Here is a 72,089-nt window from a genome sequence, read left to right as displayed (position 1 = left end):
AGTTTGACCAGCTCGTGAATGGGTCCGCTATCGATGTGCCGGATAGGTATTGGCAGACTATTGGCCAGACGAATAGTGAGGTTTCTTACGCTCACTTGGACTGTGCTGCTGGGAGAGCGGCAGTGCCATTTGGAGTGTACTAAACCCCGGTGATGATCCCAGAGATGAACTGTACCGATATGTGGATTTAGTAAGCAGGAGTTGCATACTCATTCATGCATTCATTCATTCACTATCCACTCGGGTTGGTGGTGTGCAACTATTTGTTACGTGTGCCTTCGCAATGGCCAGGATTTCGGTTGGGGCGCGCGACTAACCTGAGATCAGGAGTTTACCACATTGAGTCTGACTATCCAAATTTAGGTATGGGACTGGTTTGGATAGAAGTCCCTTGTGATGGACCCCATAGCCTGCGATACTACGTACTATCATCCCGACTTCACATTCTAGTATGGTCATTCCATTCGCACCGCATATTGCATAACATCCGCGGCATACTGTATTTTGGGTTATTGTGTCTCTACATTTATATGGCCTAGGTACGGCTAACGCTATTTGTGTTACTCATCAGGAATGTATGTTGTATTGCATCTGATATTTGGTTATCTATGATTCCTCATTTGCATAGTTATTCTACATTGCATGTTCTGACATTGATTGACTCATGGACTTGTCTGTATTTTCGCTTACTCTGTTATCGTATGATTTATGATCTTGTCAATATTCTGTTTACTATGATAATTCATGCTCTTGTTAGTATTTCTGCTTATTTCGACATTATACAATTTATGGTTTACCAGTACTTTCGATATTGTGTGATTTATGGCATTGTATCCTCGGCATCTAATATTTGGCTCGCTTTGACTCCTCATTTGCATATTTGATTTGTATTGTGTACCCTGATATTGTATGATCCATGGACTTGTCAGTACTTCCGCTTAATCTGATTACTCTGATATTGAATACTTGACACTTACCTTGTGCACACACTAACACCACCCTCTAAGCTTTCTATAAGCTTATGCACGATAGATGCGTGCAGGTGATGTTAGGTTGCAGCAGTGTTGAGCTTGGAGCGTGCAGCGGTCTTCTTATGCTTGATTTTCGATCTATGTAATTCCTGTCAGCATTGTACTCAAATGATTATATTAGTAGATATGTGATGATGATGCCTTTGTAAATTGGGTAATTTTGTGGTTATGCTTATTACGAGTTAAATGTAAAAAAATAAAAAAAAACAAAAAAAAAACCTCCTTGTAGGACCCTAGGATCGGAATCTGGCGTATGGACGCTAGGAGCCAAGAATGGGGTACTACGGAGGCTGTCAGCACCGGATTCGGCAATCGGGATTCCTGTGAATCCGATTTCCGGGTTTGGGGCGTGACATGTTATGTGCCAAAGGCGATGAAGAGGAATCTTACCTCTGATGCCGAGATAGGTAGAGGTGATGTCTACTTAAGAGGCCATACGAGCAAGGACAAAGTCATCCAGTATCCTGACCTTGTTGCAAGTGCACCCCTCCCACCACTAACTAGTACCACTATGAAATGTCATTATATAACTTTGAATTATTTTACATTCATTTGTATTAATTTTGTCACAACAAAAACTAGATGAGCTTTATAGTAGCAATCCTGCTTCTAAGATGACTGGCGTTGATGATGCCCTTACACAGGTACTAATAAAGTTTAAAAATTACTTGAGTTTCACGGTAATTATGAATTTCCTAATAACTTGATTTGCAATATTTTACAGTTGGTTGGTTCTGACAGTAAAGGGCGAATGCATGGTCTGGGTTGCTCGATAAGCAAAACAGGACTGAAGAAGTCAACCCCTACCCGTTCAAAGCTAGATAATATAGTAAAAGAAAAAGAAGGCCTAATGCAGGAGATATTAGAGATAAAGAAATCATTTGTCGATATAAAGGCCTGGGTGGGTATGCATCAAGAGGCATAGTCTGGTCAAAACCTCTCATCACTACCAGTGGCTAAATCTACTCAGGCATCATCGGTATGCAATTATAATTTCGCTAATGTAATAAGCTTATAATTATATTATAAATGCTAACAATACCAATGCCATTTTATATGTGTACATGTAGCTAGATACGATATAATCGGTAAGAGATGTGAGTTGCTTAGTTGGGGCTTATGTGGTGTTGTTGTTCGTGGTCAAGTACACGAAGTTAGTCCAAATGCAGTTGTCCATTGTGAGGCAGAGGGAGCTTTTGTTGTTATCCTGACCGAGATTATACACCCTAGTGCTCCTTTGTGGAAAGAAGATGGATTTGCATCTACATTTGGAGAGGCCGGTCCGGGATCATTTGTACAATGGGGGAAGCAATCAATGAGATTCTAATAATTTGAACAAATATAGTACTATATAATTGAACATATAGTAATTTAGCTTAAGTGGGTTTTGGTTGGGGCTTACATGGTGCTTTTTTTTTCTATTTTTCTAGTTACTTTATATGATGTTTGGCTTGTTCCTTTTCTAATCCTGAACTAATTTGGTACTCTATGGTTCAACATATTTCTAGTTTACATGTTTTTTCTAGTTACTCTATATGATGTTTGGCTTGTTTTTTTTTTTTTTTTTTAGTACTCTGTAGTTCATCAATATTTATAGTTTGCATGAATTTTGCACTATATATTTGAATATATTTATAGTCTTAGGCTCCATTTGGTCATCACATTGGTGTTTATGAATATAAATTTATCTCAAACCAAATGGAGCTTAAGCCCTTTTTTTAACTCTGCCAATGCAACTCCTTGCATTGCCAGTCCCAAGCCCGGGTAAAGGAGGAGGGAGAAGGGCTTCAAGGTGAGTTTTCTCATATGTTTTTTTCCATTTTTTGAAGCTGTTATAATTTTTGAGTTTATTTTTGCTTGCAGGCTGGCAGATTTGCTCGCATATGTTGGCGTATGGCCTTACAATTCTCAGAGGTACTCATGGAACTTAACAGGATCATTGGCCTATAAGTTCATTCATGTTGGATCTGATGATTTTACATTCCATCGTATGGCCTTACAACTCTCTTACAATTTTACTTTATTATTTTTTCTCGGTAGGATCTGATGATTTTGCATTCATCCCATTTTTAAAAACTGCTCTGCCTTTTCCAGATTCTAATAGTGTCTTGATATGCAAAACCCAGGTTTTGACTTCTCATAGGCCCAGTTTAGTGGAAATTGCCTTGATCCAAGGACATTCATGGGCGGCATATGCTCTGATTAATGAATCTCGAAAAGCCTCCTGGTTAGTCAGTTATCCACTTTTTGAAAGAGATATCCAAAATTTTAATTGTCTGCAGTTTTCAAACTTGTCCATTTCTGCAGGATTAGGATACGATTCCTCCACTCCTGATGCTCCAAATGCAGAATCACATCTCTTAACTAAGACATTAGCTGAGAAAGTTAGTAACCATGTTAATCAATATTTAGAAGCCATGAATAAGGTGATTTGAATCATTTGATGTATCCTTGGTGTTTTTTATTGCTCTTTTGAAATTGGACATGCAACCTGTAACTTGCTCTTTTCAAACTGGATGTGCAACCTATAACATGCACTAGCTTGGTTTTGGGAATCTTTCTGTCAATGATATTATTCAAATCACAAATGTTTGGTTTGTCATTTGTTTTAGGTTAAACTGAAGTAAGGTCTTAGAATTGCAATGAGCATTTCTGGTGAGGGAAATGCATATCTCCAAGTAAGCTTGTAAAATTCCCCCCTTTGTCTGGGATTTATCTCTCTGCTGAACTGTAACTGCACTTTTAATATGTAATACAAGACAACCAATTCTGGAAGCTTTACAGGAAGACCCAGCTTCCTATTCCATTGTAATGAAGACTTCAGTTGGGCTTGTTTATCTGCTTGCCTCTTTGCTAGAGCCTTTTATGCCATCTTTCTCTATTACGGTAATACATCCAGGCTTTGTTAGAAGAAAATGCTCTTGTAGCCATATTTTTTGCACTATTCATGCCTATTTTACTTTCTGGTACTTTAAATAGTTTCAATTTCATTTAGCATTTTGAAGCATTTCTTGTTTGTGGATGCCATTTAGGTACAGAAGCAGCTTAATTTGTCTCCTGAAACACAACTCTCAATTTGTGATGAAAAAGGAGATATCCAAAAATTCAGGTACTGAAGCACAACTCTCAATTTAGGTATTGAAGCACAATTCTCAATTTGTCTCCTGAAACACAACTCTCAATTTAGGTACTGAAGCAACTTAATTTGTCTCCTTAAACACAACTCTTAATCTTGATCTTTCCAATAACGGTCTAACAGGTTCTATCCCTTCCACTTTAGGGAACTTGACAAAGCTGACAGTCCTCTCCCTCTTTCAAAATCAAATTTCTGGTTCTGTTCCTCCAGAACTTGGGAATTTAATGAATCTCAAAAATCTTGATCTTTCCAATAACAGTCTAACAGGTTCTATCCCTTCCACTTTAGGGAACTTGACAAAGCTGATAGTTTAGAGCTGTTTAGAGCTTGTAGTGGTGCATGTTTAGAGCTGTTTGGGAATCAAATAGATCTGTTTAGAAAATCAATAGCCACATAAGATGAAAAGTTTAGAATGCAATTTTAGCCATCAAGCAACCTTGCTTTTGGGTGTACTAAATTTCCATTGGTGATAGAATGGCCATCGTACTTGTTTCTTATGAGCTCACTTTGCACCCAATGTGAAACCAATGCAAAATGCACCTACTGCATTTTTCAAACAGCGGCTTTCAAATCATAAGTGGGATCTGTGAGTATTGAGTGGAGTGTCAGCTGAGCACTTTTAAGATGCAGCCTAACCCGCACACACAAGATGCAGCCTAGCAAATCTTCATGCTTTTTACTGAATTCTTCTTCAGTGCTTGAAGAGTCCCATTCCAGGTTGTACTCATTAGCAATTTCCTTCAAAGGTCTAAGCTTCTCATTTCCCAGTAGTGCTTGATTCAACATATCTGGGCTGCTACTTATGGGCTAGTGAATTGGAATTTCTGTTTCATCATTTCAATTTTTTTCTTTTTAACCATTCTAATATCACGGCTCATGGATCTCTCTCAAGCACAACCTTTCATCTTTTGACTTCCATGTTAGTTTAGCTATGCTTTTTTATGCCTTGAGAACTTATGGAATATTTTCATTGATGGAAATGAAGTTCCTGTTAGAAGCTGTATTATTTTGTATGATTTTTACTCTTTGTTAGTTTTCTAAGTTGATGGATAGATGATATTGATTTTTTTTCTTTTATTGTTCAGTTCATATTTCATCATAGGTCTTTCCTTTCTTTCTGAGCAATCTTCTTTTGTAGGGATTTGGGTACTATTGTGACTTATGTGGGACCGCGGTCCTTCATGTTGTTGTTCTTCTTCTTCTTCCTTTTGGTTTGTTCAAACTTTGCTGCAATTCTGCATAATATTCTCATTCATACCCATCTCTGGAAATGTGGCTGTTGATGTTGGCACTCTGTTTTTGAAAATTCTGTTTGGTCATTTTAATGGTTTTGAGAAATCGAAACCCATGTAAATAGAATAAATATGAAATCTAATGTTCAACATGGTTTTTTAATAAGATACCACAAACTTTAAAGAGTGTTTGTTAGCTCAAAAGATTGCATTACAGCAAAGTCAAATGGTTGTAGAATTTTAGTGCATGTTACCTCTAAAGATCGCTTATAGCAAAGTCAAATATTTGTAGAATTTTAGTACCTTTGTCCTTCCACCTTTGCAGAAACCTGCTAGACAGTCAGGGTCAGGAAGTCCATGGTCAGTTTTTGAAGACCAGGTCAGTGTGCTCCTCCTAACCATATTATCATTTTGCGAACCTTGCTGGGAACAGAACTCGATATGCATCTTCTTCTTCTTTTCTTTTCTTTAAAAAAAAAAAAAATCCCAAAATGGTTTCACTATCAACATGAATTTTGGTTGGGTTGGGTTGCGTTGCATATAGAGGAAGTGCAAAGACAGGGTTGCGTTCCACACAACAATGGTAGCAAATTTTTTATACATTAAATACCATTGAAAATCCTTTTGCAGATTTTCTACGGAACAATGGAACAATGGAAGTTGTTGTTCCAAACTGACAGTTGTTGTTTAGATATATCTTAATGTTGTTGTTGTATAAAACAATGGTAGCAGATTTTTGAAGTGTGTGGAACAGTTGTTGGGGTATGAAGGGTTTAGTTGAACAGTTGCTGTTGTATAGAACAGTTGGTGAAGGGTTTTGTAGATTTGCTATGGATTTTATCCGTACCGATTGTTTTAATAGCTACGGCTAATAATCGTAGCCTTTTTTTTGAAATCCATAGTTGTTGTTGATTTAAGCCTATTGCTACGATTCTTGCTCTACTTTTAGCTACAGATATAATCTGTAGCTGTAAATACCTTAGCGCTACAGAAGCAATGGCTACGGATTTAATCTGTAGCCTTTGTTTATATGGCTACGGATTTGCTCCGTAGCCATAGATTTTAGACCTATGGCTACGGCACTAATGGCTACGGTTGTGCTACGGACTTTGACCGTAGCCATAGGCCTTTGGCTATGGTTTTTATCCGTAGCCTTTGCCCAGTTTTCTGGTAGTGCTAGTGCTGGCAGAAGGAAAAGAACCAGTAGGAGAACGTCCTCAACCTCTTGCAACTGCAAACTGTGATACGAGGAGCAACTCATCTAGGCCTCAACTTATAGCACCCACAACAGCAGGCCCGAGTAGAATTCCAAATCCTTACGTTCGACCAAGGTCAAACAATTGTTACCGCTATGGCCAACCAAGCCACTTATCAAACACTTGTCCTCAACGTCCCACAACACACTTGACCAAAAACAAAGGGGGCACTAAATGTGAGGCTGCAAAAGAAGACTCTGGCTTTGATGAACATGAACAAGCCACTGAGGAAATAGCAGATGGCGATGTATTAACGGGTGAGGATCGTGGCGAATCTCTAGTTATAAAGTAATTACTGTATACCCCATGGAAGGAATTACATCCACAGCGACACAATATATTCCGTACGCGGTGCACGGTCAACGGAAAGGTCTATGATGTGATAATAGACAGTAGTAGTAGCGAGAACATCGTCTCAAGAGTGATGCTGGATAAGTTGCAGCTACCAGCGTCAAAACATCATTCTCTGTACTAAATTGGCTGGATAAAAAAGCTGAACGAGACCAAGGTAATTGAATAATGCATTATCTCATTTTCAATTGGTAAAAATTATAAGGATCAAATACTTTACGAGGTGGTCAACATGAAAGCATGCCATATGTTACTCGATCGACTCTGGCAGTCAGACCGTGATGCGACCCATCGAGGATGAGACAATGTCTACATATTCTTCAAGGATAGTTAAAAAATAATCCTTATCCCTATGGCACCAGAGAACTATCCTAAAGCCTCTAAAGTGGAGGGGAGTTCCCTCTTGACCATTAGGGATTTGATGGAGAAATCTAAGGAGACTGGCAAGGTATATACCATAGTGGTAAAGGGCGATAAATCAGAACCCTCAAACATTCCTCCAAGTTTAAGACTATTTCAAAACGAATTCAAAGAAATCTGGCTTAAAGATTTTCCTGATGGATTGCCCCCATGAGGGACATCCAACATCACATAGACCTCATCCCTGAGGCTAGCCTACCCAACCGCCCTCATTATCGGATGACTCCGAAGGAGTGTGAGATACTTCATGGGCAAGTGAAGGAATTCATCCCTAAGGGTCTCTTGAGAGAGAGCATGAGCCCATGTACCGTACCATCATTATTAACATAAAAAAGAGATGGAAGTTGACGCATGTGTGTCAACAACCGAGCAATAAACAAAATTACCATCAAATATCGGTTCCCAATACCACGGTTGGACGACATGCTCGATATGCTGGAAGGGGCCAATGTGTTCTCTAAACTAGACCTAAGGAGCGGGAACCATCAAATTCGTATCAACCCTGTGAAGAGTGGAAAATGACATTCAAGACCAGGGAAGGGTTGTATGAGTGGTTGGTCATGCCCTTTAGCCTATTGAATGTATCAAGTACTTTTATGCGTTTGATGAATCAAGTTCTAAAACCGTTCACTGGCCAATTTGTGGTAGTATATTTTGATGACATACTAATATATAGTCAGGATGAGATGGAGCACGGGAAACATCTTAAGCAGGTGTTGTAGGTCTTAAAAATTAACAAGTTATACCTCAACTTGAAGAAGTGTAGTTTTTTAATTGACAGCCTGTTGTTCCTAGGATTTATTATAACGTCTATGGGCATCTGTGTGGACGATGAAAAGGTGCGTGCCATTAAGGAATGGCCGATCTCGACAAACATTCATGAGGCGAGGACTTTTCATGGGTTGGCAACCTTCTATCATCGATTCATGTGAAATTTTAGCACAATAGTCGCGCCTATTACAGATTGATGTGAAAATGGACCGTTTTAGTGGACCGATGAAGCTAACAAGAGCTTTCATGAGATTAAGTATCGTTTGTCCACAACACCGGTCTTGGTACTTCCTAATTTCGACAAGCTGTTTGAAGTTGAGTGTGACGCTTCATATGTCGAAATTGGAGGAGTATTATTACAGGAAGGCATGCCGGTAACCTTTTACAACAAGAAGCTCAACAAAGCCCGAAAGAAGTAATCGATGTATGAGCTTGAGTTGTATGCAGTTGTTCAGGCACTACGACATTGGCGGCATTATCTGATTCAAAGAGAGTTTGTTTTGTACACTGACCATCAAGCATTAAAGTTTATTAATAGTCAGGCTAACGTGAATCATGTGCATGCTACATGGGTTACGTTTTTATAGGAATTCACGTTCGTTCTGAAGCACAAGTCGGGGTAGTAAAATAAGGTGGCTGATGCACTTAGTCGTCATGCTTCACTACTTGTTACGATGAGCAACGAGGTGGTTGGCTTCGACTATCTTAAGGAGCTGTATGTTGAGGATGAAAACTTCAAAGATTCTTGAGTGAAGTGCCAAGAAGGTCAACCCAGTGACCTTCGTATACAGAATGATTTCTTCTTCAAAGAGAATCGATTGTGCATCCCCTAAAGTTCTCTAAAAGAGCAGATTATTCAGGAGTTATATGGAGGTGGCCTCAGTGGACACCTTGGGTGAGACAAGACGCGAGCTCTTGTGGAAGAGCGGTATTACTAGCCGCAATTTGTACATGATGTGGGAAAAGCCATATAACGTTGTCATGTTTGTCAAACCTCAAAGGGGCAATTTCATAATATGGGCCTCTACACCCCATCACATGTGCCTGAAGGTCCTTGGGAAGATTTATCTATGGACTTCGTGCTTAGTCTCCCACGAACACAACATAGCATGGATTCGATGTTCGTGATGGTAGATCGTTTCTCAAAGAGGGCGCACTTTATCCCATGCAAGAAGACCCTTGATGCAACACATGTAGCGAATCTATTCTTCAGGGAGGTCGTACAGCTATATGAGGTCCTTAGGACTATTACTTCTGATCGTGACACAAAGTTCATTAGCCACTTTTGGCAAATTTTGTAGACTCGATTCAATACACAACTTTAATTCAGCAGCACTTACCACCCACAAATTGATGGGCAGACTGAGGTTATGAATCGCACGTTGGGAAACCTTCTTCGCTGTATTTCAAGAGAAAAACTGAAGCAGTGGGATTTGGCCTTGTCTCAAGCAGAGTTTGTATTCAACAACATGGTGAATCGCTCGACAGGGAAATTACTATTCCAGATTATCTATGGATGTTGTCTCGCCACACACTTGACTTGGTCCCTCTACACAAGTTCAAAGGCACGAGCATTGCAGTAGAACATATGGTAGATAGGATCATGGACATCCACACAAAAGTGCAGACCAAGCTACATGGCTTGAACAAGAAGTACAAAGAACAAGCGAACAAGCATTGGCGACAAAAAGTGTTCTAGGTGGGCGATCGCGTTATGGTCCATTTGCACAAAGAGAGATTTCCGACCGAGACGTACAACAAGTTGAAAAATAAGAAGATTGGACCCATACCAATCATCTGAAAGATCAATGACAACGCTTATATTGTTGATCTTCCAGATGACATGACGATCTCACGGACTTTCAACATCGCGGACCTAACCGAGTATCATGAACCAGAGCAGGATGAGTTCTTTTGAAGTGGATGGGACTAATGTAGAGCGGGTTGTGGACAGTTTCATGGCTAAGATGGATTAGAAGGCCCGATCGACGACAGAAGTGATCTGGACCGTCAGACCTTAGATCGGGCGTATCTCACAATTCGGAATGAGTTGTCGGGTGTAAAATATATGATTTTGGGGTAGAATGATCTACTTCAGCCAACCAACCCCACTATGCCAGGTTGCGCAAGCCAAATTTGCGAACTACCCCTGGATTGACGGTCGTTTCCTTATTTTAATTCCGTTTTACTATAAATAGTAAGTTTTCGTTTGATTATAACTCTTCATCCAGTGGGCTTTAAGAGTTGTGCCCAACATAAAAAGAGCTTAGAATAATTAGGAGAATAGCTTGGTGAAGCCAAATAGGACACTTGCAATTTTTGCCGAAAACCTTGCAGTAGACATCACGGTTGTCTATAAATAGTAAGTTTACTATTTATAATAAGTTATGAATTCTAGGAGTTTTAGTTGTAGTTTGTTGTTGATTTCTCTCCCATTACTTGGTATCCCTATGTAAAGGGTTGTGAACTAGTTTATTTCATTCATTAATGAATTTCAAATTTTATAGAATTTATTTTCTATTTTGCTTGCTTTCTTTCTCATGGATTCGAGAAGCCTCTATGAGGAGTTCAGGGGAGTTCCGTGGATTTGGAACAGTTATCCTCTCGAGGGAGACGGTGCTTGACCTCATCACGTTCATCCCTGCGTCAAAAAGTACATGATTTATGCATGCTACACAATGCATTAAAATTATCATATTATGTCTTTTAGAAAGTCCACTAAATTGTGACTGCTGGTCGGAGGGTTCTTTTAGAGCTATTTTTGCCAGTTCCACAGAAGATTCTACTAGGGCCATTACAAAATCTTAAAAGAGAATTGAACATAAACCTCGGGCTGAGTCTGGTCTAGCATTTTGGCAAATACTTAGACCCAACATTGCTTGTTTAGTCAGGCCAGATTATCATGACTCTAGCTAAAAATAGTACAGGCTGATTTGGTTATTAGCAAGTCCCAAAATTTAGGATTGTGAATCTCTAGACACTCCCAAGGTGGGCCAGGTAAGAAACATTTTGGGTCCATAGCCCCAATAAAAGCTGGCTGAAAAGAGCACTTAAATGGTCCATTGAGATTAGACGTGCAAATGGGTTATTGGATCCAGCTGAGATTAATATAGTTTTAGCACTAGACCCAGTTCAATAATATATTGGTTTGGTTTTGGCTGAGTTGAAGTCAAAATAAGCTGAGTCTGGGTTGGGTTTGGATTAAGAGGAGCTAACCTAACCCACTCATATATGGGTCAGGTTTAAGTGAAATCTAAGTTGGATTGGTCTAATTTCTACTTCCCATGTTTCATATGTTCTCTCTTGTAAAGCACCCGATACATCTTTTATGTATATAGTTTTTTCACATTTTAGTTGGATTAGAGTTGATGAAATTTTAGATGTCCTTTCTAAATCATGTTTGGATCTAGTCTAGGTCAGGTCTATTTTTGGTTGAATATGGCCTACTTTTGGGTGGTCCAACTCCAACCCACTAAAACGTCGGATCATGTCGATCGATTTCAGAGATTTGAAGTTGAACAAATTGTCAAGAAAACCTATTTTACCTGGTGCATTAAACACTCTTAAGTCTATTCCGTCAATCAGATTCTGGTCAAAGGTTTGTGCGATACCTCCACGTAGTGTATTTTTCATCAAACCTGTTAATCAAGTCTTAACTCACTAAGATGAAAAGTATACAAAAATCAATCTGATAGAAAGCTCCAGCAAGCCACATCATGTGAAATTTAGAAGTTCTAGGAGCAATTTTACATTGTTCCATTGGTATGACCCATATGAGTTTTAATTAGCTTATCTTTTGAACTTATGATTCAAATGGAAGTATACAATGAACCCCTTAAGCTTAGATGTTTTATGTGACACATAAAAAATCTATTTTAGACAATTCCAATCCATTTCATCCTGACCGTTTGATATCCAGGGTGATATTTTGAACCCATATCCAACCCATTTGACAATCAAGGCAGTTTTTTCGACCCAATTCCACCCATTGGATTCAATTTCAGATCCAAACCAAGTCGGGGCCGCAGACTTGGTCCGATTGACCCAATCTATTTGCAACCTTAATTGAGATACGAATGTGACTCAAATGTGGGGTCCATTGGTTATGAAAGAAAAAACAGAGAGAGAGAGAGAGAGAGAGAGAGAGAGAGAGAGAGAGAGAGAGAGAGAGAGAGAGAGAGAGAGAGTAATGAGATATTACAATCAGTTGATACCATGCAATGCATGTCTTTTTGGATTTTATAGAAATGATTTTAAGCCATTACGATTATAAGTTGAAAAAGTAGTATAATTTTAATTATTATATGTTTGAATAGAGACAATCTTGTCTACCATATTACGCACTTTTGGAACCTCTTCTAAGGGTTTAGGTGCGTGAAAATCAAGTGTCCTGCTTTCCCTCCTAAGGAATTTTCTTACCTAACATATCTAGAGGGAAAAACAAGGGCAAGAGATATGGAATCTAAGTGGGCCCCCACTTTATGATCGATTATTCAATTTTTGGGCCCCCTTTATGATCGATTATTCATTTGATGGATCCCCATTTTGGATTTTCTGTGTGCAAAAATACCATTTAACCAGATTATAGGGGTGATGTTTGTGGGGCCCGCTGTCATGTATGTATCTTATCCACGCCGTCCATCCATTTTTTTCAGCTCATTTTAGGGCATTAGAAAAAATTTGAAGTATATCCAAAGATTATGTGGACCACACCACAGGAAACAATGAGAATTGAATTCCTGCCCGTTGAAAACTTCTTAGGAGCTGCAGAAGTTTGTGTTTTCTCTTCATCCATGTCTGTTTTATCTTATGAACAGTTTGGATGACAAATAAAAATCACTGTGGTCCCTAAGAAAGTTTCAACGGTGGATACATTATCACACTGTTTTCTGTGGTGTGGTCTACTTTTGCTTTGGATATGATTCAATTTTTTATTTGTTCCTAAAAGTATCTGTTAAAACGGATGGAAGGTGTGGATAAGACAAATACATCACCTGTGTGCCCCCACAGAGTCTACTCAGTATGCAATCCGCTCATATCTATGATACAATGACATCGATTGGGCTTGGGCTTCAATGACGCAAACCCGGCCCAAGCTTCTTTTTTGTTTTCTTTTCCTCGCGTGTAATATGAACTGCTGGGACATCTGGGCTTTCATGTGGAAGTGGGCCCATCACAAGGGGATCCAAACAGTTGATATGATGGACCCCACTTAGATAGCCAGCAACAAACATCCTCCCCCCCCCTGGTGTTTTCATTTTCTAAAAGTGGGGCCCATTGGACGGTGATCCGAACAGTAGATATCATGGGCCCCACTTAGATTACTCATATACCATTTTTGGGTTTCCTTTGTATGCCATCAAAGGTGACAAACCACTACAAACAAACCCCACCAAACTCCCCCAACTATCCCATGTGAGCGGGATTCCCTCAACCACACTTCTCACTACTCCTTTTCTCCCAACTCATCTCCATTTATATGATACCCACACGTGTCTTCAATTCCACAAGTTGGGGCCCACGCTTCAATGATAAAGACCATTGATCTATCACACCCCACCATGGATGAACTATATTCCCATAAATCTCTTCCATTTGACAATCTCAATTAAGAAGACAAATCAAACAACGGTCCACATTCAACTGCAATGAATCCTTTGATTGGTTTCCGGGATTGTCCAATCTTGGACATTTTTAGGACATGATCCATCCTCTACGGCAGACAATAGATCAATGGTCTAGATCACTTAACGATGGGCCCCACTTGTCAGACTGAGAAATGGATGTATACATCGTAAACACACACGGTCATGTATCATACAAAATCTCTTTTATTTTAAGCCAACATCCATATATTAAGATGCCACTTTCTACATCTTAGTTTCTTGGTACACTCCAATTGATTAAAGCTAACTTGTGTTACAAATTTCTTTAATGATTTACAGTGGCCCACCTCTTTTGTAGAGGCCACACTTCTTTTCACTCAATGTCAACATATAAAATAACCATGATTTAGAATCAATAAACCAATGATTTGAGGCAAGCTTATGATAATTTAATTTGGACCACACAATCTCATGTAGGGCCTATCGAAATAGGCCTACTCAGAATTTTATTTTATTTTCTTTTTTTTGCTCAGTTGAGCGTGTCGGTGGGGCGGGTCATTAGACCTGTCCTGACCTGATAAGAGGAGATCTGGATCTGAAATTGGACTCAATGGATTGGGTCTGGTCCAAAATACAGGGTCTGAAGATTGACCCAACAAAACAGACTGATTACTTTCAAAATGGTTGGATTTAGACCATCCAAAAGCTTAGACAGACCCTTAAAATCTATTCAATTAAGGGCCTGTTTGGGGACACCCTCAAAAAGGTGGTTTGAGGCGTGAACCTCTTTTTGAGTCAAACTGTAATTGGTGTGTCACATTTGGATGCACTTTGCAAACCCTATCTATATCCCCACTTAGACAAAATAGGTACTAAGAACTAAGTTGGTGTATCAGCCCGAAAAAAAAAAAAAAAAACCTTGAAAACCCTTTTAGTGAAAGTGGGTAATTGACAAAAACTTAAATATGTACCTCAAAAAATGTGGTAGTGTGCTTAATGAGAAGTTTATATTAGATATGGAATTATAAATTAGATTAATCCAACTTAGACCTAAACCCTGTCTATAGATAAATTGATTGGGTGTGGATCCTCTGGATCTTGTTAGTCTAAGCCTGGCCTAACCCAGACCCAGACCCAAAACACATGCTATGGATCAAGTCGTGTGAGATTGGTTATCACTCCAACCAACAATACTCAACCTGACTTAGCTTGGGTTGAGGATTCCGGCAATCGAACTCTATTTGCGTATAAACTCGTATGACTTGTGGCTAACATACAATGTATTATTATAAAGTCATGACCAACATGGAAAGTAGGGCTTATGATTTGGAATTTTATCATTCTATCTTGAAATATTATCTTACTTTTATAATATTTGCTAGTTCTTTATTTATTTCATTAATGTTGTTTGTTGAATAGTTGTAAACTTTATTTCACGAGTGTTATTTCAAAAATCATAAATATTACTTTAATATTATTATTGGATTATTATAAGCAACTCAATTTAAATTCGTTATCAAGTTAGGGTTGAGTACCGAATCCATTAGGCCACGCAAAAGACTGGTAGCTTGGGTTGTGTGAAGAGTTAGGTCAGGCATGGGGCCAACTGTAGAGGTTGGTGTATGTTATTTCAATAGTTGTTGATGTTAGTTTAATAGTGCTATTTCATGGTTAGATGTTTATTTTTTATATTAATTTATTAATTATGGGCATTTATTTAACCTAACCCTATCTAAACCAACCCAACCAAAATTAAGCTGAGTATTGAAAAAATCAGCCTTGGGCCGATTCCTCTTGAGGCTGCTTGGGGTTGGGTTGACCATCAACCAGACCCAAACCCTCGAGCCTCGACCCAAGGATGGATCAAGCGGTGGTTGGGATGTGTACCCACGAATTCTCATTCAGATTGGATGTATGGGAAAGTGGTTTATAATCCAGACCGAAAAAATATATATAATAATAATATAATAATAATACCAGCTTGATCAAAAAGTTTTGTGACCCACAGTTTTTAATGGCCAATTATCACTGTTTTCTGCAGCCTGGTCCACCTGAGATTTGGATCTACTTCATTTTTTGAATCATGCCCTAAAATGATCTGACAAAACAGATGGACAGCATGGATATACAATAAATACAGGACTGACAATTTGGAAATGGTTGGATATAAACCACCCAACAGCTCAAACAGGCACTTAAAATCTCTTGTTTAGGCACATCCTCAAAAGGGTTGTTTAAGGCCTGAACCCATTTGAAGTCAAACCGTTAATTAGTGCGGCCCATTTGGATGCACTTTGCAAACCTCTATCTAAATCCCCACTTGCCAAAATTGGTGCTAAAAGCCAACTCGCAGAAAACCAATTTGGTGAATTGACCAGAAAAGTAAGCCTGAAAACCCTTTTGTGGAAGTGGGTCCAAGCAGGAATTAAATTACTAAAATGTAAAAACGTACCTAAAGAAAAAATAAATGTTGCTGTGAACTTAATAGGAAGAGTTTGTTAGATACGGAATTAGAGATTAAGTAATCCAACTTCGACCTAAACCAAACTCTTACCATAAATAAATGGGTTGGACTAGGATCCTCAGGATCTTGTTAGTCTTAAGCCTAACCTACTTCCAACTTATTTAAACAGACCGAACCTAGACCCAGACCCAACCCACATGCTATGGATCAGAGCTCGGTTAGGTTGAGAACTATACTTGACCCAACCCAATTTAACCTATTTACACCTAGCTGTGTAACTTGGCTTGCTCTCTACCTGAATATTATTTAGGTTGAGTTGGGATGAGGTAGGTTATCGCTCCGACCGTCAATCCTCGACCTGACCCCAGGTTAGGTTAGGGCAACTCAACCAGGCATATGACTTGTGGCTAACATACATACACAAAGATAAAATTCATGACCTAAATGGAAAGTAAGCTTCCTGATTTGGAACTGACCATTTATTCTCTCTACTTTTAAAATATTAATAAGTTGTTTATCTATTTCATCAATTTTATCTGTTAAATAATTGTAAATTTTATTTCGCTAGTGTTATTTCAATAGTCATAGGTATTACTTTAATGATATTATTTAATGATTTAGAAGCAACCCAATCTAAACTGGTAATTGGGTTAGGATTGAGGACTGAATCCATTATCCAAGAGTTGGGTAGCTTGGGTTGTTTCTAGAGTTAGGTCAGGGGTTGGGCCAATTCTAGAGGTTGGTGTATCATTTTAGTAGTCCTTGATGTTACTTTAAAAGTGCTGTTTCATGGTTAGATATTAAAATGGTTAACAGTGAAGTGTGAACTGACGGTGGGGTGTACTAACAAGCTAACAAATTAAAAAAAAAAATGGTTAGATATTAAAATTTTTGTATTAGTTTATTAAAGGTAGGTATTATTAACTCAAACCAAATCAAAATTAGGGTGAGAATTGAATAAGTCGAGTTGGACTCAGTTTGGTTCCAGCCTTTTGAGGTGGCTGGGGCTTGGGTTAACCATCAACACAACCCCCAACCCCCAAGGGTCAACCCAATGATGGATCAAGGGACCCTTTGGATGTGTACCCACAAATTCACATTCAAGGAATACATTACAATCGTCCAACCATGGTTTGCCAACTATAGAGAAACCTCATTCAAGAAATACATATTGATGATTTTAGTAAAAAAGAAATATGAAGTTTCATAAGCCACACAATCATAATAGAGGCCAAGTATTGTGATTTGGCTTCACTATTTTTATACTTGAGCATTTCTAAGTTTCTTTTATTAGTGTAAGATTATTCCTAGTTCAATTATTAAATATCTACTCTAGCTTATTAGTCTTTGAGTCAACCCAACCTGACTGGATATAGACTCAAATCGAGCTTTTATGTTTTTAAACTATGCAATTTGCAAATGGTGGCCCATCCGTGATTGGACGCACCCCTGGTGTATGAACTGGGTTGAGAACAACTTAAATGCAGCAACTGCATTTCAGCTTTACTATTCCTTGTCCAACAACTTCAAAGATCTGTCACAGATGATTTCTGGAGGCAGCAGGACCGGAATATGGGAGAACCATTTCTCCACCGTTCCCATCGTAGGGTGATTCAAAAATATGGACCGTCGGCCCTAAATACAAAGCAGAGAACATGGATGGCCATTTTTTAGAAAACACACTTATCACAGACAGACAATCCTACCCATCACTTTTGGCTTTGCCATACCACTAAGGCCAGTAATCAGATGGCTAGGATGATCCAGTCTAATAGATTTTCACCCATTTTCTCCAAAGAGGGGCAACAAGACCCACGAAAAAGTTTCCTTGGCATGCTTGGGTGTCCAGGTTTTACAATTGGAGCCTATGGTTCATTGATCCAGACCACTATAGTCTTTTGTACCTTCCATGTACGGACCTTGCCCAAGGCCCCAAGAAACATCCTCAATTGACTGGCCGGGGAATGGACTTTCAAGCACCATAGAGGATCAGATGGGTTTGTGAAAGAGCATCGAAACATATAACACGAATACAGTTTCGCAGAAAACCATGTTTAGGGATCAAACGCCCATTTGAGGGTGTCCAAATGAGCCCTAGAGTTGTTCCACAACGGTCATCATTTATCTGAAAATGCCCAATATTAGCGGCTACAATCTTCCAATCTGGGAGTCTTGGAGCTATTCTACCCACAAAAGGGAACCAACAGACCGGAGCCATGGCACCACTTGCACGCACTGAAAATGTTAGTTTATCATGCATTTCAAGGGATCCCGTATAATTCCTCTTCGACCAGAATTAATTACCAACCGATGAGACACCAGTAGGGCTGAAGGGCTGAAAGTTGGGCGGGTTCAACCCAACTGACCCGTGACTGACCCAACATTGGGTTGGGCGCAGGCAAGACGGATTGAGTTCGGTCTCGGGCTTGGGTTATACAAACAAGAACCCAATAAAACTTGGGTTGGGCTTGGGTTGAGGTCTTGGGTTGCCTGACCCAACCCGAACCCGATCAATATATAATTGAGTGTGGATCATCAGCATTGAAGGCACAGGAAATTCCAGTGCCGTTGGGGTCTCATTAGTCTACATTATTTCTGATGACTCAAGCTAACAAGATATGCTGGATTTCTCTCTCAAAGAGATTGCATGCTATACAACACTTGGTTGTCCTATATTTTAGCTTATTTATTTAGAAAAACAAAGTTCTTTACGATAAATAATTACATATATAATTAATAAAATCATAGGTACAAAAATCGAAAATATTAGCATGTATCCACCCGACCAACTTGACCGAGCCTGCTTGGATTGAGAATTCCCAACGCAAGGTTAGGTTGGGTTGTGTTGGGTTGGGTTGGTTTAAGGTTGAGGGATAGGAACCTTGGGTTGGGCTAGGGTTGAGCACCAACCTGACCCAACCCAACCCAACCCAACCCAACCCAGCCAACTTTCAGCCATAGACACCAGTATGTAAAGATCTGTATAAGCGGTGTCCCGGTGCAACGATCTGTACAAGTTGAACCCCATGGTTTTTGCAGTCCAAACATTCAGATGGACCCACTGCTGGGAGATGCCCCCAAAATCTTCTGGATTTGAAGATCACAGTCCACAACTATTGCCCATGTTTACTGGACCCTAGTATCTTTTTCCTAAACCATCTACTTGTAGCCCACTGATTTAGCGTTGAAAATTTTGAATTTGGACAATTTCGAGGCATTCCCAATCAATAAATGGGTCCCAACAATAACAAGCAATGGCCAAAAATGCAACTACAGGAGAATCCTGGCCGTCCAAGCAATAGAGTTTTATCCCACTGAATGTGAACCAGTGGCCATTCCCTTGTAGACGTCTACTTGCAAGGATGCAGTTGGCTACTTGAGAGCATCGAATGGTGCAGCTTTCAGGCAATTGCCCATCTACAGTGAGGCCTGTAATTTGAACAACCTGAAACAGGTCCTCGATGCCCATCAAGCTCTCAGAATGATACCTTACTGAAAGAGGATCCCACCATTTGAGAGAAGATGAAAGTAGTTTACCATATTTTGAGGGGGTGGTGATAGCCATGACAACTTTTAACTTATGATTGTAATTTTCAATTCCAAAACCAATAGATTTTCTTCTTGTCTGCTCACCAAAGAAGGAAAATGTAGCCAATTCGACAGACCAAATAACATTGAAGCTGAAAGAATAACGTAAAAGATACCTCAACGCCTTCCTTTCAAGAATATTCAAAACACAATGAACAATGATATCTGCACCAGAGGCCCCACTTGGTAGAGTTCAAGGTTTTCACTGAAGTCCTGCACAAATGGGACATGATCAAAACATCCACATGTTGCTTTTTAAATGTTGTAGTCCATGGAATGGTGGACCTAGGCCCCACAGGTTTAGGGCTATCAACAGGCCGGGTCGGGTTCTGTAGAACCATACCCGGACAAACTGGGTTCAGTCTTGCTCAGTACAGATCTAGATATTGGAGACCCGGACCCAGATCCAATCGAGTTCAGGTAACTGTCGGGTACCCATCAGGTCTTCGGGTCTAGGTTTCAAGTTGGGTGTGGGCCAATCAAGAGCATTTACATGTGTTAGGCTCAGGAAGGGGCTACCTGATGGATGGATTAGATTTCGCAAACATGTGACACTTTGGCACACGCATGTGTAAACTGGCTCTCTTACATGTGTTAGGCTCAGGAAACCTAATTTCTTTTAGTAGAATAATCAACATATACTATATATATAAATTTTATTATTAAAACTACCCACACCCAACCTGACCTGACTTTAATTGGGTCCATCACATGGGCCCGACCGAACCTGACTAGACCCCATTTGTAACTGGGTCCAAAAGGTGAGTCCTCAACACAACCCAACTTCTTAACAAATCCAGTAAGTGGGACACGGATATGATAAAATCAGGTCGGGTTCATCTGGTAGCCATGGGTCCCGGTACCCATTGTCAGCCCTATGCCCATTAGATAGCCTTGGTTTTAATGATCCCATAACTAGAGAAACAGAGAAGACGATGTGGAGGGGTAAGGAAGTGGGGGGGTTGGGAGATCATATTACCTTTTTCTTTGATAGGTGTTTTAGCTTAAGGCATCAACTCAAGATCCCAGAAATTGATGATCTAGCGCTTCTGCTTCTCTCTCATCCATTCAACATAATTGTCCAAAACCAAGGGCCAGGCATGGTCTGGATCGTAGTTGTCAAGGCTTGGGAATTTTATCTGTTAAAGAAAAAGCAGTTAGTAAATGGAACTGAAACAAAACATATTCTCAAGGAATAAAAGGGAGTTGATATTTTCACCTGTCCCCTTTAACAAGTAGACCATCCTACTTTTGTTGTACAAATACAATAGCACAAAGTTGTACAATTGTATTGACAAAATTAGGAAAAAGAAGAGGACAGATGTAAATAGTGGGTCTCAATAAAAAGAAAAAAAGGGGATAGAGAATGCTGTCATCAGCCATACCTCATTGCAGAATCGGAAAAAGCCCATCCACTGGTCCATATTAATTACCTTGTAGTCATTTTGCTTCTGCCAAAATTACATCCTGTAAGTATTCAACTCAGGAACTATTTATGATACAGAACTCCCTAAGGTATACCCATGGTTTATTGAGAGTCGCAACTTGCCCAAGTCAGTGGGTGACTCGTCCGAGTCAGGCCTATTGTGCCTTGCTGACCTATGGTGTTGAACCAGATTGGACTCAACCGAGTTCGAGTCAACTTGGACAAGTCACATCCGACTCAGATGAGTAAGCAATCCACGGGTACACCCTTTCACAGGAGAGGTCCAGTTTGGTAGTCGGGGCCTGAATTGGCTGGCAATAGGACCCATTCATCACTCGTTGCAAGGCTGATGCAATAAGCAGGCAAGTCCCACCACCCAGCTAGAATCGATGTGCTAATGTCCCCTCCCCATTTCAAAATGCGACACACAAAAAGATGCAGGTGAAAAACGTTAAACATATTTAAATGATGGTTACAATCTATATATATATGCCAAAGCCAAGGAAATGGAAATTTACCTTTAGATAATCAATCAGCGAATCAACCTGAGGATGGTACTGGGACCCTAAAACAAGATCCAGCAATACGCAGATGCTCTCAATGTCTATGCTCTTTTGCTTCTCCTCTGAGGAAATATATAACACCAAATTCACAAGCTAAGTATATGGAGTGAAAAATAATCAACCCCCAAGCATGATTGGAAAAATAATAATAATAATGCAGACTATATGAGAACCATTGTACCTGTTAAGCAGTATTGAAACGCATATGAATAGAAATCCGAGAAATTTTGTGGCCTCCTGACCTTTGAAAAATGATAGGAATGATATCAGCATCCACAGAAAACTACCTCCACAGAGTAGCAAACTACATTCACCAATGTCGCAACTCCTAGAGGCGTGTAATTATAGTGTTACAGCAAATCTCTAGTTTGCTGAGGCTCATTGTTCTGTACACGTGGGATCACATGGGACCCATGGTTCAGTGATACAATCTTAGGACTGCCAGTGGCACCTGGACTTGTGGACATGAAGTAACCAAACCCAATTTGCTCGCATCTGGATCCAGATTTCGGGCCTGATTGATAATTGAGGATATTCAGGTCTACAGACTTGGATCCAATTAGAAATTAGGAGGCGTCAAGTACCTAGCTCAGGTACCCATGGGGTCAACAAATATATGCTTTTCTTAGTTTACCCATTTTTTAAAATTATATCTATTATTTAAAAACGTAGAAAATTCATGTTCGTAGTATCGACCACAATCTGGATCCAAACTAGAGTTCAGACCCAATTTCAAGACTAGATTCTGAATCCAAAACCCATTTTGGATCCCAATATGTGCTTGAATTACACTGGATAGGACATGATTGGATCAGTTCGGATCAGGTACCTCATATGCAATACCAAACCAGATAGGATCAGAATTTGATTCCCTCAGTAGGGTCTGGATACAGGTACATGTATCTCATCTGAACCTGACCCATTCGCAGCCCTATCCAGACTTTTGATCCGATTGGCCCAACATGCATGGCTGATGTCCCAAAATTTTCCTGATAGGAAGATCCTAACCTCTCAATAAGCAGCCTACAAGTAGAGGGTCAAGGAAAAATATAGTTATCCTAAAACTTCAATGGAATAATATGCTAAACATTGAAGGGTCAGAATCTTCCAATTTGGAAGGTCTTATGGTGCATCCACCATCTATCATGGGGCATCAGATTGCTTGCCTGGATATCAAACCATAGGCCCCACATGTATGTAGCATTGAACCTCAGCAAACTAAATGTTTTCTGACACCTGGCACCAATAGTTCCTCCTATAAAGCAGCACTCAAAATAAGAACAAAATGTAGCTACTCCTGATCACGTTACTCAGGAATCAGGATAAACAGCATGTATCATACCTCCTTCTCCAATTCAGGCAGTGCCTTTTTTATTTTGCTAATATTGTCTGCTCGTAGCGCTTTTAGGCCTCTTCGCCACTCTTCCTATTGTGAACAAAAATGAAATGTTGAAACAGATGAAACAAATAAGATAAACTAAGGGCAGCGCACTATAGAATTGGACTGCAATTATTAGTTTAACATGGCGGAATCAGCCGAGCAGAGATTTCCAAAGCATTCATGCGACTGGGTGGGCTCCCAGATTTGCAACTACATTACTTTCAAGTCGGACATAAATGAGGCATTATCGCAATTTGAAAGCTACCTCTACATAAGGGTCTGTTTGATTTTCCATGTTACATGTAAATCTCTAGTAAATAAGTAATTATTACATTTTCACTTGGTTTGAAAATGGGTGAGTAATTCCACCTCGAAAACCAGTCCAAAAATATTGACTTAAATTTGTGGGGGCCACCATGATGTATATGATATATCTGGACCATCCATCTGGTTTATCATAACATTGTGGCATGAGCTGAAAAATGAGGCAGATCCAATGCTCAAGTGGCCCACACGAAAGGAAACATTGGCTTTAATTCACCCAGTGTTGAAAGTTGTCTCCTTCACTGGGCCCACATTGAGGTTTATTTGTCATCTAACTAGTTCATAAGGTCACACAGACATGGATAAGGGGAAAACACAAATATCAGCTTGATCCAAAACTTCTAGGTGCCCCAGTAAGTTTTTAATGGTAAGCATTTGATTCCCACTCTTTCCTGTGATGTGGTCCACTTGAGCTTTGGATCTGCCTCAATTTTTAGCTCATGGCCTAAATTCAGCTGGCATAACGAATGGACGGTGTGGATAAGCCACATATATCACAGTGGGCCCCACATTTATTTCTCAATTTTCTCGATTTTAGTGTTGAAAAAATATGTTGTCACTGTCTACATTGGGAAAGATGCAGTAATTACCTAACTAAATAATCATTACCCATTTACAAGGCAATTACAGTTGTGGGGAAAAACAAACATGCCCTAATGGTTAATGGGAAAGATTTACTAGTTTTTGTCACTTTTTTTCTCAATTGAAGTGAATATTCGGAATCCAGTTCACTTGCACACTAAATGCAGCATAAAGGAAACCGAATTTGGAGATCCTGAATTTTTTATCTGAGTATTTCGCAACTGAGAATACAGAGGATACATGAGCTGATAAAACACTAGATGGACTGGTAAGAACAAATGAATACATACCAAGGTGAAGTATCCCTGCTTTTCAGCTTTCATTTTCCTGAAACATGTCAGTTTATTCAGCTATGCGACAAAATTGAAGAACAGCGCACAATTTTTTATTTTTTATTTTAAAAATAAAATTGAAAAACAAAAACGCTGACAAGATGGCATGACTATAATAACTTACCAGGCAAGCATAAGTATCCGGACATCAGTGTGGTCCACTTCCACATCTGCACAAAGTGACTCAATTCCTTCTGGGCTGTTTAGAATATAAAACGAATGTAAGGAAACATTTGTTAAACTGAAAGGAGATGCACGGTTCTTTTAGTGTAGTCATTTCAATCATTTCTTACCCCAGAAATTGGAAGGGGAAAAAAAAAAAGAATGTAAGGAAACATTTGTTAAACTGAAAGGAGATGCACGGTTCTTATGTGAACAGTGAGTGCGTTCATGAGGTAAGAATCATATTATGTTCACCGTTAATATAGAATATAGACCTGATTTTTGGATCAGGCTGATTTTTGCATCTTTGCTTCATCCTCGTCAGCCACACTTGATGAACAGTTTATAACATAAGATACACACCATGGTGACCCCGCACACAATCCTATGCTCACCAGTTGAGTTCAAGTTGGAAGAGGCCAACAAGATCTGAATTTGGGTTGGGTTCAGGTTGAGCAAATTAGGGTCAGGTTGGGAAAAATCACATGTATTTGGGTCGGGTTGAGGTCGGGTCTTGTCGGATTGGGTCAGGTTGGGTTAAGTACAAACTACAGAGGACTTCATGTTGGGTTCGGGTTGGGCACCTCAGGTTGGAATTTCAGTTGGTTCAAGTTGTTGGTTGGGACCCCTTGACAACGAGTTGGGCTTGCATTGACCCTCAACCTGACTCAACCCGCTCAAGTTATACCCTTGTGGTTTATCTATGCCATCCAATCCTTTCATCTAACATGAACAGCGCTTTCCAAAAATCATGATGTTACTCAGGCAGACCACAACACTTGAATTTAGAGGTTTTAGGAATGATTTTACATTGTTTGTTACAGCGAGGCCTACCTGAGTTATGGATCAATGTGGCATATGCGGTATTTGGGGTCAAAGCCAAATACTAGATGCCACACCCGAAGGAAGGTATGGATCGCGCAGATTATGTAGAGATGAAATAGAGAAGAAGAAGAAAAGAGAGGAGAAAAAAGAGAGAAGAAAGATGAGAGAGGAAAAGGTGGCGTTAGGGTTACACGTCCCTACCCTTCTATCTTTTATATTTAAGTATTAAAAAAACAAAAATGGCAAAATTGCCATACTACATTAAATAGAATGACCAGCATATCTAAAGACTAAAAAGACCAAGAAATAAGTGGGTTGTAGGCCCATAGCCATAACCTTTAACACTCCCCCTCAAGCTGGAGCATAGATGTATTGCATGTCTAGCTTGGAAACAAGCTTGTCGAACTAAGATTTTCCAAGAGCCTTGGTGAATAAATCTGCAATTTGATCATGAGATCAAATATAGGGTGTGTGGATTTGTCCTTGAGATATCGTCTCGAATGAAATGGCAATATACTTCTATATGCTTCGTTCTCTCATGAAACACGGGATTATTAACTATATGAATTGCAGCTTGATTGTCGCAATGTAAGGACATTGGAACCCAAACATCGAATCCCAATTCTTCAAGAAGAGCTTTCGACCATGTAAGCTCACAAGTCATAAGCACAATTAATCTATATTCAGCTTTTGCACTTGACCTAGCAACCATGTTTTGTTTCTTAATTTTCCAAGTTACCACATTATCGCCTAGGAAGGTGCAATAACCTATAGTCAACCTTCTATTATATCTCAACCCAGCATAATCTACATTTGAATAACTGGCTACCTGAAGATGACCATGAGCTTTATATAGAATACATTTCCCAAGGGAACATTTCAAATACCTGAGAATCCTCATAATTGTTGCTAGATGTGATGTGCTTGGACTTTGCATGAACTAACCCACAACACTGACTAAAAAAGCAATAGCAGGCCTAGTGATGGTCAAATAGATAAGTTTGCCAACAAGCCTTTTGTACATACTAGAGTCTTCTACCAATTTTCCTTCTTCGGCTTTAAGTTTGAGATAAGGATCCATTAATGTATCAACCGGTTTAGCACCCAACATTTCCATCTCTTTCAACAAGTCACATGTATATTTTCTCTGACATATACCAACTTTTGATCTTGCCACTTCGATACCCAGAAAATATCGAAGAAGACCAAGGTCTTTAATTTGAAACTGAGTTTGAAGATATGACTTTAACTTTTTAATTCCCTCCAAGTCATCACCAGTCACTATAATATCATCTACCACAACTTCCACATGAACTAAAATAACCGTATGAAGAGGCTAATACAGTTTTATTAGATGCATTAGCCTAAACCTTGTCGAATTCACTTGCCAAGGAGACTCACAAAAGTCTTGCATAAAACTCTGATGCCGAAGGAATAGAGGCTCCTCCCAAAATCTGATCATTCACTGATTGATACTCTTTTGGCAGTCCAAACAAAAGTTTTGCTACTTTTATATCTTCCCACTATTTCTTCATGAGAGTAACATCTGAGGTAATAGGATGATATATGGATAGCTCTTCCCACATTCCAAATAATTTTGTGAAATACTCACAAAGGGGCTTTTCCCACTTTTGAAAAGAAAAGATCTCCTCGAATAATTGATATACACGAGAAATATTTTGTTATCAAAAATACATTCTCTTCACAGTGTCCCAGACATCTTTTGTCGTGTTTAAGGTCACCATATTAGAGCTCATTTCAGAATCCATATTATTCCACAACCACGATTGAATTTGTGCATCCTCACTCATCTATTGTTTGTATTTAGGGTCATATTCCTCCGGTTTAGGATCCATAAGGAACTGATCTTTTTCGCAAGCCAAGAGGAATACCTCGACAGACTTGGCCCATAGAAGATAATTCTTCCCATTCAACTTTATAGAGACTAATACATGGAAGGAGGGTCCCTACATTTCTCCAAAAGATAAGGAACTACCAACCACACTTTTAGGCTCCATTAACATTTCATAATTTAACTTGCTTCAAGGCTAGAGAAGAACGATGATCTTAGAGGAAAATCTTATAAGAGACTACTAGCTCAGACTAACGTTAATCCACGTCAAAGCCATTCCCACATTGCACACGACTTAAGGGTAAGAATCTTCAATAATAAAAAATTGCATTTACAAAATACAACCAATATAAACGAACAACTTTAAACATTACCCTCAAAAAAAAAAAAAAAAAACCCGACAAGCCTTCATTATCCGAAAAGGCATTTACACTCGTTGTGAGTGTTTCCTTCGACTCGAAGAACGACGCAGAAAACAACATGTTTTCCCTCAAGGCTCGATCAGTCCCCTATGTATCTAGAAGATCTCCAAAGCTAGATCTGGCAACTTGGGTTGAAATGGAGAGGTTCAAGGAGCCCGAACCACTTCTAATCGGGCTTTGATACCATGTAGATTGTGTAAAGATGAAATAAAGAAGAAGCAGAGAGAGAGAAAGAGAGAGATCAAAAGGTAAGGTTAGGGTTACACGTCCCTACCCTTATATATATATATATTTGAAGACACGGGGTGTCCCCACCTCTTTTTTGAAGTGAGACTAATCACTGCGGATACACGCAATCACCTTATATCTTTTATATTTAAGTATTAAAAAAGCAAAAATGGCAAAATTGCCCCTACTATATTAAATAGAATGACCAACACATCCAAAGACTAAAAAGACTAGGAAATAAGAGGGTCGTAGGCCCGTACCCATAACCTTTAACAAATCACAATGACATGAAGTCATTCGCCCTACGAAAGAGGTAGGCACACATCTCTATGCCTAGGTCTAGGCATGCATGCATATTGCCACAAAACAAGAATTGTAGGATAAGTTTCCTTTTGATAAAAAAGGTAACATCTTTTTTTTTTAGGAATAGGAATTGTCTACAACACCTATTTTAGGCAATGTGTAAGACACCCGAACTCTATTGGGCCTACCATCCACCATGTCCATCAGGCACTATCCTAAATTCTAGGCTCCAGGATAAAATATTAGCAAGATCTACAACTTAGGTGGGCCACACTATAGGGAACAAGGGGGGTGAGATGCCAACCATAGGTTTGTGTGTGGAGCCACGATGACGTGTATCTTTCAACAAACATGTTAATTAGGTTGACCTCACAAGGATGAAGTGAAGACACAAATTAAAGTGATCAAAAACTCTGGCAATCCACACCATGAGAACTTGGTAATTTTCAAAGATTTTTTTATTTTTTTTTCCCCATTTGGGTGGTCCACCGGAGTCGTTTATCGTGTTGATAATTTGTATGAACAGTTTAAAAGAGGGTTCTCACCTGAAAATTGGATTTACACATACAATAGCCACATTAATAGCCAAACTAATATTTGGATAGTAGTTTTACATTTTTGTACAATTACTAGGCTTTATGTTTTATGAAATTCTCTGCGTCGCTTCCTATGTTAACCACATACAGATAAGGTATTGAGTACTGCAAGGACTGTGATTTGTGTATCCTTTAAACCAAATTCTTTCCATGTCTTTGGCAATTGACAAGGATTGAGCACTCATATAATCATGTCCATATTTCCACTATTAATATCACAAGTGGACTTCATCAAAAAAGAAAAAAGAGGAAAAAAGAAAATATAGATCACCAATTGAATTTATCACTGATTGTCATAGCTATTCACTTCAACTTCTAACTAACTGGGAACTCTTAAAATTATAAATTATGGTAAACCTGGATTTCAAATCTTGGGAACCCTTACCTTTATCCGAGTGTCCAACTCTGGGTACTCTAATCTAGATTTAAAAAACTTTTGAAGGATCCAAGCATAAATGGGTTCTAAATTTTGCCAAAAATAAAATCACACACGAGTTCTATTATCTTTTGGGTGAAATTTTCTTGGGATTTAATATTATTATTTATATCATCATCTTTGTTGCCGTTAACGTTCTCAGTGTTATCATCATCATCATGATTGTTGTTATTGCTTTTGTTTTTCAACATATAAGCCTGATACCAACTAATTTCTGCCGGCTCCCCAAATCAGGTTCCATCATTGCACCCTATCAAGGGCCATGAATTCAATTAGACCATAAGTCTTTTCTTACAACCTCCGCCCACATCCTTTTGGGCCTTCCCCTTGCCCTTTTAGAACCTTCAACTTGGACAAACTTCTAACCAACCTGGTTCTTGGCTTCCATTGCACATGACCAAACCATCGAAGCCTACTATTCCCCATCTTATTACCTATTGGTGATACTTCTAAGTTGCCTTGAATGCATTCATTTTTAATTCTATCCCTCCTCACCTTGCCACTTATCCATCTCAACATCCTCACTTCAGCGAGCAATTTGATCTTGGATTGGGTTTTGTATGGCAAGGCAACTTCGGTTGGCCTGCCTTCTAGATCTTTTAGAGCTTTATTTGGGTTGTATTATTTCCTCGCATTTTACAAGTCTCTTTAATAAAAAAATTTTTGTTGCTTCTCAAACAAAACAAAAAAAGCATCCTCACTTTAGCTAAACTTATCTTATCAACATGAGCTTTTGTTTGGCATTATGGTGCTCCTACAAAGCTGGTGGCGTTCGCGTGCTTAGTGGGGAGGAAGAAGGTTCTAACAGTAGATAACCTTCGCAAAAGAGGCCTTGTACTTCCAAATGTATTCCTTTTGAGCTTTCAAGACAAGGAATCAGTGGATCATTAATTCATCCATTGTATGTTAGCAAAAGGAGTGAGGGATAGTTTCTTCAAACTGTTTGGAGTTTCTTGGGTTTCACCCAATTCTGTTGATAGCTTTCTTTTGATATGGCATGGCGGGGGTACTGGGAAAATCAAGAAGTCTAGCGTCTAAGTTTTTTAGTAGATATTTGGAAAATATGGTTAGAAAGGAATTGACTGTTGTTTCATAAATATTAAAGGTAAGGTTTTAGAGGTTTTTAGTAGGGCCAAATCTCTTGTAATGGAATGGGCTTTTGCATCAAATGTTCTTTTATGCTTTTATGCTTTTCCCGTTTGTTGGAGGGAGTTGTAAAATTTTTTTCTCTTCTTTTTTGTATACATTCGGCTTCAGCCTGCCAGAAATAAAATTATCAATGATAAAAAAAAATCAACATGTTATGCTTTAACTGCCCCAGATTCTGTCCCATAAAGAATGGCTGGTCTTATGAATTCTATGGGCAGAATCTCCATTTCTTCCATCCAGCTTGAATTCTATGGGCAACATCCTTCTTAATTTCTCCACTCTCAAGAATTATCAACCTAAGATATTGAAAGGGAGCAATTTTGGAAAACTTCATGGTAAGCAATCTTAACTAATTCCTTGTTTCCATTCGTACTATTACTAAAATTGCACTCCATATAGTTTGTTATAGTCTGACTAATTTTAAATTCTCTATATTCTAAAGCATCCCTCCATAAATCTAGCGTCATAATCAAGCCCTCTCTCATCTTGTCGATCAAAACTAAGAGATCTGTGAACAACATATACCATGGGATCTCTTCCTAGAAATGCCATGTTAACTCGTCCATAACCAATGCAAAAAGGTACATGCTCAATGCTGACCCTTGGTGCAAACTTACAATGATTGGGAACTCACTTGTCTCTCCACTAGTGGTCCTCATAGTTGTTATTGCTCCGTCATAAATATCCTTAATCATGTCAATATATAATCTTGAAACTCTTTTCTTTCCTAGCACCCACCAAAATCACTATGTAGGAACCTTATTAATTTTTATATGCTTACACTAAAGTCAATAAAGACCATGTGGAGATCCTTCCTCCTCTCCCAATATGGAGACTTTGTTCAACAACTCTCTCCAAAAGTTTCAAAGTATAGCTCATAAGTCAATCCGACAATGGTTAGTGCAGTTTTGTGTCTCCTTTATATTCTTATGAAGAGGTACCATGGTACTTATTTTTGATATATTTGTCCCAGCTTTAGTTTTTTCTCAATCGCTCTCCCAAAGTTTTATCATATAGCTCATAAGTTTAATACCAAGATAGTTAGTAGAGCTTTGTATGTCTCCTTTATATTCTAACTAGGAAGGTGTTGCACATGAATAAGCATGTGCCAAAGGGAAGTGTTTGTTAGGCATGCATGTGAACATGGGATCTGCCCATATGCATGGCCCTAGCATGAAGTTTTAATTTCTCAAATATCACAGCTATCAGCCAATCTTATCCATTCAATCTGTTGCCATTAAACTAATCAATGTTTTAAATAGCGGTAGCATGTAGCGTAGCATTCAGCACTCTGTAACGTGTAGCGTAGATAGCATAGCGTGTAGCTTAAGCTACATGATACTTATATTTTTTAATTTAAAAATAGAAAAAATATGATAACTAGTAATAAAAAAGGTAAAAAAAATATAAAAATACCTAACAGATGATTTATTTTTTCAAGTATCATGTTCAAACAAATTATTAATTATCATTTATCAAAAGCTAATCTACATATATAAAGTTATAAAACAAATCAAATAATTATTGCATCAACAACTTTCTAAGAAAACCACCATAATTAATAATGTCTAATTGAAACCACAAGTCACAACTCACAAGTATGAAAAGAAATAAAAATCCCACAAGTTAACAGTATTAAGTATGATATAGATATCATCTATAAGAAGAGGGTTTTTCTAAAAACCCTCTTTCGAAACCCTTTTTATTTTTAATTTTAAAGGTTTTTTTGTGTGTGAGCTTCACACCAATTTTAACAAAGGATCGCCACCATTTTAAGTGGAAGCAAACATAAAAAGGTTTGGTTTTAACTTTTAACTTTAGTTTTTAAGGTTTTTTAGTGTGTGAGCTTCACACCAATTTTAACAAAGGATCACCACCATTTTAAGTGGAAGCAAACATAAAAAGGTTTGGTTTTAACTTTTAACTTTAGTTTTTAAGGTTTTTTTTTTTTATGATGTGAATTTTACACAATTTTTAGAAAACAAAACTTATAAAAAAAAAAGAAAAAAAGAATACATTGTAGCGTATGCTACAAACACTACAGGCTACGTAGATGTAGCATACGTTACAACCCTTGTAGCGTACACTACAGGGGATTTACGCTATTCAGCTACGCTACTACCATGCAACGTATGCTACGAACACTATTTGAAACACTGAAACTAATGATGGAAAACAAAAACTCTTAACGGTCAAGTACACGTTGGGTAAACTGCAGCAAAAGGAATGGATAGGATTGTCTCATGGATTTTATTTTTAAAACTTAAGCCATCAATATAAGGTGGACTCTATCGATACATCACCATGCCATGTGTCCTGTGGAGAGATGCCTTTGCATATTCCAGTTCTTACAGCTCTACCATATCAGCTCCCCTAGAGAAAAGCTTTTCATCGTGTGGGATGCTCAACATCAGGCTTTCCACATGTACTTAGGCTTTTAGTTCTAACAAGGGGGGCCAATTTTTTGGAGCTACAGACCATTGGTCTGATATCTCCAGCCATGACGGACTGATCCTTAAAATTATCACCAAATGATGATCATATATAAATCAGAAATGTACATATGGCAAGTTCATTGTGTTGAACCACTGTGACCATTCAGTTTTAACCATTTGTTTCCAAGATATAGATTAAATGGTTAACATTGCTTAAGGTGGGCCCACATATGTTGGAGATGGGTGTGTCCAAGATCACGGTAGATGCGCGCACACGTAGCAAGACTCCCACTTTTACCACACGAGAGTGCACTCACAGACACAGGACATAAATGCCATTTAACAAAAAGAGCGAACTCGCTCATTCCATTGTAATAGGATGCATAATGGAATCACTTCGAATCAATCTGTTAGTGTTGGACTAAAAATGGCAAACTCAATTTTCCATTATGGTTCCCAGAGTCACTAAAAAATAGGAAAATTTAATATGCAAACTGAAAAAGCTGACATATATTTACCACTATTAAGCACAAACTTTTGGTTGTGATCAAGTAACATTATTTAGCAAACTCTTGGTTGTGAAGCAGACAATATTATTGGTTGTGATCAAGTAACATTATTTATCAAACTTTTGGTTGTGAGAAGCAGATAACTCCCCCAAATGACATGAAGATACGTGCAATATAAGATCAAATTCTAAAAATCAAAACTGAGTTTTACAGGTTTAACATTGCAAGCTTAAATGCCATAACAACGAGCATGGAAGTAGTTGGAGTTCAGCACTTACTCAATCATGCCAGAAGACTTATCTGCATATGAAGAAAAAAGGTGGTCTATCCGTTCCAACTCCTTGTTACTAGCTTTACTTGAGGCTAAACAAGAAGTAAATGGAATCAAATACTAATGATTGAATTCACATAATCATAATGTTACAGCAGTTCACACTTCACAGTGAAACAAAATGAGAAGGGTTAGATGAACTTCTAAACATGCTAATGAAAGACAACAATTATAAGAAGAGGGGAATTCTTTATCAAACTAGTAAGTACAGCAAGTAGCTACTTTCAACTAGGGCCAACAATGGTATGGGTCGATCTGCAGGCCAACCCACCCTACCCATATAAGAGATGGGCCCAGGTTGAGCTTACTGGATTTATGGTCAGGCTAGGCATGGTTTTAAGCAGCATCCAATACAACCGGATCAGTGTTGGTCTGCAATGAAATGGGTCACCAGACCAATACAGGACTAAACAGGTATCAGGACAAGTGTTGTACCAGGTTCAGCCCCCAGGCACTGGCACTCTGAAACTGCTACTTATGCTTGGCTTAGGGCTAGAAGATGTGGCCCATTTAAGCAAACGGGTCAAGATTGGGTTGATATTGGCACAACCCAGCCCAACCAGCCCATATTATACATGTAACATGCATGCATAAAAGAGACCTTCAACCATCAAGCATTGGATTTAATGGTAGGATTGTGTAGAACCTTGCAAGAGGTTGTGGGTTCAAGCCCTCTCAATATAATTTTTTTTTTTTTACAATTACCAAATTTACATTTTTCCCCCGATGTCCTGCCAAAGGAAATCTCATTATAAGCTTAGAACCAAAGAGTAGAGCATCCAACCCTTGGATCTCATACTGGTAACAACTTGCTTACACAATCACTCCTCCCCATCCCAGAACCTTCAAAGCCATTTGCCAAGCAATGACTAGTTCATAAACAGAAATGATTTTGTCCCGACCTATCCTCTCTTAGAGGGTTTACAAACTTGATCCTAGCAAATGATATAAAATACATTAAAATAAAATATGGCCATTCGGGGGGTACTTGGTCAGCAATCTTAATAAATTCCTCGTTTCCACTGTGATTGTTACAAAAATTGCATTCCACGTACTTTGATTTAGTCCGAATAATTTTCTCAAAAAGTAGTTATATAGCTATAAAAAAAAAATTAAAAAAATTAAAAAAATAAATAAAAACCGTTGTGTACAAATCATAAATGATTATGAAATACATTAAAACTATAAAAAATAAAAAAAAAAAAAAAAATTGTACCAAAAAGCTCTAGGCATCGCCTTGCATCTCGGACATTCCACAGGCCCTTGGGCCTAGAGTGAACCTAGCTCCTTTAACGACACCAGATAAAACCTTTACCCTTCAGACCTCAATCTCATCTTTTGCCAGCAACTCATCGCAATGACTTCAAAAACTATTATACAACAGAACCCAATCACTGCACACATGGAACAACCCAAAGAATGCAGGGAAAATCCACGGATTTTCAGCCAAACAATCCTACTTGAAGATCTGGAGATCATGTGCCACCTGTTAATGCCTTGAAGGAGGTCCTCCGGATTTCCCCCATACTCTTTGACAACACGCTCTACCTCAATGGAACTAGGATCAAGATGAAACTAGCACAAGGTATTAGGGTTGTACATACCAATCCCACATCTCACAATCACAAATGTAACTAAAAGCAGTTACTATAACTGCAAATAACTCCCATTATCCCATCATCTACTTAAAAATAAATAAGAATAAGAAACCTCCAATGATTTGCATTCAATCCTTTTTTTAAAAAAACGAAAGAAAGGAAAAACTCTCCCCCTCCCTCCCTACCTCCCAAATTCATCTTTCTTTCATACGCTGTTCTCCCTCTCAAAATCATCTTTCTTTCCAATTTCATCATTCTCTGCATCCTTCTTGACATGTACTTGTGTATCCGTGGGCTTTTATTCTACTCTCACAAGTACTCATGCTACATTTGTTTTGCAACGGTCTCTCCATACATTGCTCCACCTCTCAAATTCATCTTTCCTTCCCTGTTCGTCATTCTTGGTATCCTTCTTGCTACGTAGTTGTATCGGTGGGTTTTTATTCTACTCTCACAAGTACTCTATGTAACCTTTGTTTTGGAACAATTTCAAACACACGCCTGGTAATTTCATTCCTTTTGTGGCTTTGATGTAATTATTTTTTTCATTCTATATTAATTTTAAGACTATGGACCAACAACATTAGCCAACCGGATGTGATGATCTATGTCATCCTACCATACTTAACAACCACCTCTTCAAAAATTGTAGGGTCCATCATGGATTGATAATAACTTGAAAATAATACCGATTAAATTATCTTAATGTAGATAATCTTTTCAGATGAGAATTTTTAGTGGGGAAATTTGTTTAAGAGACCACTAGAGGTGTGGAAAACTTCTTCTATTGAGCAATCCTCGCCATTACCAGGGCATCCTACCAGTTACAGCATAAAAAAACAGCGGAAAGTTGCACTGAAGATCCACATGAAAGAATAGATAGGATGGAAACAAGGAATTGTGAGCTGCTTGTGCAAAGTTGACTAGCCTAAAAGCAGTCACCACCAAGCAAGCCCCCATTCCAATACAACAACCATAAAAGGAGAAACTCCGAGCAAATTTTATTCGAAACTATTCATCAATCTATCTTATGTGTATGGTCCTGGGCAATATTTATAGACTGCATAAACAGTTTTCTTTTTTAATCAAAGATCTTTCCAAATTTGAATACAATCTGGACTTGCTAGAATATAAAAAGAAAAAATAAAGAAAAAGAGTTTGAATAGTATGAAACTTCCGAAATAAATCCCATTGCGATAGGTATGGCTCTATGATCTGTACAGAACTGTATGGTTGTGTATGCACGTACAATTTGTGCATACATCTGCTTTCTATCATATGCATGTGCAACCCGTCCACATATGCCTACAGCAATACATTCCCGTTGATTTTACATAACCCCTGCAAACTATTTTTGTGGGCATATATTTCACAAATGATTATATGCACCCGCTTTTGGTCTCGTTTGGTAGTCATGGGTTCGTATCAATTCCCAGAAATCAGCTCCTTCAAGTTAATGGTGGCAAACTTTATTTTAAAGTTCTTGGTTGATGCAGTTAGAATTTTCAGCCAAAATCCAAGTACTGTCTGTTCCCAACTGGCATCTCCACTTGATGAGATATTTCTAATACCCTCCTTGATGTGTCTAGGCGTCTGATCTATCGTTCCATAATCTAGCACACTCTTTGGGTATCTACACAGCTCACTCTTATGTGTTCTATTATTTGTAGTTGATAGTAGGCTGTGCAATCTTCCACATTAAAAACAGAGCTAATTCTCATCACGGGTAAAAGCTCACTCAAGTACAGAGCATCATGTAACTTCTTTAGGAATGATTACCTTGCTTTTCTAAAATGAAGCGTCTTCTAGGTTCCTGCAGGAAACCATTATGGCTTGGTGATTGAAGCGCACTACAAAATTACGCAGACCTGCTGGTGCCAAGGTGTTCCGTTGCGGTATCGGTGGATGTAACGGTGCCCGCTGTTACCGATATGGATACGCCCCGTATCGGCCGATACGGGGTGTGTAATGGTGCAATTTTTTTTAATTTTTTTTTTTGGTCAAATAATTATAGAAAAATATCCATTAAATCCAAAATATTCTAAATATTCCAAATATGCATTCATTTATAATTTGGAACATGTTTATGGTGGTGTAATGGTCCACTCTTTGGTGAGAATGCTATATCGGGTTGTCTGATGGATTTATGAACCTGGCAACCTGGAATTAATTGCAAACCTTTTATATTTAGTTTTCTAACTATATAGTATCTATATAAATTTACTATAATGAATGTAATACCAAAACATCTTATATGTTTAAGTTTTCCTTTTATTTATAATCCTAGTGCATTGCATACGTTGTGACTCACATGCATTTTATTTCAATATATAGAGTTTAGGGACTTTTGTATCCTATTATGTAATTCATATACCTAACAATTTGATATCATTTTCCCCCATAAATCTTTAAAAAAATTAAAATTAAATTGAGGTAAATAGTGTTGTAGATTCGGGGCTGATTTGGGGACCATTTGATGCCCCAAACTAGCCTCAAATTAATGCAATCTATTGGCACTTATCCCACTAATGGATTGGTGGACATTTATTGGACAGTGAAAAATGAAAAATATCAAATGATCCTATTTCAAAAAACAAGTGTCTGCAAACTAATGGTGAAAATTGTAGGAGTTATTTAATTTTGGGATTGTGACTTAGCAACAATGGTCCCAAAAATTAATTGGTTAATTTTGAGTTGATATATACGTCATGTATAAATTTTTAGGGCCATGTACTGGGGTCCACTCGATTATGTATTATATATCCATGTCATCCATCCGTTTTGGCAACTCATTTAAGGGCATTGGAAAAAAAAAAATATGGTAAATCCAGATCTCAGGTGGACCACTAGTGGGCCAGGCAGGCCACCTCGATGTATTTGTATATCAATGCCATCAATCTATGTTGCCAACTCATTTTAAGGCATGGTCCAAAAATTCAGGTAGATCTAAATCTTTGGTGGACCACTAGTGACTATCCCTTTAAAAGTGGGGCCCACCTCAATGCATTTGTTGTATATCCATGTGGTCCGTTCATTTTGCCAACTTATTTTAGGGCATGGTCCAAAAAATGAGGCTGATTGAAATCTTAGGTGAACCACAAAATAAAGATTTAATTCCCACCATTAAAATTTTCTTAAGACATTTTTTCTTTTTTTGATCAAGCTGTTATTTGTGTTCTCCCTTCATCAAGGTCAAAGTTTATGTGACCTTATCAACAGGTTCACTGGAAAATAAACATTATAGTGGACGACATGGATATACTATACAAATCAAGGTGGGGCCCATGTAACAAAACAGTGCAAGTGCACTGTGCAGCGTGCACCACAAAACATGTTAAAAAAAGAAATTTGAAGTGTGTGGCTGTGAAACAGCCACGCAGTCCATTTGTTTTTCCAAGACTAAAATGAAAAGAAGAGAGAGATGGAAACCGAAAAGAAAAGAGGGAAAGAAGAGAGAGAGAGAGAGAGAAGAAGAAGAAGAAGAAGAAAAAGGGCAGCAGCAGCTGCAGCAGCACGAAAAGAAGAAGAAGAAAAGAAAAAGAAAAAAAAGGTATGTTTTTTTTTTTTCATTTTTTCATATTTTCTTTAGGGTTATGGCCCATAATAGTTGTCACAGTACTATAACAGCCGTTATGGACTATAAAGGCCATTATGGCCCCGTAATGGCCGTTACCGCCACAAAAAAAGAGGGGGTAGCCATTACAACCCAGTAACGCATAACGGTCACGGCCGTTACCGTTACGTATCGGCCGTAACGGCCAATACGTAATCGTTTTCGAACACCCTGGCTAGTGCACATTAGCATGGGTTTTGTAGCCCATCGTTACTATGAGTTATTTTCTGCCCCACCACTTCATGAATCTCCTTTAAATGTTGTGAAAACTTTTGGCTCGTATCTCAGTCAAGTCACAATGGGTGATGATACCGAATTAATAAAATACGTAAGTTTGACACAACTGACAATCTCAAAGAAGAAAATCCTAGAGTACAATTTAGAGTTGCTATAAGCAAACTAAACCCAAACCAAAACAAGACCGCACATGCTGATATGGTCACCAATTGAACAATGAAGAAGATTGCCAAGGCTTGTATTGACAACATCCATCCGACCATATCTATCATTGCGTGATATGCACTACAGAACTTCAACTTAGTTTCCATCTCTCTGCCCACGAAGTTTCCAAATGTAGCTTATAGGTTTCACATCCCAACAAAAATGATCATCTTTGGTGCCTTGTTAATGCAGGACAATTAACAACTTGCTCTAAAAGCTCGAAATGTTACAGCATGGCGAATCAATCCCTTTATCTCATAGCCCAAGCCCCACATCTCATGGGTTAGGACCTCGGCCAAACCCCCCTCCTGGGCCCCAAATCACATGGGTACCGCCTCACACGAGCCGCCCACCTCGGGTGTGCCTCTGCATCCCACAGGCAACCCCACTCGAGCCTGGTGTGAAAATGCCCCTGCATTAATCACCCTCGGTGAGGAGTCTTGAACACGAGACCTCCCGCTCTGATACCACTTTTGATACAGGACGATTAACCACTAGCTCTAAAAGCTCGAACTATTAAAGCATGGCGAATCAATCCATTTATCTCATAGCCCAGGCCCCACATCTCATGGGTTAGGATCTCGGTCAAACCCCCCTCGTGGGCCCCAAATCATATGGGTACTACCTCACACGAGCCACCCGCCTCACACAGGCCGCCCACCTTGAGTGTGCCCCTGTATCCCACAGGCAACCCTACTCGAGCCCAGTGTGAAAATGCCCCTGCATTACTTGTGCAATCTAATTATTTCATAGAAGAGAGATTTGCAATATATATAGCCTTTGTAGTCATCTTTGAATGAAGTGTGCCATGTTGAGAAACCAACCACCGACAATGTAAATTGGGTCACTTGCACATGACCAAACCATCTATGCCTACTTTCCCTCATCTTATTACCTATTGGTGCTAATATTAAGTTCTCTCAAGTGCAATCATTTCTAATTCTATCCTTCCTTATCTTACCACAAATCCATCTCAACATCCCCATGCCAGCTACACTTATTTCAATAATAGACATTAGAATATTTAAGGAAAATTCTCAATTCATTTACAAAGCCCATCAAGGGGTTATATACAAGAGAAAACGTGTGCATACACATTATGCATAAGTTGACAACATAATGTATAGAACAATAGTGAAAGATCCAGCATCTTAGACAAAATACACCAACTAGGAATTATTGTGGGGCTTCTGGAACTCGAGAAGCATATCTTTATCTCTACACACCCCCTTAAATTGAGGTTGGTTAACCAACATCAATTGGTCCATAAGATAACTATGTGAGCACAAGACATTGGGCATAGTAGACTGTTTACTAGTTGATTCTATGAAGTAATGTGGGGAAATATGGTTTATCTGGCCAAGTATTTCTCATAAATAAAATGTTAATCAACCTCAATGTGCTTGGCTCCTAAAAAGACTAGATCAGAAGCAACATGAACGGTGCTCATGTTATCTACATAGAGTGGATATGATGAGGTGGGATGTTTATCCATGTCCTGTAAATGTTTGTATAACCATGTGATCTCATTGCAATCGGCATACATACCTTTGTATTCTGTTTTAACAAATGAATCAAAAAATGTGCATTGCTTCTTGCATTTCATGAGACAATTGAACCCTCATGCCATCCACTGGTTGAGCGATGGGTATCCAAGGATCCAAACTTGGCTTTTGTAAGGATCAAGATATGCTTAGTGGCCCCACAAACCCCACAATCATTCTTAGTTAGCATATAGCATATTATGTAAGATGTAGGATCTTTCATTTTTTGTATGTAAATTATGTTGCCAACACATATATGTGTGTATGCATACGCTTCCTCTTATATACAACAGCTTGATAACCTCTATAAGTGAATGAATAATTTTCCTCAAACATTCTCAGACTCATTGTCAAATTGACACAACATCAAAGCTATTACTAACTACTTGATATGCCTTATAAGTTAATTCTAAGGACAATTGCCTTTGGAGGTGGGTCTAATATTCTGTGATCACATGTCCAAGATGGTTACAATAGGCACAAAAGTACTTTTTATAATGGGAAGCAGTATGGCTGAGTTCTTGACATTCAAAGCATTACAATTGTGGCAGATTCCTTTGTGATGGCTTGTCCCCAGTTCATTGAGTGGCAAAAATAGGTTCCAAATTGGTCTTCTTTTCTATAGTAGCATGTGTGTTAGTACGTGTCTCCTCTCATAGAAGTTCTCCAAGGATGCCATCCATGTCCAATAAAATTCCCCAATTCAGAAAATTAGCACGAGGCACTTAATACATGTCATAATTTCATCAGGAACTGCACGCTTCATTGATATCCCTTACGTTCTTAATGCAACAACAAACCAGCAACGTTAAGTATCCATATTGGCATGCATGTTGGACAATACCATCCGATATGGCCCTGTAAAAGCCAATTTCTTTTCTTTTTCTTTTTCTTTTTTTACCAAACATCCCAAAAATATTATTTGAAATTTTTAGAATTGGGATGATACCAGATAATTTTTTGTTTTAGACATGTATTTGATGGTGTAATGGGCCATTGTTTGGTAAGAATGTTGTCTGCCAGGCAGTGTCAGCTTCACCTGCTCAAAGTCGACCAAATAGGCTCTAATCGAATATAAATCAAGCATGAGTTGTTCAATTAGAACCTGTTATATATAAAAATACAACGAAAAGAGGATGGAAACAAGAAAAAAAATGTGAAGGTTTAGCCCTTCTTCTGATATTTCCTAAATGGTCCTTCAACATTCATCGAATCATACTCAAATCTTGTGTTTTGAACCTCAAAATAGGAATACCCTTTCATTGATGGAGCTTCTTCAAATTGGATTCATTTAGTTGGGGACATGAGCCACCAATATAACCCTACAAACCTTTTCCTTTCACAAGAATTTAAAGCGGAAGCGCCAAATCGAGTATTTTTCCAATCAACTTTAACAGCCAACCTCACCTTTTTCTGAGTCCATGTTGACGAATACTAGAGTAACTATCAATCGGATCTTCAAATCCCATAGTTCCCCAAGGTCGCATGTCGAAGACAAAGTGAAGCAACCCATATCCTCTCTCCAATTCAAGGAACACTTACTGAAACTATGCGCCAAACGGCCCAAACCCCCGTCTCTAACACATTCATGTCTTTGAAATCTTCATGCCAAACCTTTCAAAAATTATAAGACACATAAATGCAACCCCACCTCCTAGTTGAATTTTTAAAATTCTTAAAATATCAGGCAAAGTATTCTCATTAAAAGATGTAAAACACATTGAATGCAAGCTCTCATGCCATATAACTACAACAATAAACTCCACCATCATATTCAAGCTTTAGCACCAAAAAACTATGTTTGTCCAACTAAAAGACTATGGTTGCTTTTCCTTGCATTAGCGATCCTAGGGAAAAACATGATCTCCCTACCTGTCATCCAACCATCCAAGAAATTCTTGTTTTCAGGAAGCCTAATTGGGCCATGGACGACCTTCCAAGGAGCTATCCTTGTCAGCCAATTGTCACCTAAAAACCATTTGAGATTTTTTATTTTTTATTTTTTTAAAGAAAAAAAAAAAAAAAAAAGAGGTAACGATGATTTGATTAAAAAAGAGGATTACAAAAACGAGGATCAGCCCACTGAGAAAGGGAGAAGGTTATCCTCCAACATGAAACAAATTACAACCCTTTATATTAACAGTGTAAGATGCCCACTCGACTACATACTGATGCGCCTTCTGAACTATTGCAGCTGCCGAGTTGGAAACTCCATCGAAACATCTCCCGTTTCTTTCTTCCCACATCGACCACCAAGCAGCCAAAAGGAACATTTTCCAGACTGTGGTCCTATCTTTTCCTTACTTGGGCCCATGCCAGTTTTTTAGCAGACTAACAGCAGATTCAGGGAAAGACCAAGTAATATTGAAAATTTGAAGAATAGTTGTCCACACCTGACTAATGAAAGGGCAGTGGATAAACAGATGGTCCATTGATTATGCTTCGTCCATGCAACAAAGGTAAATATTTGTAATTGTCATACCCCTCTTCCTCAAGTTGTCAATAGTCAGCACCTTGTTCTTCCCAACTAACCAGCCGAACACTGCTATCTTTGGGAGAACTTTGAATTTCCACACTATGTTTGTCCCAACTTTTGCCACCGAGGATGCTTTCTTATTAATAAAGTTGTACAGGGACTTAACCGAGAAGGAACAGGAACTGTTGAATCTCCATATTAATCTGTCTTCTCTCTCATAATCTGTCTCGCAACTGATGATGCGCCGTTGCAAGGTCGCATATTCTTCGATCTCCCAATCTTAGAGATTTCTTCTGCATGTGGGATTCCACACTGTTTTGTCCTTCATAATAGAGAAACAGTCAACCACCCGGATGGATTGATTTGGAGCGAGGCGGTAAATATTCGGGAAATCTTCTTTTAAGGTTGATTCCCCCACCCATGTCTTCCCAGAATCGCGTGTTATCGCCTTTTCCTATTGATATGCCTATAACTTTGATAACCTCTGTCTTTGAAGAAAGAACTCCTTTCCATAAAACTGATGCTCTATAGACTGATGATTCTTTTGTTCACCAACCTCCCTCTGAGCTGCCATATTTGCTCTTGATAAGCATATTCCACAACAACCCTTTTTCGGTTCCAAGTCTCCAAAACCATTTACCTAGAAGTGACCAATTCATTGTTTTGAGATTTCTGATTCTAGCACCACCATCTTGCACACCTCCTTCCATTCAACCAAATGGATTTTATTTTTTTTCCCTCCTCTCCATGCCATAGAAAGTCTCTTCTAAGTTTGTCAAGGGCTAGCAGAATCGATGTCGGGCATTTGTACAAGGACATGAAATATAGCAGCAAGTTTGATAAAGCTGATTTTATCAGAGTTAGCCGCCCTCCCAAAGATAGGTATTTGCATTTCCATCTAGCCAGATATTTCTCGAATCTTTCAATAACTTTGTCCCACAAGCACTTTCGAGGTTTCCCCATACATAGAGGCAGGCTTATAAACCTTATTGGAAGAGTTCCCGTGGGACAGTCGAAAAGGTCAGCATATCTTTATATTTCTTCTTTCTCCATATTTACACCAAACATTTTAGATTTGGCAAGATTGATTTTGAGACCCGAGACCGCCTCGAAGCATCGAACTATAGCGCGCAGATTACTCACTTTTGTCTACCCTGCTTCACAAAATAGGAGGGTGTCATCGGAAAACTGAATATGAGATATCGAATTTTCCATACGCTTCACCCTGAATCCGCTAACAATGCTTTCTTCTTGACCCTTTCTCAACATTCTAGATAAGGCCTCACCCACAATTAGAAATAAAAATGGGGATAGAGGGTCGCCTTGCCTCAGGCCTCTAGAACTACTAAAGAATCCTTTGGGGGATCCATTAAGAAATATGGAAAAGAAGGTAGAGCGGACGCATACCCCCATCCATCGAATCCACTTTTCCCCAAAGCCTATCCGATTCAGCATGTACTGAAGGAAAGTCCAGTCTACGTGATCGTAAGCCTTTTCAAGGTTAAGCTTATATAAAAGTCCCTTTCGACCAGATCTATAACAAGAGTCCAAGCATATTGATGCAATTAGAGCACCGTCAGTGACTTGTCTACCTGATTCTCGGAGATGATCTTTCCTAACACACCTTTAAGACGGGATGCCAAAACTTTAGCCAGAATCTTGTAAGGGCCTCCCAAAAGACTGATCGGTCTGTAATCTATTACAGATTCTACTCCCGGGCATTTTGGGATGAGAACTATGAAAGAAGCCCCCAATTCTTTAGATAGTCTGCCTCTGTAGTGGAATTCTAATGTGAAATCTAAAATGCCTCCCTTTAATATATTCCAGAATGTTTGAAAGAAAATGATTGGGAATCCATGTGGACCGGGGGCCTCGTCTCCTTCTAATTCATCTATCGCTCCTTTAACTTCTTCAAGAGAGAACTGAGATTCAAGGTAGCTGCTTTCCTCTACTGAAATGCGATCAAAATGAAGATGATCTAGCTTTGGCCTAGCCCAGCCTTCTTCGTAGAACAGATTTCTGAAATATTGGATAACTTCTACCGTTATATGCTCTTTGTCCTATGTCTGATCCCCATCCACCACCAGACTAATGATATTATTGTTTCTTGCTCGAGCCGAAGCTATAGCATGGAAAAATCTTGTGTTTTTATCTCCTTTTATCCATTTGCTCCTCGATTTTTGTCTCTAGGAAATTTCGTCTTCAAGGACCCTGGCTGAATAGTTCTAGATTAACTGAAGTTTTCTAATATGCTGATCTGATGAAATCTGATCTATTTCAGTATTGGAATCAATTGACTGCAGCTCGGCAAGGATATCATTCATTTCCAACTCCCTCTTGCGAACTCAACTGATTTCCACTCCCTTATCTTGATTTTGAGAAGTTTCAGCTTTCTGCACAATCTGAAACCTACATAGCCCTCCACTTTGAGATTTGCCCACCAGTCCTGAATAAGCTATTGAAAACCTTCAATCTTCAGCCAAGAAATGTCAAATCTAAACGGTTTTAGGCCCCAGTTTTCAACGTCTGCTAAGAGAAGAAGCAAGCTATGATCAGAAGTGGGTCTCGGGAGTATAGATTGGGAGATTAAAGGGAAGGCTTCTATCCAATCTGCCAAACCAAGAATCTATCGAGCCTACCAAGAGTCGAATTGGCCCGTTCATTAGACCAGGTGAATCTAGCCCCAATCAAAGGAAGATCCACCAATTCTTGATTGTCAATCCAGCTTGAGAAGTATCGCATGGCTGCAAATATAGAAACCCCTTTCAATTTGTCCTCTGCATATCGCGTTGTATTGAAGTCTCCCCCTAAAACCCAAGGCCCACTGAACTTCTGCCTGGCTTCATTCAACTCCGCCCAAAAAGCATTTCGTCTATCTTCTAGGTTGGGGCTATAGATAGAGGTAACTAAACATTTGAAGTTTAAACAAATGTCTTTGAGAATGACCAAAACTAAAAAGGCTCCTAACCAACTCCGCTCCATAGACCAGGACGAGGATCTTCAGGCCACCAGGATGCCTCCCGAACTTCCTGTAGCATTTAGAGTCACCCACTGCGCGTCCTTTGCCTTCCATATATTGCCCATTAGCTTGACGTTGAAATTCGGTATCTTCGTTTCCTGGATACAGATTACATCAGCTTTGCTCCTCTCACAAATGTCTCTAATGAGTCCTCTCTTTTGCCTGGATCCCATTCCTCTAACATTCAAAGACAGAATTTTCATTTATGAAACTGATCTTCCCTGATGATTTCCCTTGCTTCCTCCCGATCGACCCCCAATAGATGAGGTGGAACTTTGTTGTAGATGTTTTGACTTCCTGTTGTTACTTGTCTTGAGAGCGGAATTCTTGGGTGATCTAGTACCAAGCAGAGGTCGCCCACGAGATTCTATGCACTAGAACAGAGCTAAGAAATCTTCTAGGTAGTCTCCAAAAGATAGACTGATGGATCTACCGACGTGACTCATTGCTTCCCTGATCCACCTCTTCTTTTGAATAATATTTATCAATGTAGCCCTTTGAGTTATCGTATCTGGATCGGATGGATGATCTCCCCCCATTAAATCTGTTGATCGTCCCGCCCGAAACTAAAGAGGTTCTGCCTCTATGATGTCTTCCCCACCATCTTCCTGGAATAAAGTGACAAGGGCCTTGTTAGACATGTCATCACTGGACATCTTGGACAGAGGGGTTGAACAATCAGGAGAGATCCCCCCCCCCCCCCCCCCCCCTTATCCGATTCAAGAGATGCTTCGCCTTCCACCAGAGAAGCTGAAGGGCTGGCCATTCTGTTGGAACCAGAACCGAAAAGAGTGAGATGTTTCGATAACTGAGAAATTGGGCAATCCTCAACTCGAGTCTCGTTATTCGAGAGAGACTCCACCGAGCCTCTAGGCCTGGGAATAATACAGCGCATAAGATTTGGTTCAACCATTGGAAAAGGATCCCGATTTAAAATAGTCTAGTTCGGAGTAACCGAAGCGTCCCGTTTGTACCCAGCCTTGAGATCGATGCGACTCATCGAGTCCCAAGCCTCCTGCAGTTCAACATGTGTAAAGTCAATTTTGCTTTAGCTAGCGATATCCCCGATATTATGACAGGTGTCTAGCTTTCTTGGAAACCGATTTGATGTTGGGGGCATCTCGTCCGTCCGAACGTCGTTAGTGGAAAGAAATCGTTCCTTCGATGAGAGACGTGTGGCTTCCTTTGACATAGCTATTGTGTGTGTCAGGCGTCCCTGATCTGATCTGACTTCTTCGAGGCAGCTGCTGCCTAGGTCATGACACGTAGCAATTTGTATTGGTACTCCACCGGTGTATGCTTTCATCGAAACTCGCTGGTTTGATGCTCCAGCGGAGAATGGTACTCTTACACCTTCTTCTCTCTCCTTGCCTTCCCTAACCACAGACGAGCAGGTCTTTGGATTTCTGGACCTCCATAGGTCACCCCATTTGAGTTTTAATTGCAAAATATTGTACTTTGGTACAGCATTGTATCAACTAGATAATAAATAGGTACATTATTAACATCTTGTTGTGGCATCAAATGGGGGTACAGCATATATCTTCTTCTTCTTTTTTCCTTTGAAAGGTACACTGTTAACACCTTGTTGTGGTGTCAAATCGGGGTACAGTAACATATCGTACATACATTAAAAAAGATACAAGATTGCTTCTTCAATGAGCTTTCGACCAGTATTTCGATGCACAATCGAATCAAGTTGCAAACATTCAGATTAATCAAGACACAAGAAAAATTATCAATCTCCCTTAGTATCATAATGTGGAGGTAGTTCTCAAATAGAAGCTACATAATTCTAATCCAACTTGAAAGTAATTGTCATCATCATCTAATCCTCATACCAACTAGTTGGGGTCCGCCACGCGAATCTTGCTCCACAGTTCCACTCTATCATCCAACCTGAAGGTAATATGATTACAATTTGGTACTCAGATAGTCAATACGAATCTTTACTATTTGGTTCTCACAACTTCGTTAAACTAATGACTGCTATTCAATTTGATAGTGCATCAACACACACTTCTGGGGTGACTGACTCTTAGCTGCTAAATCTTCTCCATGCACAGCACGCTTCCATTGCCTAATGCTACGTTTGAATTGGAAAAAAAAAAATCCTATGAATAAAAAGCAGAAAGGACCAAGTTGCAGTCACCTTCCATACAATTCAAATCAAGCAACTCGGCTCCAAATTTCAATCGCAAAAACCAGAACCCGTCATATACAATTCTGTCCAATCCAGAGTTTCTTTTCGATCGAATTAAATGTTCGCGATTCGATTCACCTGTGAATCCAAACATGCCCTAAACATTTCCAGTACGACAAATTCTCAATCCAACATACGATTTCCTGATTTCTTGATTTATTGCTTCTTAAAGAAAGAGGCATGCGTTTGGGAGTACTAAATTGAGTAAAATCTCAAAAATAGACGAATCAGATACAGATCAAAATTACGATGGTAACCTTGGAAGAGGATGTATTGATGGAAATAAGCATGGAATTAAAGAAGAGAAGATGGAGTTGGATGGATTACCAGAGCGGAAGAGATCGACGGCGGAGGAATGGACGGTGGGGTTAGGTGGCCCGCTTTTTCTGGTGGATGAACGGCGCATCTTCAAAAATTCAAGGGGAGAGAGAGAGAGAGAGAGAGAGAGAGAGAGAGTTTCTTCGTAAGATCGAAGGAAAGAGAAGGAAGCTAAAAATCCAGAGGCTTGGCTTCTCCTTTGGGAAAGAAAAAGCGGAGAAATCGTATCCTCCGCATTCGCTTTTAAGGTGGGGCGCCTTCCAGTGGTACAGTTACCACTGTACGTTACGGTGGTATCGAGCAGAACGTGGGACCACGTTATGTATTCACGACATCACACCCGTCCATCCGATCCTTCTCCTCAAATATTAATAAGATCTACAAGTTTCAACCCAAAAGAAAACTCTTGTAGACCACACAGAACAAGGGATAAGCTCAGACGGGACTTTCACCTTTGAATTGCGTGGGCGCCCATCATGTTGATTATAAGAAATCCAGACCGTCCATACGCTTCATCTGTCATGGAGGAAGATCAATTTGAGAATCATGCTTTTCGGCGACTCAGATAAGCTCGATAAAAATAGAGGGCGGCCGTCCCCTCCCATCTTGTACCATGTTCTGTGGCCAACCAGAGTTTGGATCGACTTTCTTTTCTGATCTGAGGGTTATCTTTAGGAGAATCTTCTCATGGACGGTTTGGATGTGACTCATATACCATTTTATTCACGGTACCAAAGTTAGATTAGGGTGGCCATGGTACCACTGGATCGCACATTTTAAGATAGATAGGGAAGATGCCGAAGCTACCACGATTGGCGCGACGGAAAAATGAAAAGAAACGCTCAATGGTACCTCTCGATAGGTTTTGCTAACCGAGAGCCAAGTGGATTGAGCTTCCATAAGATCCACGCCGTCCATCCGATATGCTGTCTTGTGTTCACGATGATATCCAAAATCCATCATGATCCCAATATGGGACACTACAGGAAATAGTTGAGATGGGACGTCAACCGTTAGTTTTTTTATGTAGGGCAGATCTTGGTGTTTTTATGTCATCATCCAATCCATTTATCTGATGTGCTTTTCCTCATATAAAAGAATTTCCAAAAAAAATGATAGTATTCCAAAACTCAGGCGGGCCATGCGAGGTGAATTCATAGATTTTAGGTATAATTTTTTTTGTGCTCACCCAGCTAATCAGCCTAATTTTGGGGGATAAGGCAAAAGATGGGAGCAGATCAGGTGTTATACAGTAATACGGCAGTTGGTGTTTCTCCAACCGTGGGGCCCAAACTAATGTATATTTTGTACATCCATGCCATCCATTTATTTTTTTATATCATTTTAGGATATGATAGAAAAAATGAAGCAGATTCAAATCTAAAATGGACCACACCACAAGGAACAGTTGTTGGTGATCATTTAAACTTCTCGTGGGCCACAAAATTTTTTGAATCAAGCTGATATTTGTGTTTTTACTTATAGAAGTCTATTGACCTTATCAATAAGTTGTACGGAAAATAAACAACACAGTGGATTGTAAGGATATATAACTCATGCATCAAGGTAAGCCCCACCGGTTGGGAAACCCCCTGCTAAGTTGTTACCCAAGCAACGCCCAGTTCGCTCCCGCCCAACAGGCCTGTGTGGTACCTGATGTAGGCTGATTTTGCACTCGTGCTGAGTAAATTCTACGAGGCCCACTGTGATTTATGTATTTTATCAGCTCTCTCCGTATATTTTATAGAGAAATGCTCACCTGCACACTTTCTTATGTGAGCACTTGTGTGCACCTTTGCACACGTGTCATGGATATAAAATTTGAAAGGTTCACGTTGTGATACAGCGCCCCTTGAAACTTTATGGGTCCAAATTTCAGTATGATCCTAAACTTAGTGGCCCATAACAAAAGAGAAATGCAAATTAAGTGAGGAAATTGTTTCCTTTTGCCATGACCCACCAAAGTTTTATATCGGCCTACAAGTCGGGCTTTTAAAGTTTCCAGGGGTGCTGAATCATGTGGAACGTTCAAATTTTGTGCCCATGACACACGTGCAAAGGTGAGTGTGGGTGCTCACGTAAGAAGGTACTCAAGTGAGCATTCCTCTATTTTACCACATTAATGATCTAACAAATGAAGCATATACAAAGCTCAAGTGGACCACATCATAGGAAACGACATGAATTAAACATTTACTATTCAAAAATTCTTGGAGGCCACAAAAGTTTTAGATCAAGCTGGTATTTGTGTTTTCCCTTTGTCAATGTCCACATGATCTTGTGAACAAGTTGGATGACAAATAAACATTAGTGTAGACCTTAGAAAGATTTCAACAAAAGAAATCATTAATCCTACAGTTTCGTGTGGTTTGATCCACTTAGCTTAAATATGATTCATTTTTAGGCTCAACCCCTAAAATGACCTTAGAAAAATGGATGTACCACATTGATAAGCTATATGCATTCACAATGGGCCTAACAGAGTTTTCTTAGTACCATAAAAGACCACTAAGTTAGTATATAATCGAGTCCTTACTCATGCTTTATTGGTAAGTCTGCAAAAGTTTCAACACAAGGTCCTGGATTTGAGCACCCATCGTGGTGAAAAACCATGGCAGTGTGAGTATCTAGTGTAGGCAATCCAATTTCATACTTGGTATTGTTAGGGGCCTTGCACAAAACCTTAGGATCTAGCCTCCCGAAACAAATCAGAATTATGGAATAATAATGCAATGAACTAAATCAAAACATAAACCACACCACATCAGGGATTTTTACTTGGAAAATCCTCAAAGAGGTAAAAACCACGGGACCTCGTCCAGGTCAATAATCCACTATAAAGCAAAACGTTACAACCGATTACAAGCACACACCGCTTGGATTAAACCTCCTTCACTCATGCAGGAGTGGATAAACAATCAGAGAAACAAAGAAGACAGAGAGATCTCACCGATTACGAGGACGTGGAAGTGCTGAGATATGGTAGATCACCTCTACAAACATAGCCTCCCTTCCATAAGCTTCCTCTCTCCCTATCTCTCTCTCTCACACACACACACACACCTTTGATAACCCTAAGCCCTTTAGCAAACCCTTGCAAAGCTTTAGAAAATCTTAGAATACTCTGGAATTACACCACAATCCTGTATACACCCATTTATATAAGAAATAGAAAGAGGTAGAATCAAAATAGGAAACAAAATCCGCAAAATCTGTGTTTCCACAATCACATCTGCAGAACTCTTTGATGATATCAAAGATCTCTCGATGACAGCTTTCGATATCATCGACGGTCCTTGAAACAGGATAAAAAACTGTCTAGCGAGCAGGGGTGAAAAATCTAACAATTATTGATGTCATCGAAGGTCTCTCGATGACAGACTTTGATATCATCTAAAGTCTATCGATGATTTCGACAGGACCAAAAAACCAGCGACTAGCGATAAAAAATCCAGCAATTATCGATGATATCAAAACTGGTTCGATTTCATCGAACCCAACAATGAGGAGAAAATTCCCATCAAATCTCTCCCTTTTCGACTCAGGAGGAATCTACCTTCTTCAAGCTAGCCCGGTTCTACAAACCTCAAACTTTCCCTTGAGTAAAGCCTTGGTCATCATGTCTGACCCATTATTATCCATGTGTACCTTCTTAAGCTATAACATCTTCTGTTCCAAAGTATCTCTGATCCGGTAATACCAAATCTCTATGTGCTTCGACTTGGAGTGCTGACTTGGATTCTTACTCAAGTGTATAGTACTTTAACTATTGCAATAGACCACGTGTTGCTCCTGCTTCAGGTTAAGTTCCTGTAGGAACCTCTTCATCCAAAGCATCTCTTTACATGCCTCTGTGACTGCAATGTACTCGGCCTCTGTCATTGACAATGCTACGACCTTCTGTAACTTACTCTGCCAAGAAATCGCTCTCCGTGCAAACGTGAACATGAACCCCAATGTAGACTTCCTGGAGTCTATGTCACCTACCATATCTGCATCTGTGTAGCCCTCTAACACAGGTTTTTCGTCACCATAGCATAGGCTCAACTTGAATGAGCCTCTTAGATACCGCAATATCTACTTCACCATATCATAGGTGTGGTTCTTATGCAAGGATCTAATCTCCTCTTGTATAGCTCTCAACCACTCACCCTTATGCTCGTCGGCTAGGGCCTCAGAATAGTCTTTTGGCTCTCTCCCATCAGTCAGCATAATGTACTCATGCAACGAGTACCTCTTGGACGGCTTCCTGTCCCTAGATGACCTCCTCACCTGTGGCTCAACAAGTGGATCAGGTGGGGGATGCTCCCCTGGTCCATCTTCTAAAGGAATTCCCTCGTCCTCCGCACCTTTCTGTACTCCCCCGTCATCAGGCACCATGAGAGGAATAACCGGATCCATGTCCTCTAGCTCACCTGAATTAGGCTGGTTATTCTCTAGCTTATTAATGTCTTCTATACACTAATCTTCAAAGAAAACCACATCTTTACCCCTGACGAGCTTCTTTTCGGTCGGATCTCACAATCTGTAACCGAACTTTTCATCACCGTACCCCAAGAACACACATTGCCTGATCTTCATATCGAGCTTGGACCTCTCGTCCTTTGGTACGTAAACGGATGCCCTACATCTAAACACCCTGAGATGACTGTACAATTGATCCTGTCCAGTCCATACTTTCTTAGACACTTCTCCATTCAATGGGGCCGATGGAGACCTATTTATCAGATACACCACCGTGTGCATTACTTCTCCCCAGAGCGTCTTGGGTAGCTTCGCATGGGATAACATGCATCTGATTCTCTCTATAATGGTGCGATTCATTCGCTCTGTTACACCATTATACTGGGGGTTTTAGGAACTGTCTGTTTATGTCGTATACCCAAGGATTTGCAGTACTCATGAAAGTCGCCAATGTAATCACCGCCATTGTCAGAGCGTATGCACTTCAATGATCTACCTGTATCTCTCTCGACCATAACATGAAACAATTTAAACACACCAAAGACCTCGTCCTTGGATTTCAAAGCATAAACTCAAACCCTCCTAGATGCATCATCTATAAAAGTAACAAAATACAATGCCCCACCCAAGATTTTTGTCCTCATAGGACCACAAACATCAGAATAAACCAAATCTAATGTATGCACTTTATTAACATGAGAAGCGGATTTAATAAATGAAACTTTATGTTGTTCCTTAATAAACAATCAATACAGGTTTTGTTGATGTATTAGTGCATAAAACATGGAATAGATTAAGCCAAAACTCAGATATGATTCAAGGATAAGTGAATAAAGCAAGCGGAAGACTTATAGTAAAGTGTGTACAAGTGTAAATCCCTGAATTACATATACAACCCGATCGTGTAAAAGTGTTATTTAACAAAATTATAAGTATCAAATTACATCATTTCGGTTCCCAAAAATAATCCCAGAGATCTCGCGCAAGAACGAGGCTCACTAGAATCCGTCTAAAACTACATATAGGAGAAGGCGACCTCATCATCACCAGCTCCCGCTCTGCCTCGGACGTCGCATCCACATCTGCAACATCGGGGCCTAAGACAGTCCGGTGGGTGTTCAGACATCCCGAAACGTGGGAGTGAGTGATCAACTCGGTGGAACAATAAGGCCTTGGTTAACATGTTATCGTTCAATCAAACAGGTAATGATAAAGCAAGATAAGTAAATAAATCCTAAACACTCTTGTTAATGCGGTATGAATGCAATATGATGCGTGCCCTCACACGTACACCCTCGGCGTCTTCATCTTACGTTACGCATGACATCGCCTCAAAGTGCGCCACATCTACAAAGCACATGCAAATGCGGTGCATGGATATGATTACCAAGTTGTTATTAGTCCAATTCATACAGCAGAGATTGGGAAGCTAAGATACCTTCCTCATGTCACCATCCAAACAGTGATCTATTCTAGGGTCGTCAATCCTAGACATCTCATACGATCATATAGTTGAGGTCGTAGCGAAAGGGCTCGTCACCAATCAATGCACGCCTTTCATGCCCTTACTACCACGGATCGGCTCGTCACCTCCTTGCGGTATCCGGTATGCTCGAGGTCACTACAAAGGGCTCGTCACCAATCAATGTAGGCCGACAAAGACGAATATAGTGTCCCATACCACCATAATCGGCTCACGAGTTAAGTTACTCACTTGGTCACTACGGGAGGCTCGTCACCCAGCGTAGGCGAACAGCTCGCCACGGTGTCCCATACCACCATGTCCAGCTCATGAGTCTTAGCGGATCGAGTACCATAGTTAATAGGATTTCACTGGTAAGTTCGGTACCCTAGATTCAAGCAGTAGCGTTCATACATGGTTAACATACAACGGACAATCGGGTTAATTGACGAACTCGACTAGCACGAGCGCACGTTGAGTTGAACGACATAGAGTCCGCAAACACTCCGCGTGGCCAAACCACTGCCGACAACTCTAATACGACTCGGGTTCGTCTAATACGTCCTACGTGGCGAAAGCAATCTCAACCACGATTCATAGGGTCAATTACCAATTTCCTGGACTAAGGCATAGTCCCAAACACATTACACTACTACAGGTATTCATATGGAATGTAAAACAGTAATGGAACAATCACTCAAATCATGGTACATACTCATCTGAAGGATATCAACTTAACATAAATGTAAGCATAGGAGATGCTTGAATTTAAAGAACTTGAATGTAACTTGCATAAAGGAAATCATGCGCATCAATAGGAGTATTGAGAATCACTTCTCAATGTCCGCAATAAGTGTAATAAGTCACACTTAGATCATTCATGCACTTCTACAACCACTTAGCATACATGGAACAACATACATGGCGTATGTTGGAATACATGCACTTAGACAATTCCTTTTACCAAGGAGTCGTCATACATGCATCTAGCATACATACATGACAAATAATCATGGCAAACACAAGTGCGTATTTTATACGTATACGGTACTTTATAAATACACATAGAATACACAAATCTCAATATAGCACATGCATATCAGGAAAGCAATGTAAACACAACATTTGGCATGTGAAATGTCATCCATAACAAGAATAAATCACTAACTGGGATTGAAAGCCTTGAAAACCATAACCTATACACTTAAAGTCCGCACCTTAAGCAAAGAAAGAACCGCCGAGCTGATTTAGACGAGTTGTCTTCGTCAACGGCGCTAGAATACCCTAAAATAAGGATAGAAATGAGATACAACAACACCAAGTCTAGTCTAAGCTCTAACACAGGTTAGGGTTAGGTTAACTTACCCCAAAAGAACTCAGAATCGTCAGAAGAACGATTCAAAGTGAAGGTTCGAAGATGAAGAAGAACAAGGAAGAAATCAAGATGATTCACCAACTTATCTCTCTCACTTTCTCTCTCTTTTCCACTCTCTTTCCAAGCTAAGGTTAAAGAAAATCGTATGGAAAAGAGGGCTCAGGGTTTAAGGACTATATATAGGCCTTAAAATGATGGAAATAACCCGGGTCAAGGTATACTTAGGTTATAACCAAAGCACGCCTTTCTCGATCCAACGAAGCACTTCGGTGGGCCTATAACCATAAAAGGTCGGACTTAAGCTCCTTGACCATGGATCTAGGTCAAGCGAGTTTTCATACCGACCGGCTCTTCAAATCGACCGTGGCGGACCACACTCCATTCAACGGTCACGGAAACTCGATCAGTCCACAAGCACTAGGATATGCCGGGGCCAACTATCCTGATCAAAGGTGAAATTGGGTCGAATCCAACGGTCGGAATGCTTAAAATTGTCGCGCAAGCGACACGACTCAGATTTCAATAAAAGCTTAATAAATTCCAACCGTTCTCACACTCTTTACTCCGAACTCAATCAAATCGACCCAAAACATCGGATCGACTTGATTTTCGAGGTGAAGATCAAGCCCAACTCGGTGACCTGACTAAGATCATCGCCATCGGACTTTCGGCGCGCGGCAGGTCCGATCCGGATCTTCCAAAATTTTCCCGAACAACTGGATTTAGCGATGGATCCCGGATTCAGAGTAACGTAGTGCTCACTAATCTACACGTTTAGAGCCATGCAGATACAATTTAAAGTGATTGATGCGAATTTCACAAGCAATCAAGTAAAGCGCTAATTACCCCAAAACAACTACTTAAGGAAAGATTAGCACAAAAATTCCAAGGTCGTTACAATTAATGAGCCATGTGCCCTATATTATGATAGTGCACAGTGATATACATGTTGCACCTACCACTATTGAAATGATTTTAGATGTAATCCTAGCCCTCACCCATATTATAGTAGGACCCACCGCTGTGTCACATGTCAATAGCTAAATCTTTCGCGGCATTCAATCCACCCTTACACACTGACACTTTCTTGTAAAGGGTGCAACACTTCTTTCTTCTGGCTGTGATCAATGAAACATTGATGAGCTTCCAGCGCCCACCAGTAAACCGACTTTCATAGCCATTATCATCCAACCTTCCCGTCGACATCAAGTTTATGATACCACTTTGTTGGGGGCCTTGCACAAAACCTTAGGATTTAGCCTTCCAAAACAAACCAGAATTATGGAATAATAATGCAATAAACTAAATCAAAACATAAACCACACCACACCAGGGATTTTTATGTGGAAAACCCTCAAAGAAGTAAAAACCACAGGACCTCGACCAGATCAACAATTCACTATAAAGCAGAACATTACAACCGATCACAAGCACACACCGCTTGGATCAAACCTTCTTCACTCACGCAGGAGTGGATAAACAATAAGAGAAACAAAGAAGACGGAGAGATCTCACCGATTACGAGGACGTGGAAGTATTGAGATATGATAGATCACCTCTACGAGCATTGCCTCCCTTCCACAAGCTTCCTCTCTCTTTCTCTCTCTCTCTCACCTTTAATAACCCTAAGCCCTTTAGCAAACCCTTATAAAGCTTTAGGAAACCCTAGAATACCCTGAAATTACACCTCAATCCCGCATACACCCCTTTATATAAGAAATAGAAAGAGGTAGAATCAAAATAGGAAACAAAATTTGTAAAATCTGCGTTTCCACAATCACATTTATGGAGCTCTTCAATGATATCGAAGGTCTCTCGATGACAACCTTCGATATCATCGACGGTCCTTTGATGATATCGAAACAGGACCAAAAACTGTCCAGCGACCAGGGGTGAAAAATCCAACAATTATCGATATTATAGAAGGTCTCTCGATGACAGACTTTGATATCATCTAAAGTCCATCGATGATATCGACAGGACCAAAAAACTATCCAGCGACTAGCGGTAAAAAATCCAGCAATTATCGATAATATCGAAACTGGTTCGATTTCATCGAACCCAGCAATGAGGAGAAAATCCCCATCAGGTATATCAGATGTTGCCAATCATAAATACGATGACTATATTCATACTTAATGGATCCATCAGTTTATAACATCACAGCAAAATGAAAACATCCACTGTTGAAGTCTTCCTCGAGGTAATTATGACATTTATATGCCATGCAAACCATTCATAAATTATTACCACTCAAATAAGTAGTAGGAAAAAATATCATCTTGATACAAAATTTTTGTGGCCCACAAAGTTTTATGCAGTGTGCCCCACTTGATTTTTGGACTATGTCCTATTATAGACTGACGTACCGAGTGAATTCATCACTGGAATCTCTATGCCCCTACGCAGCTTCTAACCACAGGTATTTCTCGTGGCTTGGCAAAGACAATCTGCATCCGGATATTGTGCGCGTGTTTGTGATCCCCAATAGGTAGACCACACATGTGACCAACATGATGACCGGACTAGTATGGATTTTAATGAGACAAGGTAGCCCCACTCGCTGCATGACCTGTATCCCAGGCACGTGTTTTGTGGTATGTCTCCGGGATCTTTTCTTTCCCAGACGGTTTAATAATTGCAATTCGTCCATCCGTATTTTGGAGTAAGAAGGCCCAAAATCCAGTGCTCCAAATCATCGTCCATTCGGCAGAATTGTTGTTAGACCATGTCCAAAAATTCAATCAATGGGATTATCACGCCCCAAACTTGAAAATCGGACTCACAAAATTCTCATCGCTGAATCCGGCACCGACGGCTTTCATAGTACCCCATTCTCGGCTCCTGACATCCATATACCAGGTTCCAATCTTGTGATCCTACAAGGAGGATTTTCAATATAATTTTGTAAGCATAACCACAAGTATAGCCCACGAACAATAACCAGAACACCATAAAAAAGTCTACTATGATAAAAAAAACTTTAAGATACAATGCGCAGAAAGGAAAATACAATGATAATAATAATAAAACTCCAGAAGCTAGACTGCACGCTCCTGCTCCTGCTAAGATACGGCTGCATTCTAGCGTCACTTGCATGCATTAATCATGCATAGGCTTATAGAAAGCTTAGAGGGTGGTGAGAGTGTGTGCCCAAGGTAGTAATATGAGAATATAGTATCAGAGTAATACAGAAACATACTGATAAGTGCATGAATGCAGTCAGTCGTACTAAGGCTATGTGATGCAAGGCATGAATGCTATCGACCATACCAATGCTATGTGATGCAAGGCCTACATGGCCAGGGTCATATGTGAGATGCAACTCAAGCATACTAGTCCTCCTCAGGGACCACATATCAGTACAACTCATCTTTGGAATATGTATATCACTGGGGTCTAGTACACTCCACACTAGCTGCCGCCTCCCAAGCCGTGCAACCAAGTGAGTGAAAGAGACCTCACTACCCGCCTACCAATATCGGCCCGGCTCATCCGTAGCAGACCTACTTGTGAGCTGGTCAGACTCAACCTAACTTAAAGCCCTCCTCACTCAGGCGGATAAAGCCACACCCCCTCCCAATTGACTACAACACGGTGGGAGACGCGATATACTGGTATACGGCCCTCATGCGCTCATATATCCAATCGGTCTAGATGTTGGAGCATTTTCTAGTACTGTCAGGTTTAGGGACTTTCACCCAGGGACATCCTTCGCGCCCCCATGTAAAGAGAAGATTTCTGGTGTCCAAACCTGTCATCCACGATATGCTTGTGGCCCTGATGTCGTTAGGGCGTACAACAATCACAACACACAATGTAAGATACATGAGTCACACAGTCCAATCATGCATCAATCCTACGCATGCCGTGGGCTCATGTGGGGCGACTCCGCCTATCAGAGAGTCTCATAAACAACCTGACCTATGGCATATGTAATGGTTAATCACATCTCATAACAGTCATGCAGATAATGAGTATGGGCATGAATCATAATGCTATGCTGTCATATACTCATAATCGGTATTGATAACCGGTATCGATAATCTGCCTATATATACAGGGCGGGGTACATAGATGGATAGCAGATTCATAATCATGAGGGTCAGTCCTCAACTGTGGATATACTAATTCCAATAGCACGGATCCCTTCGTCTACGGTGAGGATGAACTCTCCTTAAATCAAGGTTGGGCCTAGGTGGCCTACCTACAATCCTGAGGATCTGGAACGGGCTTCCTTCACTATACTATCACATGGCCTGCTAGATGCCTTGGGGGGGCCCAAATGAGTCCTAAATGGACTCCAAAATCAAAACATTCCTACTGGCAACCAATGGGGGCCCAACATTTTGGGTTAGCCCAAGAAGAATAAATGAATCATGCAATATCAATGGGGCCTATCAATTTGGGTCAACCCAGTTAGAGGAGATGAGAATGGGCCTAACAAAGGCATAAGGGAAGGTCACAATGTGGACATTTAAACATCATTGTTCATTAATGTGGACATTTAACCAACACTACTCCCTAGGAGTGACCCACATAGAGCCAAACGCATAGTGGGCCCATGACCTTACACAAGGGCCTCACACACAACATAATGGGCATCACATAAAGGGCCTAATGTACACCATGATGGGCCTCACTCATGGGCCACATATGTATCACATTGTGCCTCACTCATGGGCCACACATACATCACTTTGGGCCTTAACAAATGGGCCGCATATACGTCATATTGGGCCTCACATAAAGGCCACACATACATCTCATTGGGCCTCAAACAAGGGCCATATATGCATCACATTGTGCCTCACCACATGGGCCACATATACATCAAATTGGGCCTCAAATAAGGGCCACATATATATCAAGGTAGGCCCCATGATCTAGACGGTTTGGATATAACACATACATTGCATGGGTCCCACCGTTCATATTTGGATGGTGGACAGCATGGATGAACACATGCATCATGATAGGTGTAAGATCCATATCTTAGTTCGTACCATTCCGCAAATTCCTGCGATCCTCCCTATTTAATTCCTGTAACCTGCGACCTGTAACCAGCATTTGCGCGCGACCTTGAGTCACATGTTGTCAACCCGAGTCAACTCAATCTGAGACTTGTACCCTAGCGACCGCGCCGTCGCCGCGTCTCGGGTCAGTCCAATACCCAGGCCAGGAGATGTGAGCCTGCGTTCAGTTCAAGGAAAACGCAGTGCGTGCAAAATCCAAGAGAATCTCTACAACATATCACCTCAATCAATCAATCAATCCCATCAAGGGTTAAGTACATGTTTAAGTACAAATTACCTCATACCCCATCCCCAAGTAACCTATAAGTCAACAATCCCTTACACAACCCATACCCTTCTTACACAATCTACCCTAAAAGTCAACAAACTCTTACACAACCCATCCCTCTCTCTCTCTCTCATCCATCACTCCATCCCATCTCCTCTCTCTCTTATTTCTTCCTTCTTTTCCAAGCAACCCAAAGCACAAAAAAAATCCCACGTCCAAGCTCTCCCAACCTCCATGAGAGAATTTTGTGTGGCCCACTTCCTAACCCTCTCATCTCCCATCTCAACCCTTCATTCTCCATCATCTTCCGTTGGGATCGAAGCCAAGGAGCAAAGGAAGCCATTGGAGCCAAGAAGAGAAGATCTAAGGTGGGTGATCCACCGTTAAATTCAATTTGAGGGCCCACTTGTTGTGGGACCTACTTGATGTATGCATCGTATAGGGAGGGCCCATAGTGGTGGGGTCCCTCCCCTTCTCATGTGTCTCTCTCTCTCTCTCTCTTGTATAATGGCTTGTGGCCCACCTTGATGCATGATATCATCCACCCCATCCACCCATCCAAAACGGTGTGGCCTACCTTGATCATGCCTTTTAATCGGGGCCGTCCATCTGTTTTATCCAGGCCATCTGGCATGGATGATGAGAAACATAAGTATCAGGTTGATCCAAAACAGGTGGGCCATGCGGGACCCACCTTGATGAGGTATATGCCACACCGTCCGTCAGTGGAGGTGGCTAATAGTGAAGTGTTAACTGATAGTGGGGTGTAGCTAACAGTGAAGTAAGAACTGGCGGTGGAGTGCACCACCCTACTAACCCCCTTTTCTTTCTTTTAATATAATATAATAAATATATTATAATATATTATATCATCAGGTGGGCCACGTCTATGTGGGACCCACCATGATGTCTGTGTTGTATCCATACCATCCAGCGTCCAAGGACGCTGGACATCAGCTATTAGTGTGAGCTGATAATGAGATGTAGTCGCCACTTGCGGAACAGTACGGATTAGGACACGGGTCTTACAGCCCGCACGTGGGACCCACCTCTTCTTTTAGCTGTAACGTGCAGCAGTAGCTACAACGTCAGCCAGGGTCCGTGGGACCCATTCATGTCATCCATCCATTGGATGGGCCACACCTTAATGCATGTGATGGTGGGACCCACCCCACGTGTGGGGATACCCCTAACGTATGTGACTGTCTAGGCCGTCCAGGGCCTGGACGTGAGATATATTATAAATATAATATATTATAATATATATTATATGATATATACATGGTGGTGGGTCCTACGTGGGGCCCATGTGTGGGGATACCCCGCATTGATGTATGTATCTTATCAACACCGTCCACTGTTTGAACGGTGGGGCCCACCATGATGCATGTACTGTATCCATACCGTCCAAAGATTTTGAGATATCATTGTATGGCATGAGTGCAAGGATGAGTCAGATCTAAAGTTTAAGTGGACCCCACCATTTAAATAGTGGACAGTGACATCCATCGTTCAAACTTTTAAGGGCCACAATAGTTTCCAATTAAGTTGATATTTGTCTTCACTTCATCTACCTCTATGATAACTTATGAATAGGTCGGATCTCAAAAATACATAAGGGTGGCCCCGATTTGATATACATGAGGCCCATTGGCGCGGCCCGATTTGATATACATAAGGCCTGTTGGTGCGGCTCGATTTGATATACATGAGGCCCACTGGCGCAGCCCGATTTAATATATATAAGGCCCATTGGTGCGGCCCAATTTGATATACATGAGGCCCATTGGCGCGGCCCTATTTGATATACATGAGGCCCATTGGCGCGGCTCGATTTGATATACATGAGGCCCATTGACGCGGCTCGATTGATACACATGAAGCCCATTGGTGTGGCTCATTTGATTCGGCTCATTTGAATCGGCCCATTTGATCGGCCCAGATGATTCGGCCCATTTGAATCGGCCCATTTGATTCGACCTATTTGATCGACCCATTCAATCGGCCCATTCGATGTATATGAGGCCCAATGAGATGTATGTGAGGCCTTTGTGTGGGCCGAATGTGATGTATATGAGGCCCATTGCGATGTGAGATTCTACCATGATGTATGTGATGATGTTTTTGGCGATCATGCCTGGGGAGCAATGATGATTTAACGTCCACATTGCAAGAGCAATGATGGTTAAATGTCCACATTGTAACTCTTTCGAGGGCCCCTTTGTTAGGCCCATACTTGTAGTGTGTAGGCCGTCTAGGCCCATCTTCGTTACGAACAGAATCCATCGCCATATAACATATTTAGTATAGTTCCATGATTCATGCTCATACACATCATATGTATGCTTGATATGAGAAGTGACTGATCATAGCATGTCTTCGGGCAGGTTGTTTATGGGCTCCTTGATAGGTGGTGTTGCCCTACATGAGCGCACGATACGCACATGATTGCTGCATGACTGGATAGTGTGATTCATGCATTTTACATTGTGTGACATGGTTACTGTACGCCCTAGTGACATCGGGGTTGTAGCCTCCACAGGCATATTATGGTTAGTAGGATTGGACACCGAAAATCTTATTCTACATGGGGTGCTATAGATATCCCTATGTGAAAGTCCCTAAACCCTTATAGTACCAAAAAGTTGCTCCAATGTCTAAACTGAGTGGATGCATGAGCGCCGAGTGCCGAATACCAGATGACCGCGCTTTCCACTGTGTCATGGTCGGTTAGAAGGGGGTGCGGCCTTACCCACCCGAGAGGAGGGGGCAAAGCTAGGCTGAGTTTGACCAGCTCGAGGAATGGGTCCGCTATCGACGAGTCAAGCCCGATATTAGCAGACGGATAGTGAAGTCTCTTTTACTCACCTTATTGCAGGCGATGGGGTGGCAATCTGGTTTGGAGTGCACTAGACCCCGGTGATATTCCAGAGTTGAGCTGTATTGATATGTGGAGTTAGATGAGGATTGGTATGCTTGAATTACATCTCGCATCGTATGACCTTGGTATGGCCGACATCATTTATGCCTTACATCGCATGACCTTGGTACGACCAATAATATTAATGGATTCATCATCACATTCCAAATTATTTTGATATTGCATAATTGTATTACTGCATTGCGCACACACTTTCGTCACCCTCTAAGCTTTCCATAAGCTTATGCACGACCATTGCGTGCAGGTGACGTTGGATCGCAGCAGCGCTGGGGCTAGGGCGCGTGGCAGATCATCTTAGAGCTTTTGTCTATCATCACTGTATTTCCCTTTATGTGCTTTGTACTTATAAATTTTTTATCATAGTGAAAATGTGATGGAGTTTTTGTTGTTGCTTATGGGTTATGCCTTTGGTTATGCTTATTACTAATCAAACTGACTTTGAAAATCTTCTTCGTAGCATCCCAGGATCGGAACCTGGCGGATGGGCGCTTGGAGCCAAGAATGGGGTTCTAAGGAGGCTGTCGGTGCTAAATTCAACGATAAAAAATTTTGTGAGCCCGGTTTTCGAGTTTGGGGTATGACAAAAGTTGGTATCAGAGCATAACTTGGGAATAACTAAGAACAATATTACATGTCTACTATAAATGATCAAGTCCTGAGTTCAGATAGCTCAGTGATCTTTTATTACAGACCCTTAATGTGTGTGCCTTTGAGAGTTTTTAAAGTTGATAGGCGCCTTTACTCTTTCATGTACGACATGTCGCCCAGGTGAGTGACCCGATCGACTCTCGCTCCACCACCTGAGACTCCGGCTCCACCACCTGTGACTCCCACCCTACCACCTACGATCCCCACTCCACCAGAGATTCCCACTCCCCAGCCTGAGGATGCCACTCCTCTACTAGAGACCGGTGCAGATTTAACCGTACCGTAAGTGCCTCCCAATTACAGTAGATGTTACAGGCTGTGACGGTCGCCCTTCAAGGGCAGGGCAAGCACCCCATTGTTTCATCGGCCCAGGTACAGCAGGAGCGCGCAAGCGCCCTTCTTCGAGAGTTCCGGTAGCTCGATCCCCCATATTTCTAGGGTGAGCCAGACCCGACAGTAGCTGAGAAATGACGCTTCGATGTGGAGAAGATATTTGATACGATGGAATGTACGACCTAGCAGCGAGTTCGATTAGTAGTGTTCCTTCTCTGGGGTGAGGTTGAGCACTAGTGGACATCAGTCTCCCGAACAGCAGGTGCTGATTTTGAGTGGACCTGGGAGGACTTTTTTGATCGGTTTGACTGACAGTATTTTCCCAATCACATCCGACGACAATGAGCATTGGAGTTTGAGGCCCTAGTGCAGGGTGATATGACGGTGGCTTAGTATGCGGCTCGTTTTGTAGCACTGTCCAGATTTACACCATATCTGGTAGATGATGAGGAGCAGAGAGCCCACCGATTTAAGGATGGCTTGCGTCGCAGTCTTTGAGGTCGTGTTATTAGGCATGAGCTCCCAACTTTTGAGGGGGTGGTACGGAAGGCCTAAATTTTTTAGGCTGAGTAGGCTGGTTCTCAGAGTGATCACGGTCAAAGGAGGGACCGGAAGAGGCAGGTTCCCTCTGGTGACTCCCAGCAGCGTTGACCACAGCAAAGGTGCATAGGTCACCCAGCTTTTCTAGCCCCAGCACCACATCCAGCATCACCTCCAAGGCAGTTCATCGACACCTGTTTTGGGTGCGGTGCGATGGGGCACCTATGTGGCAGTTACCCCGCCCCCAGTAGTAATAGCAGCCGAGAGGTACATAGCAGCCTCCACCACAGCAGCAGCAGAGACCCCCACAGCAGTAGTGATAGCAACCCCTACCACGATGCCCCCTCAGCAGCAGCATCAGCACCAGCCTCCAAGGCCATAACAAAGGCAGCAATTTCCACCGCCTCAATGACACCAGCAGCAGCAGCATGCTTAGAGGGGACAGGCACCTACCCAGCTGGCTCAGCTAGGTTTTACGCAGTTCAGCAGGATCCGCAGTCATCTGCAAGGGTCATCGAGGGTATATTTTTAGTCTCTACATGCATTGCACATGTGTTGTTTGATTTTGGCGTATCACATTCCTTTGTAGCCGAGAGTTTCTGCCGATCGAGTGGTTTGCCATTGAAGTCTACTCGTGAGGGCCTGTCAGTATTGACTCCCTTGGGAAAGACTGCAGTGTTGGGTCGATTTTGCTCATCTTGCCCTGTTCTAGTTGTGGATATCTTTTTGCTTGCTGATCTGTTTGCATTGCCGATGTCCAAGTTCGATGTCATCCTGGGCATGGATTAATTTACCAAGTACCATGCTATATTGACTGCTCCGTGAGGACAGTCACATTCTATATACCCAGCTTGCCGCAGTTCCAGTTCATTGCCGAGCCCAGATGAGAGTCATTATCTTGTATGATGTCGTGTGCCATAGAGGAGCCCATAACTGTGAGCATCGACCAGTTGCCTGTGGTTTGTAATTTTCCCAATGTGTTCCAAGAGATTTCGGGATTATCTCCTCGCCGACACACTGAGTTTCAGATTGATCTCGTGCCTAGTACCACGCCTATTTCGAAGGCCCCGTATCGTATGACACCGTTAGAGTTGCGGGAACTGCAGAAGTAGTTGGAGAGTTGCGTAAGTTAGGCTTTATCCGTCCGAGTAGTTCACCGTAGGAAGCGCCGGTACTCTTCATGAAGAAGAAGGATGGCTCGCTGAGGCTTTGCATGGACTACCGCGAGCTTAACAAAGTCATGGTCAATAACAAGTACCCGCTCCCAAGGATTGATGATTTGTTTGATCAGCTGCAGGGTGTATAGTTCTTTTTAAAGATTGACCTATGTTCCGGTTATCATCAAATTCGGGTTTGAGAGGAGGACATTCCGAAGACGACCTTCAGGACACACTACGGTCATTTTGAGTTCTAGGTCATGTCCTTCGGACTGACCTATGCGCTCGCGGTATTCATGCAGTTGATGAACAAGGTCTTCCGCCCATATCTCGATCAGTTTGTTGTGGTGTTCATCGATGACATCCTGATTTATTCGAGGACCTGTGAGGAGCATATTCAGCATTTGGAGGTTACATTGCAGACCCTCCGTGTACACCAGGTGTATGCGAAGCTGGAGAAGTGCAAGTTCTGGTAGGAGGAGGTGAAGTTCCTCGGTCACGCGGTGACAAAGGAGGGCATTGTAATGGACCCTTCGAAGATTGATGCAGTGCGTTAGTGGGGCTAGCCCACGAATGCATCCGAGATCCGTAGTTTGCTTAGTTTGGCGGGCTATTACCGGTGTTTCATTGAGGGCTTATCTCGTATAGCAGCCCCGCTGACCAGGTTGACTCGGAAGGGCGCATAGTTTATTTGAAGCGACGCCTGAGAGCGAGCATTTATGGAGTTGAAGGATCGTCTCACGTTCGCTCTTGTCCTCACTCTTCCCTTTAGGAGTGATGGATTTATTGTATTTACTGATGCCTCGCATATTGGTTTGGGTGCTGTCCTGATGCAGCACGGGAGACCAGTGGCCTTCGCGTCTCGTCAGCTCAAGGTCCATGAGCTAAACTACCCCACGCATGATTTGGAGTTGGCTGTAGTTGTCTTCATACTGAAGGTGTGGAGGCACTATCTCTATGGAGTTAGGTTCGAGCTCTTCTCTGACCACAAGAGCTTGAAGTACCTCCTCTCGCAGTTTGAGTTGAACATGAGGCGGAGGCACCGGATAGAGCTTTTGAAGGATATGATTTCGATCTTCAGTACCACTTGGGCAAGGCGAACGTGGTAACAGATGCCCTTAGTCGACAGCCATGAGGCCTGGTGGCGTGTATGATGGTCCAGGAGTGGAGGATGCTCGAGGACATAACAGAGTATGATTTTGAGTTCGGCCTGTAATATTTTATTGTGCAGTTATCGAGCATGTCGATTTCACCCTCTCTTGTCACAAGGGTGGTCGAGGCTTAGCAGGTCGATGAGTCATTGCAGAGTTATATGGCTGAGGCAGCATCTGAGAGTCAGGTAGCTAGGTGATTATTTCTGACGGTGGACTTCGCTTCAGAGGCCGATCATGTGTCCCAGATATTCCTTAGTTGCGCAGAGATCTTATGACTGAGGCACATTGATCTTGGTTTTCTGTAATGACCCGGAAAATTTCGTGCTAAGACCCGAGTACTACCTCTATTTCCCTTAGAAGTTAATTATGGGTTAATTAGCGTTAAACTCGATTGCTTGTGAAATTAACATCAATCACTTTAAAATTGATCTGCAGGACTCAAAACTTGTAGAAACGTTAGCGCTATGTTACTCTGAAATCTGGGATTCAACGCTAAATCCAGTTACTCTTGAGAATTTTTAGAAGCTTTGGATCAGACCTGGACCGCGCGTCGAAAGTCCGATAGCGATGAACTTAGACAGTTATGGTCACCATGTTGGACTTGGCCATCACCTCAAAAATCAAGTACAGATGATGTCCTGGGTCGATTTGATTGAGTTCAGAGTGAAGAGTGTGAGAATGGTGAGAAATTAAATATGATTTTCTGAAATCTGAGTCGTATCGCTTGGGCGATGATTTTAAGCAATCTGACTGTTGGATTCTGACCCAATTTCACCCTCGGATCAGGGAAGATGGCCCAGGCATGTCATAATGCTTGTGGACCTGATCGAGTTTCGGTGACCATTGAATTGAGTGTGGTCCGCCACGGCTGATCTGTAAAGCCGATCGGTACGAAAACTCAGCCTGACCTAGATCCATGGTCAGTGAGCTTAAGTCCGACCGCGCGTGGAAAAAGTACCACCGGAAGTGCTCCGTTAGATCGAGAGAGGCCTGATTTGGTTATAACCTAAGTATACCTTGGCCCTGGGGTTATTTTCATCAATGTTAGGCCTATATAAAGACCTTAAAACCCTCACTCTCTTTTCCATACGAATTTCCTAACCCTAGCTAAGAAAGAGAGAGAAAGTGAGAGAGAAGTTGGTGAATCATCTTAAGATTCTTTCCTATTACTCTACATCCTTAAACCATCACTTTTGAATCGTTATTCCGGCTATTCTAAGTTCCTTCTTGGGTAAGTTAATCTAACCCTAATCTGTTTAGAGCTTAGAATAGTCTATGTGTTGATGTAGCTCATTTCTATTCTTGCCTTAGGTTATCTAGTCGCCGTTGACGAAGACATATCGTCTGAATCCGTTCGGTGTGCTTTTTCTGGTTTAAGGGGCGGACTATATTCGTATAGGTTATGGTTTTCAAGGCTTTCAATGTCAGTTAATGATTTATTCTTGTTGTGGGTGTAATTTCACATGCCAAATGCTATGTTTATTTTGCGTTCCTGATATGTATGTATTATATTGAGATTTGTGTATTCTATGTATATGTAGGAAGTATTGTATAAGTATAAAACATGAACATGTGTTTGCCATGATTATTTGTCGTGTACTTGTGCTAATTGTATGTGTGTCAACTCCTTGGCAAAAGGAATTGTCCAAATGCGTGTATTTCAACATACGTCATGTATGTTGAATTATGTAGTTTAAGTGTTTGTAGAAATGTCTGAATGGTCTAAAGTGTAATATATTATCCTATTTGCGGGCGTTGAGAAGCGATTCTCAACTCTCCTATTGGTGTGTATGATTTCCTACATGCAAGTCACATTCTTTATTGTTTAATTTCAAGTATTACTTATGTTTAAATCCATGTTATGTTGATATTCTTCAAATGCTCACATACTGTATGATGTGAATTGTTGTTCCATTACTATTCTAAATTATTGATATGAATATCTATTGTAATGGAATATGTTTGAGACTATAAAATAGTCCAGAAAATCGGTAATCGGCTTTGAGTTCGTGGCTGAGGTTGCTTTCACCACGAACGACGTGATTTGACGAACCCGAGTCGTATTAGAGTTGTCGGCAGTGGTTTGGCCACACGGAATGTTTGCGCACTCTATGTCGTTCAACCCAACGTGCGCTCGTGCTAGTCGAGTTCGTCAAGTAACCCGATTGTCCGATGTATGTTCACCATGTATGGACGCTATTGTTTGAATCTAGGGTACCAAACTTACCGATGAAATCCCATTAACCGTTGTGCCTTGATCCGCTAAGACTCATGAGCCGGACATGGTGGTATGGGACACCGTGGTCGAGCTGTCGGCCTATGTTGGGGTGACGAGCCTCCCAATAGTGACCAGTGAGTAACTAGATTCGTGAGCCGATTATGGTGGTATGGGACACTGTATTCGTGCTGTCGGCCTACATTGATTGGTGACGAGCCCTTTGTAGTGACCTCAAGCATACCTTGATACTGCAGTAAGGCGACGAGCCTTAGAGTAGTAACGAAGGTATGATAGGCATGCATTGATTAGTGACGAGCCCTTTGCAGCGACCTAAAACCATATGATCGTATGCGATTGACTAGGACTGACGACCCTAGAATGGATCACTATGTGGAAATTGATATGAGGAAGGTACCTTAGCTTCCTAATCCTGCTGTATGAAAAGGACTAATAACAACTTCTAATCATGTTCATGCACCGCATTTGCATGTGCGTGGAAGTCGTTGGCACTGCGGGAGGATGTCATTCGTAACGTAAGATGAAGACGCCGAGGGAGTAAGGCGAGGGCATGCATCATTTATACATACATCCTTGCACTAACAAGAGTAATTAGGACATGTTTGATTATTCTGCTTTATCATTATTGCTTTATTGAATTGATAACATGTTAACCTTTGCTTTATTGTTCCACTGAGTTGATCACTCACTCCCACGTTCTGGGCCGGTGTTTAAACACCAACCAGACTCTGTCTTAGATGCAGATGTTGATGTGACCCCTGAGGCAGAGCAGGAGTTCGAGGATAATGAGGCCGCATTTTCTTTTATGCAGTTCTCAGGCGGGTTCTTATGAGCCATGTCCTGATGTGCGGGGATTCTGGATTTTCTTTTGGGAATAGATGAATGTCATTTGATGCTTGTATTTTTGATAGCACACTTGTAAGTATGACCTGGCATGTATACGTATTTCAGGGACTTACACATGTACACATATGCTTCTTTCAGTCTTCCGCTTGCGTCTATCACTTATCCCTGAATTATGTTTGCAGTTTGGCTTAATCTATTCCATGTTTTATGTACTCTTACAGACAACATACATCCATCATTAAATATGTTGCATAAGTGATGTTTTGAACCTCGGGAGCTGAGTTATGCTCGACCCCTGAATTTCAGGGCGTTACATTTTCTATCCACCCTGGCTCGATGAAGATGTACGTGATATGAGGCGACAGTATTTTTGGGCGGGGATGAAGCGTCAGATCGTCAGTTTTATGACCGAGTGTGACACATGCCATCTTGTCAAGGCCGATCATCAAACATCCCTTGGTCTATTGCAGCCGTTGAGCGTCTCGATGTGGAAGTGAGATCACGTGTCGACAGATTTTATTATGAGCTTGCTGAGGACTCAGTGTGGTCATGACGCCGTCTGTGTTGTTGTGGATCATCTGACGAAGTCGGCATATTTTCTTGCGATGCGTGCGATTTGGTCGATGGATAGGCTAATGAGGTTATTCATCGAGGAGATTATGAGATTACATGGTGTTCCAGTCTCGATTGTTTCTGACCAAGACCT

General features: G+C 40.7%; 1 protein-coding gene across 1 annotated transcript; it reads right to left on the bottom strand.

The window, feature by feature from the left end:
* Window positions 1-19,825: 19,825 nt before the first annotated feature.
* LOC131216934 (uncharacterized) lies at window positions 19,826-49,147 on the bottom strand. Its single transcript, XM_058211569.1, has 10 exons — window positions 48,933-49,147; window positions 33,659-33,743; window positions 24,588-24,662; window positions 24,422-24,458; window positions 23,187-23,270; window positions 22,026-22,086; window positions 21,800-21,906; window positions 21,241-21,306; window positions 20,835-20,994; window positions 19,826-20,068 (listed from the first exon to the last, which is right to left on the bottom strand). The coding sequence occupies exons 1-9, from the start codon at window positions 49,009-49,011 to the stop codon at window positions 20,896-20,898; spliced, it is 693 nt and encodes a 230-aa protein (XP_058067552.1). The 5' UTR covers window positions 49,012-49,147; the 3' UTR covers window positions 19,826-20,068; window positions 20,835-20,895.
* Window positions 49,148-72,089: the final 22,942 nt, after the last annotated feature.

The sequence above is a fragment of the Magnolia sinica genome, chromosome 10 (assembly GCF_029962835.1).
Source record: "Magnolia sinica isolate HGM2019 chromosome 10, MsV1, whole genome shotgun sequence".
NCBI lineage: Eukaryota > Viridiplantae > Streptophyta > Magnoliopsida > Magnoliales > Magnoliaceae > Magnolia > Magnolia sinica.
This window is presented reverse-complemented; position numbering and strand designations above follow the sequence as displayed.

Excerpts from the sequence above, each read along its gene's own strand:
- LOC131216934 (XM_058211569.1), bottom strand. The coding sequence starts at position 49,011 with ATGCGCCGTTCATCCACCAGAAAAAGCGGGCCACCTAACCCCACCGTC. Across the intron at positions 21,907-22,025 it reads GTTTCAATACTGCTTAACAG|AGGAGAAGCAAAAGAGCATA; the intron begins GTACAATGGTTC and ends ATATTTCCTCAG. Across the intron at positions 20,995-21,240 it reads TTTTCCGATTCTGCAATGAG|ATAAAATTCCCAAGCCTTGA; the intron begins GTATGGCTGATG and ends TTTCTTTAACAG.